This window comes from Podarcis bocagei (assembly GCF_964188305.1).
Source record: "Podarcis bocagei genome assembly, chromosome: 6".
NCBI lineage: Eukaryota > Metazoa > Chordata > Lepidosauria > Squamata > Lacertidae > Podarcis > Podarcis bocagei.
This window is the reverse complement of record NC_138130.1, coordinates 30371293-30443381: the sequence shown is the minus strand read 5'-3', so window position 1 is coordinate 30443381 and position 72089 is coordinate 30371293. Positions and strand designations below refer to the sequence as shown.

Genomic DNA, 72089 nt, shown 5'->3' with positions numbered 1-72089 from the left:
GTTGTAAACAACTTTTATTTTTTTTTAACAACAAAAAAGACTAGTGGTATATAAATATTTTTATAAACAATTATTTTTTTATAATCAATAAAAAATAATAAGGAGCTGATGTAGCAATCCGATACATACCTTTGAGAAAGCCTATTACTGAGTTTTAGTAAAGGGCTGTGCCATAACTTCACCATTTCCAAAAATGCTTTTCTCAGCTAGCTAACCACAGAAATTCAATCATCACCTGATAAAAATAATGAACTCAGTGTGCTTCTCCGCCTCCCAATTCTTCCTCCCAATGACCCTGTGAGGTAGGTTAGGTTGAGAGGCAGTGACTAGCCCCAAATCACACAGCAAGCCTCATGGCTGAGTAAGGATTTGAATTTTGGTTCGTCAAGCCCTAGTCCACCACACTAACCTACTAAACCACACATACACGGTCCCAAAAGTTTGCCTTAAAACAGGAACACTTTACTTCAGAAACCAGCAGTGGTTTGCTTAAAAAAAGAAGAAGGGAGAAAGATCTGTTTGCATTTTTAAAATAAGAAAGCTTTGCCAAAGAGCGCTTCTCTAAATTATGTTAAATACGCCTTTCCTCACATTTTGTGCCTTAAAAAAATAAAATGCTGGAAGTTGCCTTGTATTCATATCATTCAGCTAGATGGGATTCATCCGTCCCTTCAAAAGAACTGTAAGTAGGTAGCCTACCTTTAAAATAAATAAATAACACTCTCAGTGCTGTGTAATCTCATTTTCACTCAGACAGCTATATTCTGTGATATGTTTTTTCCGCCCCTCCCCTCTTCCGCACTCTCCTCTGGTATATTAACAACAAAGTTTTCTCAGGCCAAAGTTTATCAAGAATGAATAAACAGACCTCACTCCTGTATAGTTCCTGGGTCTAATTCTCATTAACTGGGAAGCTGCATTAACCTGTTCTGGCAATGTAAAAGGGCCCCGAGGTGAGAATAAATGCAATTTGTACCCACTTTAAGGCACTTTCCCATTGCCAAAGTGGTGTCACGTTGTCTTAGCATAAATGAAAATTAGACCCACTTTGGAGCTTTTAATGTGGTACTACTCATGTTTCAATATAGAACATTTTTCCTTTTTAGTAAAATCAGGGTAATAAGGGTCTGAAAGGTGTGCAAAGCATATGGCAAATAAAGTAATTTCCCTGTGAGTCTGCGATATTGCCATTTCCCTTAACAGTCTTGAGTCTCTTTCATAATAGAAGTTGCTGAGGGCTTAGAGTACTAGAAAATATAAAATACCTATGGGACATATTCCAGTACTGTACATTAAATTTGAGGATTTTACATGTGATAAAGTATGTCAGTGTTGCTTACAGGGAATTCCAGTGATACCTCAGCTTTCTTGGACTTATTATAAATCCTTTGTTGGAATTATTGCGGCTGGTTCAATAATTCAGATTAGCCCTCATGTTTATTAATGCTCTACATCTGTGCAAACAACATGTCAAGCAGAGAGTTTATTGTAATTGCCTGAGCAAACAGAACCTGAAAGAAGCAATTTCCAGTTACAATGTGCTATGACAAGTAATGAGGTAATTGGCATTCTGTCCTGATTACTTCCACCTTCCTTTTCATCAGGTCTATATTGTGTGTGATAGATAGTTTTATAAGAAATGAAGGTGTTTGATAATATGGTTTGCTGCTGCTTAAGGTTAGTGATTAAAGACAATCATCATTTTCTCTCAGAGATCTTATTAGCTTTAACATTATTTATTCATATGTGTAAGATATAGGCCCCAAACCTATCTTGTGGCACTATAACATAGAGTTAAAAAAAATAAATGTGAAACTCAAGTGCAAACAGCGGATGTAAAAATAGGTTCTAGGTTTCCAAGGCTGGAAACAACAGAGCAACTTTTCAGTAGTGGGGAAATCTCTACAGTAACAGGAGGAGATAGAAAGAGCAAAATAAACGTGTTTACAAGTACAGTAATGTGATGTGTTTTATGTGGGTACACTCTTTTGACATGCTCAAAATTGTAAGCGATTTCATTCATTCAAAGCCTGACTACCTAGAATTTGTCAGATGATAAAACACATTTGATTTTTATACACTGGGAAAGGAGAGTGGGGAAACTTTTGAGGTCGACTGCACGATCCTGTTCATGTTTCTTCAGAAGTAAAGCCTAGTTGTGTTCAGTGAGGCTGACTTCTAGGAAAGCATGCATAGGCTTGCAGCCTCAGTCTATTTGCAGCCTGTGTCACCTCTCGCATCTGTTCACCCGTAAGTTCACCCAGCCTCGTCCTGTTTAAATGCATTTTAAGCCACTAACTGCACCAGAACATTCCGGAAGTGTGAAATCGAGTGGATAACTAAATTCTGATCCACACATTCATCCGAGAAGTGCAGAGCAGGGTCAGCTGATACTGGAATTTGCAGAGATTGAATTCGTGCCTCCTGAATGTTGTGAGAACATTGAGCAGACACCCCTTTCATACTTAGCCTTTTTATAATGGAAGAGTCTAATAGATTTTAGTCTGATCACTTGGGGGGGGGAGAGAAGTTTGGAAAACATGCCTACAGTCTTTTAAAATACATAAATGTGAAGTTTTGGGGAGACCGCAATGTAGCGCTATGACAACCATTCTGTCAGTGCAAGCATTTAATCTTGCCTGGGCATCCACAAACTCGGCCCTCCAGATGTTTTGGGACTATAACTCCCATCATCCCTAGCTAACAGGACCAGTGGTCAGGGATGATGGGAATTGTAGTCCCAAAACATCTGGAGGGCCTAGTTTGGGGGTGCCCAATCTTGCCAGACCGAACCACCCCCTCCTCTCCTCCCCTTGTGCATTATTCTAGTGGGTCTCCTGACCCCCCTGAGCCAAACTGGGTGGGGGCACAGAGGGACTGGAGGGAGGAGAGCACAGGGGACATTGAAAGTGGAGCTGAAAGATGTACTTTGTTTGTTTTGTAGCACAAGAAAAAGTTTAATAAAAACTATCTTTTTAAAAATGAGCCGCATTACCTGTAGTAGAGTGGGAAGAATGTTCATGTGGCAAAGTAAAGGGAAAGGGACCCCTGACCATTAGGTCCAGTCGTGACTGACTCTGGGGTTGCGGCGCTCATCTCGCTTTATTGGCTGAGGGAGCCGGCGTACAGCTTCCAGGTCATGTGGCCAGCATGACTAAGCCGCTTCTGGCGAACCAGAGCAGCGCATGGAAAGGCTGTTTACCTTCCCGCTGGAGCGGTACCTATTTATCTACTTGCACTTTGACGTGCTTTCGAACTGCTAGATTGGCAGGAGCAGGGACTAAGCAACGGGAGCTCACCCCATCACGGGGAATCGAACCGCCGACCTTCTGATCGGCAAGTCCTAGGCTCTGTGGTTTAACCCACAGCGCCACCCGCGTCCCGTTCATGTGGTACAATTCCACAATTTTCCTGGAATGTGTGTATGAAGGAGCCACATGGGTAGGACTCATGAACTAAACCCTTTCATTCCCATGCTACCACCAGGATGAGATTTCTATGCTCACACTCCTAGAACAATGTAAATTATACCTTGTGTTGCTCAGGAATGAGGAACCTGTGGTCTTCTATACATTGTTGAAACTCAGTGCCCATTAGCCTCAGCCAGATCAACTGCTGGTTGAGGATGATGGGAGCTGAATCCAACAACATCTGAAGGGTTGCAGGTTCCCCATCCCAGGTGTAACTTGCTTGCACATCAGATCAGATCAAGACGAAGTCACCTGCCTACTTGTGAAAGTACCTGACTTTAAATTCCTAAAAGTGCTTTTCTTACTACTAACACCTTTGTCCTTTTTCGATTCCATTCATGTGGTTCAAATCAGTTAAACCTCTTCTCGAATGTTCTTTAAAAGGCTGCTGTGCTTGGACCCTGGACCACGGTTTTGCAGTGACATACAAATTTAGGAGTGCTCCTTTGAGCATCTCTATGGACAGGGTTAAAAACAGTGACATGAATAAAAGTGGGAAGGGAAACTCATCAGTCTTGTATAAAGTTCAGAATCTGTTGACAGAATCTGGCCAGAAATCATTTGTTGCTTATGGAGGGATGTTGCAATAAGGAAAAGAAAATGTTACTGTAAGAACAGTGCTTCTCTCTGCAAGTATTTTACTTACCTTTCTGACTCTCATAAAGTCCAAAAGGTCCAATTTAGAAACATGCTCTATCATGTTTTGACGGTGAGCATTTAAGCATCAAATCTAAGCTGCAAGAAACTCAACAAGAATAATACGAAGCCCTGATTGCTATGCAAAATGTAAGATAGCATATGTTTAAATTCGACATATGCTAATATGTTCAACAAAATGTTGATATTTTTCCAAATATTGCTTGCAGCAAGAACTCACACAATTTTTATTCCATTTCTATTAAGCGATTGTTGTCTTACGGAACAGAAGTGTTCCTCCAGAAATATATATATATATCATAAGGTTTATTTGTCTGGGGTTTTTTGTGCTTCTGTTCTGTTTTGCATCGCTTTAAAAATAAATAAATAAATAAAATCCAAAGGGAACCCAACTGAATAACCTTCCTAAGCGCCGGTGTCAGCTTTCTACATTTTGAGAATGGCCCTTGGAGATTATTGATCAGAGCTTTGGGGAAGGAAATAGGAGTTTTCCTGCTTGTAGATTCATTACTGAAAGCATGCGAGACACCACCAGAAACATAACTGTACCTGAACTACTGTACATTATGTGCATCCACTGGGATTTGCTCCCTTTTATTATCAAAAGCAGTAGGCATTTCCTCAATTGGTAGGAAGGCTAAGGCTTGCAGGTAATGGAGCTTCAAATTGAATTCTGGATTTAATCCATGCTGAGTTGCCAATCCAGCTCTTTGTATCCTTTGCCAATAGCTTTGGCTCAAGTGAAAGGAACAAGCTTTGTTCTAAACTGGTGCAAATTCCTTGGTTGCTGCGATTGTAGCTTGTTCAAAGTCAGTGATCACATATGTGAGTCTTAAGTAGTGCCGGGCAGAACTTGGCAGATTCAGTTCACAAGGGGTTTAGTGAAACTTTCTTTGGCTTCAGCTCATGTGGGCTTTGGATTAGGGATGCAAAACTTCAGTAATGTCAAGGAAGATGTCATTTATATACATGCATATCTTAGGGCTCTGGCAAATACTCTCTCATGTTGATATTCACTTCGAAAGTAGCACGTTAAATGGAATTAAGCATATTACCCCCCCCCCCAAAAAAAAATACTCACAATGGATGGTATCCAACTCAATTTTACTCAGGGCAGACCCATTGAAAAGAATGAATGTGACTATTTTAGGTCCTTTCAGTTCAATGGGTCTACTCAGTTGAATACCACCCATTGTTTCAATGCCGTTTGTTGTCTTTTCCATTCCTTCCTTCTTTTCCATTGCAGCCTTGGTCACATGTGCCCACACTGGCATTCAATCTGGATGGATACAATGGCCCATATCTCTTTGTTCACAAGTCTTCATAATTCTATCATCATCATCATCATCATCATCATCATCATCATCAATAAAGCACCATGATATTGTTAACTAAAGTCACATGTATTGCCAGAGCCAATAAGAGAACATGATATGTTGGTGAGGCTAGAGGCAAAAAAGAAAGAAAGATCCTGCACACATTATTCTAGGTTCTGCCTGTGAGCATGTGTGAATTATGCTGGCAGCCCAGGAAGATCAGAGGCAGAGTGACAGAAACCCCTCCTGCTTCTGATCTTCTGCTGAATGAATGGATCTAGCTCACCTCTGGGGTGAAATTGGAAATTGGATTGGAAATTGTAGGTAAAGGTAAAGGGACCCTGACCATTAGGTCCAGTCGTGGCCGACTCTGGGGTTGCGGCGCTCATCTCGCTTTATTGGCCGAGGGAGCCGGTGTACAGCTTCCGGGTCATGTGGCCAGCATGACTAAGCCACTTCTGGCGAAACCAGAGGAGCACACAGAAACGCCGTTTACCTTCCTGCCAGAGTGGTACCTGTTTATCTACTTGCACTTTGATGTGCTTTCGAACTGCTAGGTTGGCAGGAGCTGGGACCGAGCAATGGGAGCTCACCCCGTCATGGGGATTCGAACCGCCGACCTTCTGATTGGCAAGTCCTAGGCTCTGTGGTTTAACCCACAGCACCGCCTGCGTCCCACTGATTGGAAATTGTAGTCCAGTGTTTGCCCCAAATGGACTTTTCCTTGACATACCAGCTTCCAGGGTGAGTGGGTGATATGAGTTGGAGCAGTTATGTGCATGCATGTATATGCGTGTGCTTCTTCCTGGGCTGTTTCTCTGCTTCACATCATCTCTCCCAATATAGGGGTTTTTTTTGGGGGGGGGGTCAGTGCAGGGGGAGGCTGCTGAATGAAAGTTATATACAGTATGCATTCAAGCATAATTTCTAGATCAGCATCTAGATCAGTGTTTCTCAAACTTGGGTATCTAGCAGTTTTCAGACTACAATTCCCTTCACCTCTGACCACTGGTCTTGCTAGTTATGGATGATGGGAGTTGTAGTCCAAAAACAGCTGGAGACCTAAGTTTTGGAAACACTGGTTTAGATGCGCCAACAATTATGGGGGAAGCATGGAGAGATCTGTAGAAAAATGTTCCCTAGATGGAGGTTTCTTATCTGATGCCTCTTTCCCAGTTGGGGAGATTGAGAATGTAGCTATTTAAACATGAACAATGTGGTGAGACAACTCGACGATGATGATGCTCCAGCCAAAATCACACCCAACTTCAGGTCTTAATGAAATTGAGGATCTGATATACCCAAACCCACATAGCAAAGTGCAGGTGATAAAAGAAGTTACTCACCTAATGAGTAGCCAATAGCTATGGATTTGTTCTAGTGCAGATTAATGATGGGGGATAAATTCAATTCAGCTTGCACTGAAAGCTGAACCTACCTAGTCTGCGCTTTCCGGTGCACTACGTGAACCAAAACACAGGCATCCTTTAAAATTTGTAGTTTCCCGGATTTTACAATGCAGTTCTCCTGCCAAATAATATTTACAAAAATGCATACTAAAGCATGCGTTAAAATGCATTTATTAGTGAAAATAACTTACATGCATTATATTATGTAACGTTTCTCTGCAAAAATGCTTATACCAGGGGAAATTGTACTCAAAAAACCCAGAGGTGAGAGAACTCCCGAAATAGTGGGCATACCTAAGATTGCTGTGGGGGGACGGGATAGAAAGCCATGACGGGGGGTTAATGGAATAGAGAAGCAGCGGCTGGTGTCCACCAATATGGGTGAGTCAGAATGCAAGAAGCCCATGCAGTAGGCGGAGCCTGAGCCAATAACTGGCAGAGCCAACTAATTCTGGTTTGGTCTCCATCCTCTGTCCTACTGAGTTCTACACAGGCAACACTGACAATGAGAAAGAAAAAGCTGTAAGATAGCGCCACTTCCCTGACTGGTTGCAGGTAAGAAGGCTGACAGGTAAGGGTAGGCTGAGGTTGGTGGGGCAGAGCCCCACTTGCTCAAATGGATCAGCCCTCACTGGAACAGAGTACAGTGGTACCTCAGGTTACAGACGCTTCACATTACAGACTCCACTAACGCAGAAATAGTACTTTGGGTTAAGAACTTTGCTTCAGGATGAGAACAGAAATCGTGCTCCGGCAGTGCGGCGGCAGCGGGAGGCCCCATTAGCTAAAGTGATACCTCAGGTTAAAAACAGTTTCAGGTTAAGAACGGACCTCCAGAACGAGTTAAGTTCTTAACCTGAGGTACCACTGCATTCTGAACAAAAGCATGGCTCAAGAGCATTCTACCCTGTAACATTTTGTTGTAGGTCCCACTTGTAATATTATAATAATAATCATTTCCCGTGCAGCATTTAGCATTCCAGTTCTCCAAGAAGTTGTTTGAAGCTCAGTTCACTTTATTTTTTCATTTTTTTCATTCACCATGCTGTGTAATGATTCCATTGATATTTGTTCTGCACTGAGCTGCAACCTAACAGCGGATAACCGTCTTTTTGCTCTCTCTTTTTTAAATTGAAATCCTTTTCAGTGCAAGATGTTGGTTCTGTTTGGGTCCTAACAATGCAAGGAAGTAAAAAATAATTTAAAAAAGGAAGTGTGGGGGGGGCACAAATTGCTCCAGTGTAATATTAATTTTATGACGAGCCACTGAAAATCCTTGCTGGATTGAATGGAGGCAAGAGTGGCCAGTGTGGTGAGGCAGAGCTCCTCACAGAGGCATCACTGTAGCAGCTTACCTAGATGGCAGTGAAATGTGAGCGATGTGGGAAAGTTGGGACTGCGATGATGCACCAGTGGCAGCACAGGATTGGCTGTGCTGGTGTATCTATGAAAGAAAATAAAAAATGCCCTTCATCCCCCAAAAAGATAATATACAAAAGTGACAGAATTCGTTATAAGCAGGTCCAAAATATAAACAAATTAACTGCTTCGTCATAAAAATAAACAAAAACAAATGACGGTAAGGACAATTAGAATTCCCAGTTTAACCAAATACCTGTGTAGAGAAAAGAGGATATCAACTTACCGAAACAACCAGATGGCCTTAACATTTCCTGACCCTCATCGCTCACCTGGGGCAGCCCACTGTCTCAACTTCTTTCTCTCACATAACAAGGGCAACCTAACATGTTTCACCACCACCCTGCTATCCAACTTACTCAGGCTCTCACCTCTTGGCAAGCATCCGTAGCAAAAAAACCTCCCAACCACCTTTTCCACAAAAACAACAGAAAGGGGGGTGGGGTGGGAAACCTGGGTTGGTTGAACATGCATTGGATATGGCAGCCATTCTGCCAGTGTAACAGTGGCAGATCTCCCCTCCCTGGCATAATGTGAGTACATAGGATTCATCTGTCTGGTGGTTATGTATTTGCTATGTTTATCAGCCTCATCATTGGGGAATGGCTTTAGTGTGGAATGCCAACACATTTTCAAATGGATTGGTGTAATTGTTTTTTACAATTTGTACTTGAAGGGCAGGATATGACATTTACAGTGGTACCTCGGGTTACATACGCTTTGGGTTACATATGCTTCAGGTTACAGACTCCGCTAACCCAGAAATAGTGCTTCAGGTTAAGAACTTTGCTTCAGGATGAGAACAGAAATCATGCTCTGGTGGCGCGGCAGCAGCAGGGAGGCCCCATTAGCTAAAGTGGTTCTTCAGGTTAAGAGCAGTTTCAGGTTAAGAATGGACCTCTGGAACGAATTAAGTACTTAACCCGAGGTACCACTGTATATACAGAGTATAAAAATATTTCAGTTAGAATTGCTATTGCACTGGATTCCCACATCTTGGAGGCCTTTCATTTCCCACACACGCCTTCCATTGTGGGTTCCCCCCCCCCCGTATTTCTTCTTCTTCTTACAACAATGAGATCAGTATCAGATAAAAGGTACACCCTGTAATTTGTGAGGACCGGTGCTACCTTTCTGCCTCAGGCATAAAGGGAGTTCATGCTTGGATGAAAAGCATCTTTAAACTATGAACTTGAGCTGCTGGAATCACCCACAATTATCCCCTTTGCCATGCAGCCTGCCTCCTTATAACAGCAGGCCATGTTATAATGCATATCAACATTACAAGCTCACAAAACAAAATATCTGATAGTGCCTAGCCTGAGGACACAGGGTGCAGTCATCTTACTGAAGCTGAGCAGGTTTAGGTTTATACAGGAAACGCCTAAATGGGAGACTGCCGAAAAACGCCACATATGTTGCCGTGACTTCCGTGAGGGAAGAAAGCTCGCATATCAAATATCAGATACTTTTCATTTAGTTCATTAACACAAACTGAATGTAAAAAAAAAAAAAAGGAAAAGAACTAACCATAATGCAATAATGCAAATAGTATTTGTTGGATCAAGTTATTTGAGAAATCTATAATCTAGAAATCTGATTTCAGTTGTTGAGGAAATGTTCTGATGGAGTGAAATTAAGCCAGCCTTAATCATTTTAACGCACCAGTCTCTCATGATTTGTTCCTATGATACTGCTAAGTAGTTTGATAGGTTGCTGAAGAATGTTCTGTTAAATAAGTAATATTTACAAGAATTTCTCTCCATCCCTGCAGGGATAATAGAACATTATAGCAGTTCCCACACAGGAGAAAGCTCTCTGCTTTTAACTCCTGCTTCTGTCAAATCTAAATATCATTTTACCTCTCTAGAAATATCAGCCTATTTATTCAATACAAAGTGGTTATGCAACCAAAAAGCCTGTGGAGAAGAACTGAGAGGGGATGTATATTTGTTTGAAAAACCCCTCATGGAACATTCCAGAGAGACTTCTTTCTGCTGTGGGAAATACGGTTGCTCTTTTAATCTCTGGACCTAACGCTATCTTTTGAACCATATCTTAGAAACTACTAATCACAAGAGGTCTAAACACCTAAGTCATCTACTTGAAAGGCATGCTTTCACTTAAAAAAACAAACAAACACCAACAACACATATATAAAAATGTAAAAACTCTTAGCTGTTTGTTTATTCTGTTGTAACAGTAGGAATAATGGTGACACTTGTTATATTTATAGCATACTTTGTAGAGAGCAATTCTTGCACAATTTCCGCTCTGCCTGTTAGTCTCTGGGACTGAATTTTATTTATGTTTTAAGTGATCTTCTTTGTATGTATCTATAGATAAAATCAATTAAAAATGTGAAAAATAAGAGTTACATTTTCAGCCCTTAAGAGAGCAAGCCTACAGCCAGATCTGCCAGGGTGAGTGGTGTTAGGGATCCAGTGGATCTCTGGCTACACCGGCTTCCCTCTCTCATCCTCAGCTCCAATAGAGATATGCTGGTGTGTCTGTCCTGTCCCCACCCAGCCAGCTGATCTGAGTTGATCAAGGCTGCAGTCCTAACCTCAGTTACCTGGGAGCTGAGATGGGAGAGAAATTTGACTGTTTCCCGATAAAGACAAAGCTGCCTTTCTGCACCGATACAAGAACGAAAACACAGCCACAGCCATTCTTGGAAATCCTAGGCTCCACATTTTGCAATGTGCTTCTTCAGCCAAGCAATGTGCACAAAAATGCATATAATTGGGGTAAAATGTGCATAGGAATTCATAAATAATAAGAGTAGCATGTTAGAGGAAATTGCTTTGCAAAAAATGTATATACAGTGGTACCTTGGGTTAAGTACTTAATTCATTCTGGAGGTCCGTTCTTAACCTGAAACTGTTCTTAACCTGAAGCACCACTTTAGCTAATGGGGCCTCCTGCTGCTGCTGCACCACCGAAGCACGATTTCTGTTCTCATCCTGAAGCAAAGTTCTTAACCTGAAGCACTATTTCTGGGTTAGCGGAGTCTGTAACCTGAAGCGTATGTAACCTGAAGCGTATGTAACCCGAGGTACCACTGTATTAGTTAAAATTGCAAACAAAACAATGTATATCAGGAGAAATCAACACAGCATAATTTCATGAGGACTTCTTTTACCATAAAAAATGCAAACTCTATAGAATGTGGAGAACTGAACTTAGGAGTGGAAGAATGAGAAGCTGAGATAAACCAAAATAGATGGATTCTCCCATCCCTGCTGGAGAGAAACCCCATTTGATGAAATAGCTCTTAGATCTGAGTAGACAATCTGAGAAGTAGGGATGCCCTGAAAGCCTTTGAGACTGTGTATACTCCAAGGGAAAAAACACAAAACCCTTGCTCCCACCATCAATTCTCCTTCCCTAGAAAAATACCTTAGGAAAAGTAAAGGCTTATGGCTGAAGTTCCTGCCATGGCTATAGGCAGGGCTGGCCCTAATATGAGGCAGCTACAGGGAAGCAGATGTTGGGAAGCGGTGGTGAGGCATCAGAGGACAGAGGTGGATCTGCCATGTGGCCTGATACGCACTCCTTAAATGAGCCCCCTGCCCTCTGGTATAGTGGAGGGTGTGGTCCCATTTGTCAGTGTTGAACCAAGATTTGACTGCCAGTCCAGTCAGCTTCAGTATGTGGAAAATAGGAAGGGGACACTAACAGTTGCCTCAGAGAGCAAAATGCCTTCAGCCAGCCTTGGCTTCTAGCGTCCAACCTGGCAACTCCATGAAGGAGATATCTGAGCGTCTTTGCACACCTTTCAGAACTTCTTATGAGTAGGAGAGCACAGCTCAGTAATGAAGCATAAGCTTTGCATACCATTTTTTTCCAGGTCCAATCCCTAGTATTTCCAGTTTAAATGTCCTGGGCAAGATAGGTCAATAAATTCAGCTCAGTATGACACATTTTCATCCCCCCCCCCAGGAAGCATTCATTGCACTGGTCCCTGAGGGACCGTCAAGTTCTCACATACCTCCATTTTGAAAATTGCCCACATATTTCTGCTCTTTGCTTTCTGTTCTTTAGCCAGTTACTGATCTGTAAGAGGCCCTCTCCCCTCATCCCATGAATGCTAAGGTTTTTTTTCAGGAGGCTTTAGTGCAGAACTTTGTCAAAAGCTGTTTGGAAATCCAAGTGTCTACCAAAAAAGCCCCTGTCCATCCGCTTGCAGAGTTCTCAAAGACCTCTAAAAGATAAGTGAAATGGGACAGGGGTCAACATATGTTCCAGAGAAGAGGATCACGCTTATATAGATCCCAACACATGATCTCTGAATGTCCTGGTACAGTTTGTACACTGGAACTGGCTGTTACGTGGTTATTCTTTTTTTCTTTTGAAAAATGCTATTCCCAACACCTATTTTGTGGCATTTCCTTTTCTTCTCTTGGTGCCCTTAAATCGTCAGCTTCCTTCCAAGTTTTGTTTGTCACTACAGCAAGTGGGTGACATCTCCCCTTCTGCCAGCTTCTTGCTTTCTTTTTACTCTTCTGGAATATGTTTCATTCCTTCCCTCTTTCTTGTTTAGGCTAAATTAGCCAATGAACAACCTGACCCAGCTGCTCAGCTGTTCCCTGATCTGCATTTTACTTCTTAATGAGCTCAGAGTGACAAGCTATTTAGGCTGCTTGTTCCAGCATCAGTTCTGACTCCATCTGTAACTTTAGCGCCACTTCTTTGTCAGCAACGCCAATTTCAAATATGTGCCTTTCTCATTTGCAGCATTTGAGCAGTAACACCCACACTGCACACTGTATGTTCTTCTCTGCCTTGTGCTGCTTGTAACTGTTTTTGAATGCCTTAAGACTCTCGCTTGCCAGCATCTGCTGAAGCTTTGCCACTGACCATCTTCTTCTGCAAAAGTGATGCCCTCTTTGGGTAAAAGGTAAAGGGACCCCTGACCATTAGGTCCAGTCATGACTGACTCTGGGGTTGCGGCGCTCATCTCGCTTTATTGGCCAAGGGAGCCGGCATACAGTTTCCAGGTCATGTGGCTAAGCCGCTTCCAGGTCATGACTAAGCCACTTCTGGTGAACCAGAGCAGCGCACAGAAACACCATTTACCTTCCCGCTGGAGCAGTACCTATTTATCTACTTTCACTTTGACATGCTTTCGAACTGCTAGGTTGGCAGGAGCAGGAACCGAGCAATGGGAGCTCACCCTGTCACAGGGATTCGAACTGCCGACCTTCTGATCGGCAAGTCCTAGGCTCTGTGGTTTAACCCACAGCGCCATCTGTACCCTCTTTGGGTAGCCCGCTACAAAACAACAGGGACTTATATTTGTCTGTTCTCACTTATCCCCCACATATTACCGTATAACAGACACTCTACTGGTGTTTCTTTATTTCTATAAAAACTTTAAAACTTCTCTATTGGGCATAATATTGAGTTGGAAGCATGGATAAAATTATGGAAGGAGGGCTTGAGATTTACTGGATGTATGAGAATGTATTAAAAATGATGTATAGATGGCATTTAACACCAACAAAACTGGCTAAAATGTATAGAAAGAGAGATAGAAGATGTTAGAAATGTAAAGAAGTAGATGGTGATTATTTTCATATGTGGTGGACCTGTGACAAGGTTAAAAAATTTTGGAAATCAATCTACAATGAACTTAAAAAGATATTTAGGTACACCTTTCCCAAAAGACCAGAAGCTTTTTTGCTAGGTCTAATGGGAACGGAGATTAAAACAAAAGATCAGAATTTGTTTATGTATGCCACAGCCGCCGCAAGAAACCTACTGGCCCAAAAATGGAAAACACAAGATATACCAACCATTTAGGAGTGGCAGGTGAAGATGACAGATTTTGTGGAACTTGCCAAATTGACCGGTAGGATCCGGGACCAGGAAAACCAGAGATACAAGAACAATACTTAAAGGAGAACTGTAAAAATTTAAAGACACTAGCAGGACTGGAATAATACCTTCAATGTAAAATAATAGAGATACAAGAATAATATACACGATAAGAATGTGATAAATATACCAACTGTAGGGAGGGAAGGAAGTCAAGACTCAGCAGAGTCAAAGGGAATATATTGTGATAATAAGGACTGTTGGAAAAAGAATATTTAAAGAAAATAATAAAAATTTTCTTGAAAATAAAATAAAATAAAACTTCTCTATTGTACTTTTTAAAAACTGTGTGAAGGGCTTTGAAAGCCATAGCTCCTTAGCATCACAGCAACCCTATGAAAGGGGCCACAATCGTTCACATAGCTGAGAGGGTTGTCACCCATTTATACAGATGAAGCAACAATAACATGCAATCCACTGGATACTGAGGTGCTAGGATTTGCAACCTGGGTACTAGCGGGGGCTGTCCAGTCTTTTTTGTTTTTTGTTTTGTTTTTTAAGCAACTTGAATGCATATTGCTGCTGATGGGAGGAAGGTGGTAGTTGACTGGAACCAAAATACTTCCTGTAATGAAACCCAGAGTCAAGTCACTCAGACTAGCCTAGAAGTTTTATTTCCATGCTTGCATCTCCTGTGATAGTGTCACAAACCCATGTGTTCAAAGTTTGGCCATGAAAACATTCCACTTCCATGTCATGTCATGTCCACTGCATGCCATTGTATAGGAGCTCCTTATAATGCAAAACCTGGAGCATTAAGCCAGGGAGCAGACTTTTTCATTTCAGTGCTCTGATCTGAGGTGATTGTTGCTTTCATCTCCATCAGTTTTCTCCGTTTTTAGCCAGGCATCTTCTTTGTCCCACTTCCTTTGCCAACCATACTTCAGCCTGGCTTCTGAGGCCACCTTCTTCATAGCACGCAAGCCCTTAATGTTGACGTGTATCCCTGGTTTGATATTAGATTTTTCTCAGAACCCCTCTTGTCTCAATTTCCAGCCTTTGTTCATGATCTTCCAGTGATATCCCTCCATCCCACAGCAGACAGTTTGGGATGTTCAGGAATTGGAATATTGCACCAGGTTAGCCAATTAGTGTTCCCCAGTCAGTGTCAAAGACTTCCCTGAAACAAGCTTAATCTAAAATAGATACTAAATAACATCCCCCCCCCTCTTTTTTGTTCCCAAACCCATTATGTTGTTTGTATTTTTACTTTTACAGAAAGGTGAATTGGAAGCTTCATAGTATAGCTGGCATCTTCTCAGGAAAACTATGAGGAAAATTACGTTGTTTTCACAACTGGTATAAACTGAATATTTAATGTGAAGCTTATGCCAGGCCAATGAGAAGCCCAAATCCTGCAACGTTGGACATGTAAATCTTATAGGTAAACACTTCGATATTCATTGTTCATAGTGATAAAGTACCATTCTCTTCTGTGCATGTTGTTTTGCATCTGTATTTCTGGGGCACACACACTTTTCTCTTTTGCGGCCATATTTATTTCTATCTTGCTGAGGTAATTAAATACAAGTAAGTGTAAATTGACATGGGCTGAAGTATATCCTAACTCCGTTAGCATTCAGGCGTGATGACTGTGGAGTTTATTTTTATTTATTTTATTAAATTTCTATACAGCCATCCATCCAAGGATCACAGGGTGTTTTACAATATTAAAACACAAAAATACATAGCATATTAACAAACAATAGCAATAACCCCCTCCCCAGTTGCTATCAGTTCACAGTCATTTTGAGACATCATGACTTCAGTGGCCACCCCCTCATGTCCTCCTTAACTCTGGGAAGACAGAAGTACAGAGGAAGCTCCCTGCCTGTGCCTGAAAGACTTAAAAGCAGAAATGGGGGAGAAATTTGTTTCAGTTAGCATTTAAATTTGAATCTACCTAATTCACACTTTAAACAAAAAAAAAACCACAAACTGATGTGGAGAACTGAATAATGGAAAAATGAAAAACTGGGAAAAACCAAGGGTGGTGCTCCACTAACTTTTACTCAAAGTAGACCCATTAAAATTACTGGATCTGACTCGGTCATATTCATTAATTTCATTGTGTCTGCTCAGAGTATCAGTTAGTGGAGTCCCATCCGAAAACTGAAAGAGGTTCATGAAGCTTGCAGTCCATGAAGGATAGGGAAGTGTGAAATGGCACAACCAAACCTTTGCTGTCATGTAAAATGGACCCTGAAAGAGAAGGGCATTTCTTCACAATAACCACCAACTAGGAATGGGGGAGAATATCTAATTCACACTTCCCCCAAACAATACACAGACTGAAACATATCTATCCTTCAAAATTTGCACATCTCTGATTTTTGTGACGTCATTCTCCAACCAAGTTGTGTGTATGAAAATGCATATGTTAGTTTGTTTAATTAAAAAATGCAAACTAATGATGAACTGAAGACTGGGGGGGGGGGAATATATGAGAAGCTGAAATTAAGAGACTTGACCATCTCTACCACCAACCCATAATCCTTCCCCTCAAATACACAGAAAAGCAGAGACTATTTTCAAAATAACTCTGCACCAAACACTTGGTAACAGATCTTCTTCACAAGCCATTCTTCATAAATTCCACAAATTCTTTTCCTCAGCTGAGAAGGTCTGAGTTTCAGGTCTGCAGCGCTGGGTCATCTGCAGGAAAGGAACCCTCAGTGAACTTTCCTGGAAAAACCTCAAGCTGAGATGTAGAAGGAAAGCACAGAGTTGGCTCAAGCTATTAAATATATTCTAAAACCTTTAGAAGATGATTGAGAAGGAGATATGAATATTTCAGCGTTAACACCTTAAGTAACACTAATCGTTAGAATTAAAAAGGTCATGCCAGAAGAAAATTAATGCTCAAAAATAGGCCAGTGTGCCAATGACAATATGTTGCTTATTACTGAGTTTTTGTTGCTCTTGCTGCTGCCTTTTCCCCTGTGGTGAACAGCCAAGTCTCATGGTAATGTATCAGAATAGCACAGGAATGGAAATAGCAATCTAGAAAGGATCTCTGATCTGCTGACGTCCACATGAGTGTAATTTTGAGGGATCATTGAACACAGTTCTGCCTCCCCCATTCACATATAAGAAGGTACCTGAGCTCAAACTGGAAAAAGCAACAAATACCAAGGAACTTGTAGGAAGCTACATTGGACTTAAGGCATCTGCGCAGCAGGACTGTGGCTGAGAGCACATCCTTTGAATTAGGCTCCAGCTTCAGTCCCTGGCATCTTCCATTGAAAGTTTTAGCTCCCCAAAGGAACCCTCACCACAAAGGATTAAGCAGGCAAAGAAACAAATAGTAGAAAAAAGTACTATATCTACAACGTAATGGATTAAGGAAAGAGAAACTGGGAAAGGAGAAAAAAACATGTAGAAACAGGGGGTGATATGCAATGATAATATGCTTGGAGGAGACCCAGGGGGAACCAATGGCTGCTTTTTTGTATTGCTGTGTTTTGAGATTTTTATTGCTGTTTCTAACCGATTTCAGTGTAAATCAATTTGGGTTGTTTTTTAAGAAAAGCAACTAAACAACAACAGTGATGATGGCTACATTCTACTTCTCCAGTCTAAAGCAGTGTGCCTTTGCATACCAGTTATTGTGAATCACAGTTGCGGTGCCTGCTGTTGCATTCAAGTTCTGTTTGCGGTGTTCCCAAAAGCACCTGCTTATTCTGGACTGGATGAGCCCTTGGTCTGATCCAGCAGGGCTCATTTTTGTCCTTGTGGACTTAAGGAAATTAAATCCATTTATTTCATGGGGTCTACTCTGAGTACGACTGAGCAGGATATAACTCGGGGAAGTGTGCAGTAGCTAAAAGGTAGAGAACATTTGTGTGATATTGTGCTGAAGCTGCCCTTACTGGCAAATTGATCCAGAAGAAGTGACTTCTGAGCCCAGGTCAGGAATTCTACATTAGAATAATAATAAAAAAAATCTGTTGCAGCTGATGTTTTAAGTTACAGGTGTTCTTGAAAAATTCAAGGATTTGAGGAAGGAAGACAGCACCTTCTCAGTAAAAGGCAGAGAATCTCAGAATCAGTGCCAGGGTCATGCCAGACCTATGAAGCCTCTTTCTTGTTGCATATCACAACTTCAATTCCACTATGTTTTGTTTCATTTATTTTTAGATTGGGGTATCTGCTGCGCTCTTGCCTTGGAGTTTTCAAAGCATGTTCTACAAGCAACTGGCAAAACTGTGTGACTGCTCAACTCATATAGGGAACATAGCAAATAGGGATGCTTGATAAGTAAGGGGGAAGCAAACTTGGACTGTGAAGAGCTACCAGAATTCAAAAATATGAAAACATGCATGCAGAAGAATGTGTTAATCGTATTGCATATTTCACAAAACTATGTATTTTAGCGAACTTATATGCAGACAGTTCGTAACAATCTGCTCTGTAGCAACAGAATTTGACTTGAAAACACAGACAGAAGAGAAAGATGGAAATCTGTCCACCCTTAATGGCAAACACATTTTACTGAAATTAAGTCCTAAGAGTTCAGATGAAGGCATGCTTGCAGCAAGCCCTCAAAACTGAAAGTGCAGTTGCCTCTTTTCCAAAATTGACAGTCCGACTGACTTGTGAATTTGAGGCTTGTGTTGTGCAGGGCTTTTCCAATTTGGCTCTGTTTTTGTAGCTATTTGGGAAATTTAAATAATTGTTCTGAGTAGCTAAGCAAGCTTTTTTGGAGTACGGAACATTTTCAGCTGCCCCTAGAATTGCACCTTCCTCTTTCACCAAAGGGGTTGCCTTGCTGATCTGACACTGTGGACAGGTCTGGTATTAATTTCATATTGCTTGGAACAGATGGACATATAGTCCAAAAATGATTGGAAACAATCGTTGGTGGTGAAAGTGGATAGGTTCAAATCTGAATGCTTAAGACACTCCTTGCATGCATGAATTTTCTGTCCAAGCGAAGTTTTCAGAGCTCAGATTTCATTTGGAATTGTCTGGAAGCAAATGTCCACGATATGGGACACTGAAACATCTAGGTTGTAATGCTAGATGCTGAAAGCTACCGTACTTGGATGCTGATAGATGCTGATAGCTACTTTGATGTTAGGAATGATGCTTAGTCACTTAACTATCAAACAAGTGCTTGCGCCAGAGATATCTTTATTCCCATCTAGCACTGTCACATGTTACATGAACATAGTTGCTATCTACTAAAATGCAACACGGCCTGGTATTTATGCAACCTTGAAACAACGCTGAATTGTCATTAACAGTGCATTTTTCCTCTGTGGAGCCACATTATTTAAAAGAGTTTAAGTGAGTTTGTGATTCTCTCCCCTGCCTTTCCAACCACTAAAACAAAAAAATAGATAATAGTTTGACTTTGTTTTATTCTATCAGTTTGGAGACAACAGCTCTGTTACTTGTGAAAATTTAGCCACATTAGTCCAGTGACCAGGCCTTGACTTTTTATTTATTTATTTTAAGCATTGCAGCATAAATGCATATGCAAAATAAATGCATTCACAGTAAGGCCTCCTGGCATTTTCCTCTACGTTTTCTCAGGAGCTGTATGCTGTTACAGCCAGTGAGCTTTGGAGGGGAAAAATGGTCTTCTGTGTTGTTTTATAGTCCTCTTGCATTAGTCAGTTCTTCTAATAAATCAGATACAAGTTGTGACACGTTGCTAATTCGATCACTAATAACCTGCTCAAATTGCAAATCTATGTCAGCAGGTTGGTGTTGATTAAGTTGTAGTCCTCACTAACATATTGTTTTAAATGACTGATAATTTTTATTTGCTGCTGCGATAGGCTGCCTGGTCTATTCTCTCTCTCTCTCTCTCTCTCTCTCTCTCTCTCTCTCTCTCTCTCTCTCTCTCTTTCTCTTGTAAGCCTAGAAATTACACAAATGCCCCAGAGGTGGTCTGCTGTAGGCCTTTCATTTTCTGTGTTGTTGCAAATAGAGCCGGTAGCCACTAGAGGGGAGGAGACTGCTGGCTTTCCCCAAGCGTTTCCACCGTAGAGCATGAAGGTGAAGAAGCTGTCACAGAACCGGTTGCCCAAGAAAAAGCTTTTAAAAGATGGTGGGATGAAGGTTAGTACAGAAAAAGGTGTTTTTTTCCTTAACGTGTGCAGTTATTCCTTTCTCTTAACATAGGATCTTTTAAAATATCTCCTAATCTAGTGAAGCAACATCTCCAGTCATGAAAAATGCTCTCTGCGAGAAAATGCTTTAAATATAGAAAGAGATATTTCAATGCGTCCATGTTTGTTTGTTTCTTCGCACATATAAAAGATTAAACTGAAGAGTTGCTTAACAGGCTGTAATGTTTGGAATTTGATAGGAAATGAGAACTCTTTCCCAACTGTTCAGTTATAGCCTCACTTCCCTTCACCCAGAGGAGGGGGGGGGGAGAGTTTTGAAGCTGTGTAGAAGTAATAACTACTTCAGCCTGCTGAAAACTTCACTGCCTTTCTCAGGATCCTTATTAATCTTCTACCCTGTGATACACAAGACCTCTCTAATGCAGTACTCTTAATTTTGTCTTTGCCTCATGCTTATAGATAATTGATCGGCGGTTTGACCTTTTATGTGTTTATTTGTGAAAAAGAAGAATGCTATTCGTCGCATTGTTAAAGAGCTATAATGTAGAACTGTGGCTTGTTACATTTACTCTCCTGAGTGTAATTGCACTAAGATCATTCAGTTTCCATTTGGAAAGCCAGTGGCAATTACTGGAATACAATGTATCATGCATTTGCTCACTGGATATAAAACGTATATACTAATTCGCAATAAAATGTAACAGCTGTCAGTGCATTTTCTGCTCTGTTACTTCAATAAATTGGAACTCTGACTAGAAAATGGGAATATTGCATTTTTACACACTCCGTAATGTGTTTGCTTTTTGCAAATACAATTTATTTTTTTCTTGGAATGAAGAGGGGGAAAAAACCAAACACCCCACGTAGCTTTGTTATTACTGCTAGTGGATAAATATTCTTATATCAGAATGAATTACATATAGAATCTGTAAAGAAGTGATAATATTTCCTGTATTTTATTGCACCCTGTCTCCAGTAAACAATATGCACTTAACCCACTTCTGTCATATGTTAGGTTTATCTTGTTTATATTGTAGTGGCAGAGTGTGTCTGTATGGGGGGGGGGGAGTTTATTTTACCATACTTTCACAGGTGTTGTGAATAGCTAGTTACCATTTATTACATGATGCTATTATGTGTGAGTGCACACTTAATAAGTACAATTCTTTAATGAAATAAAATCGTTGAGGACTTCTCTCTCAGTGTGTGTATATGTGTGTGTGTACATGCATTGCCACACATATATGTATATGCAAATCCTTCTGCAAGCTAGTTAACGAGAATTCTTGATACTCTAAAAAAAAAAAAAGACTCTTGAGTTTTGTTTAAAATAAAATTCCTGCACATTTGTGTGATTTTGTTACTGGAGGTCAGACTTTTCACAGATAATTAGCCTTTTACACACTGTGAAATCAACCTGCATTGGTTTATTTGGCTAGACTCTTTGCTTCTGTTCTTTATTTCCCAGAAGGTTAACATGCTGAAAATCTAGCTGCAAGCTCAGAGTACTGTCTCTTTGTGTTGTTAATTATCCCGTTGCATAATTATTAATATCAGGAGCAGGAAGAGGAAACAAGTATACCAAATAGTCGTGAATGCTAGTGTTCTGGCAGGAAGCAAGCCTTGCATTAATAAAATGTGCCTCTGCCAATATCAGAGAAGATAGGGAGTGTTCCTTGTTAAGGATCATTTATTAACTGAGATCATCTTTTAGTTCGCCTTGGGGTAATGACTAATGTCAATGGCAAATTTCACAGTTGTCTAGAGAAATGAATTAAATTTGTAATAAAAAGCCCTTCGGCTTGTAGTACATGTTCATTTATTGGAGTAGTTGAACTAGGAGAACTGTAAGGCAACCGAGAACATCGGCTTAATTTTCCTTACATATAATAGTGACCTTTCACTCTGTGTTGGGAAAAGTTGCCTATTATAGGCAGGCGAGTTAAATGAGAAGTTCTCTCAAATGCAAGATCAACTAAGTAACTGTGGTTATGTTAAACAACCCTTGAGCTGGAGAGATATTTTTTTTGGGCAGGACAAGATCCTCCTCTGTGCACATTTCTTCTCCTTTTTAAGCCTTTGCTGAGGTGGTTTTGAGATCGGGCCAGGCCTAGGAAGATCCCAGAGGCATGTAGAAAAAAGTTGCCAGTATTGATTTGCTATCCTTTGCCCTGTGGTGATCTCCTTCTCTCTATCTCTTTCTCTTTCTCTCATAGATTCTATGTTACAGCATAGCTGAGGGTTGAAACCTTTACTGCCTCACAATAATTTATACCAAAAGGCTATTTGATTGACTGGAAGCTTACTTCTGAGTAGACATGCATAGGAATGCATTGTAAATGAAGACATTACATTCATCCTGCGTAACAAGATTTAAGGTTGTGAGATTGTGGGTGATGCCTGACACACTTTCCTGGAATCACATGACTGCAAAGGGAACTTAGAGTTATCCTTTTTAGTACATATAGAAAATCTATTGATTCCCCCCCCCCCAAAAAAAAAAAAATGATAGGAAGGAATTTATTTGTATGAATGTCAACACTCAGAGAGATTATGGTCACAATGATTTGCTATGATCAATATCCAAGCCATCTTTATATGTATTTTGGTAACTTTATAAAAAAGCTTGAAAGTACAATCCTAAGTATCATCTGAAGAATGTGAAGCACCAGTTGAGTCTATTGATTTATTTAACTTGAGTGACACCAAATAAAGGTGAATGGAAATTGGTAAGTGTTTTTTTTAAAGAAAAATGCATTTCTATAATGCTACAGTGATGCAGAAAGATCATATTTATTATCTATGCACGTATATTCATTGATTTCCCCCACCCCATCTTTCTGTAAAATCCAGATCATTTATGAAAGAGGGGGATGTTGCACCTTACTTGATTTTGCACTTTTCTGAAGACATGAAATAACATTAGTTTTTTCACATTTAATGAGACCCAAAAGAGTCTCAAGTTTTGCACCCAGATTTCTTAAGCCAAAGATTAAATAAAACAAAATAGGCTGCACAAAGAAGGAAGGGTTTGCACAGATAATGTCTACAAATAAATGGAATGTATTGCTTACATTAAGTTGCAGTGACTTTTCTGCAAGGAATTGGTTTGCTGTGATCAAATCAGAAAGGGGTCAACATTTTAAAAGTTGTTTTTGAAAATCTAGTAAGTATATGAATCACAAGATGGACAACATATATATGGCTTTAATGGTTTTATTGCAGACCTAACGGTTTACAGAAGACTAATCTTTTACAGGATAAAGTTCATTGTTAATGGAACTTACCTTTAAAAGAAAACACAAGGAGAATTTTACTTTTCTGAATCATTGGGGGGACTTTTAGAATTGAGCACCTGAAGAGAAATAGGCTCGTGTGTTTAAAAAGAACAGAAAAGATTTGGTGTTATGAAAGGGTCATATATCTATACCTTTATGAGACTTGGCAACAGTCTCACAGGAAAAAAAGAAAACATATTCGGATGCCAACCTGGCTATGCTTACAGAGCAATAATTTCCAGTGGCCTCAACAGGATGTACCTGCATGTCATTCCTTAAGCTTAGAGGGTCACTGCATTATAAGCCTCTAAAACGAAACCCAAACTGGATTAATGGTCCACATGATCATTAATATTTAATTCAAAAATTTCTTCTAATGTATTCTGTGTTTGACTAACCAGAAATGCATTCTGAGTACTTCCCTTCCCCCATTCTTTCCAGAATGGAAATCCCATACGCTCTCCTTTCAAAATGAATTCTCATAAATTTCCATCCTCAGCAGTGGTGAATTTAGTGCACTTGAGACTCACATCCTTGTGTTGCCTAAAACAGAGGATGCTCTTAAAAATATATCTGAGATGATGTAATTTTTACAGTATTGCCCAATTTTGCAAAACACAAAAACCAAAATTTATGGGGCTATCTGTTTAGCCCATTTTAGTGTTGGCTAAGTTCTAAAATCTTCCTGGAGCTTTTAACTGTGTATTGACAAATGTACTTTTTTTCTGACTGACGGTCGAATAAAAGGTTGATGATGATGATGAAAAACCAAAATTAATCACAGCATCATTCACTGAAAATAAATCTTTTATTCTTTCTGGATTTTAAAATAAGCTTCCATATGTGTCTTCAAGAATATATGTCAGTATGTCTGACAGGGATGTGAGCTTTTTGTTTACTTTTTTAACAGACGGAAAACACACGTACAGCCAACGCTTCCTTTCCCCAACTCTCTCTGGTAGTTGTGTATCTGTTCCACAGACCCCAAACACGTTTGTGTCTGGATCTTGTTTGTCTAAATAAACTTATTTCCTGGCATATAGTTTTTCGCATTAGAGCCCCCCCTTTTTTTGCAAGCCCTGAAATGCTTTATTTGAGGGGGGGGAAGCTGGGAAATGCATTTGATCGACATGCATGTGTGCATCTCTTTACTTACAACTGTGGCACACAATTAATATTAATTTTATGGCATGCAGAAGGCATAATCAAGAGGCTATAAGCGTGCTGAGACTTCTTGCAGTACAAGACCAGTAATCTGCTGAAGTTTTTAGTTCTGTTATATCATCTTAAATTCAGTGCAAGTTGTGAGTAGTGGTACCTAACACCTGTCATTCATCTGTTTATCTGAGTCATATATCGATTTTGCTGATAGCCAGTTTTGAGCGATGCCATAGTGCAGTCCTCAGAAAATGTTGAGTTCATATTTTATTTCAGCGGGTGTAACTCTATTCCTTTTTGGCATCAATGGAAAAAAATTATATTGATTTCAAACAAGCAAGAATCTGAGTTGCAGCTCTTTTGTATTATGGAATGGTAGATATCATTTAAGGGATCTAAAGAACCTGGAAGACCATTAGACAGACACTGAGTCTAAGTGGGCCCGTTAGATCATCGTTTTCTCCTCTCGATCTGGGTGAAATTGTAACTGACAGCGTAGACTTGAATACTTTGTCCTTTCCATTTTTTACTGTCATTTGTTGATGTCTGAAAAATCTGGCCATGAAAGCAAAATTGGTCATTTGTATTGTGGCAACACCATGGTCAAAATGAGCTTTCACCTCTCCTCCATCTCCCAATTTTCACACACTTTTATAGATAAAATGCCATGCACCTTGTGTGAAAATTGCTCATTTTTCAGAACATTTCCCATAAAGAATCCATATGTACAGTATCAAGCCATGAATGAAAGCAAAGTGGGTGGAGCTGTCCCAAATGATCCTCTCCCTCCATCCCTCCACACACACACACACACACCCCATGCTGGTATACAATTCCCATTTATTCAGAGAGAGGCAGTTTTAGAAATGTTTTGAAAAATGCAGATGTGCAATGCATTCTTAATAGGAACAGGAATAGAGTTTGCACTCCCCTTTTAACCACTCTCTCACCTCGGCCCTTTTCAGCATGTAACCTTATTCTCTGTGGTATTACTTGGATGGAAACCAATTAGGGAACTGCTCAGACAATATAAATGCATACAGATTAGTACAGATTGAACAGTACCATTGCCAACTAATCATGCAGTATATAAAGCCTTAAACAATATAGATATTAGGGAGTGATGGGGAACCGGATTTATATTGTCAGAAAACTGAGCACAAAAATGCAAGCTGTACAAACTATTTATTTAAGTAATAAATAAAGTATGGGTCTGTTTTCCTTGTTTGCTCTGTGGCAATCTTCCCATAAGTAACCAACTTTGCATTCTGCATTGCTTAATATTTCTACAGCTATTTTTCTCTGCCTTTTTTTTTTTGTGTGTGTGTGTGTGTGTGGTGCGGAATCATTTTTGTTTTGTTTTTTAAAGTGCCTGTCTATTTCTTGATTCAGACATTATGTTTCTGGCATGGTATGTTGGTATGTGTGTGTGTGTGTGTGTGTCTGTGTGTGTGTGGTTGCATTCCCTGTCTATCATTGCAAAAATGTTACCAGATGTGGTCTTCTTCCATGTCCAAATCCTACTACTGATGTGGGCTTTCATTCACATATCGTACTGACATGTTGTAACTGTCATATGTTTGGTGGCAAGAAAAGACACATTTTATGGCTTATGTGGTCTTCCAAGGTGTTACTGAGTCTGGTAAGAGTGGCATGCCCTATGTAGTTTTCTAAATCGCTTTTTGTGTGTGCAATTGACTAAAGTCGGTTATGATGCATTTTTGCAGCAGGAGTCTGAAGTTGTTTTGGTGGAGAAGCAAACACATGCATGCGTGAGCATTGGAGGTAGCTCTTTCTATATGCATGCAACAACACTGGATCAAAATAATACATACTTGTAATTGGGCCACTGCTACAAGCTCCTAGCACCATGGGGCAGTTTGCAAACAAACCACATGATAGCACCTCTTTGGTCTTTTCCATCCTCACGTTTCATCCACTTCACATCAGTGACTGGATGCATGTCTCCCCATGTTTTAGCATTATTTTCCTTGTTGAATGATACCCAGCACATTCCAGATCTGTTGTCCGTCTGAATCCAGTCTGAGGAAATGCAGTCCTTGGAGCAGATTCCTTTGGACTCTGGTACCACTGGGGGCATTGCAGTGCTCCTGCTTCCTGAATCTCCTGGTTAGCATGAAAAACCCTGGACCATGGGAGAAGATTATCATTTGTCTTTCTGGGGCACTTTTCCTTTGCCCCATACCACCATCTCTCTAGAAACTGGGGTAATGGCTGGTACTGAAAAGAGAAACATGAGCTCTTCTCACACTGCCCATGGCTTCCCACATCAACAGAGTGCATCAGCAGAAAGAGGATAAAAGAAGACAGAAATTTAATTTATATAGATGTTCCCAGAGGTGGAAAGAAGAAAGAGTCCCTACCAGAGAGGAATAGCAAACTAAGCTGATGGGCTATGCTGAAATGGCAAAGCTGACTAGAAAGCTCAGGAACCAAGAGGACAAAAACTTTAAAAAAGAATGGGGAAAAATATAATTTACTTAGGAGACCACTGTAAGCAGATAAAAACATTAGCAGGATTTTCATACAACTTGTAATGTAACAGGTATTATGGATAATATGGATGAATATAAAATATAGATTAGGAAATAATATGTAGCTGAAAATGTTCACATTAGGACACATGGAATGGATGGTTGAGAGATTCAGAGAAATCTCTTTATACGGATATGCATTTCACTGTTATAAATTCATTTTTGTAAAATCAAATAAAAATGAATTTAGAAAATTATATAGATGAATGGATATATAGGGAGATGCAAATTTCTACATAATTGACTACAAGCTAAGTAGGAATGCAGTGCATCTCATTGCAATGGGTGAAGACCTGGTTGTGAGGTGACCTGGGGGTCTGCTCTGTCTGCTGCCCAAGTGCTGTTGATGGTCACTTTCTCCCTTCTTGTAGTTCCTTTTGATTAAACCAGACTTGGACTGGACAGCCCTTGAAACAGAGGGCACCTTCAAACAGAGAACTGTCCTTTGTAAAATGATATGACCTTTCTAAAACAAGACCTCCCTAGTCTAGCAGTATGGGAAGTTGTGATGCTGTACCAGGTTCTGATGTCATTGGGGTATAATGCAGGAATGGGTGTAAGACTCTTCACATATTGAGAGAGCATCTGCTTTGCATGCAGATAGATGTTCTCTGGTTCAATCTCCAGCATCTCCACACAGAACTGGGAATGTCTCGTACCTGCCAGCTGGTGTCAACAGTCCTGCGCCAGAGGGACTAATTTTTTTATTATTCAGTATAAGGCAGCTTTCAATTTTCTGGAAGGACATTGCAGCCCACATTGCTTAGCTGTGGCGCGGAGACCTGTACCACAAGGAGTGGTGCCATCCCATCCATCTTTCCCAGTAACCAAGGGTTGGGCACAGTTTTGGGAGCTGAAAGCCCAAGGCACAAGCTCCTGATTCCAAGTAGCAACTCTACATGATCAGGGCACCTAAACGACCATGCACCATTACTGCGCAGAGCCCCTACTCATCAGCAGGAGCTCATGTATTGAACTATCTGCTCAAAGAACAGCACACAATGCATAGTTGTTGCTGTTTCTAAGTGACTTCTGGGGTAGGGCTAAAAGGACAGTCCCACTTCCATATCCTCCAACATTTATCTGATGAAAATAGTGAAGCCCCATTCCATAATGATAATTTTACTGTTTATACCCCACACATCTTACTGGGTTGCCCTAGCCTCTCAGGGCAGCTTCCAACATATATAAAAAACATAATAAAACATTAAACATTATATTTAAAAAAACCACTTCCCTATACAGGATTGCCTTCAGATGGCTCAGGGGTTAGATAATGCAATACCCTCCAACATTTCTCCAGTGAAATTAGGGACATCCTAAGGAAAATTGGGCACTCCCGGATGAAATCAGAAACCGGTATGGCTTCTCTAAATCAGGGATGTCCCTGGAAAATAGGGACACTTGGAGGGTCTGTGACTCTTTCATTTACATGCTTATGCCTTACATGTGAGTAACATGTGAATTTGGTATGCACTATTTATACTTTCAGATGATCTGAATAATAATTTAAATGATGTAAGCTTCCTGGTAGCAGACGACCAGGGAAGTGGGCATTTTCACTTCTTAAATAAATGTCATATTTAGAAGGGGGGGGGGAACAAGCTGTGTCCCATTTATTCTGCAGTGTGCTTCCACTGCTGGTGAGCTGTATTCCCTATCTTTCCTGTCTTTAGCCTGTTGTTTCTTATGAAATATGACATTTTGATGCATTTTCCCCATACCAGCTTCGATCCAATTTGAGAAGAAGAATGATTTAGCTACATTTTAAGAAGTAATATATATATATATATATATATATATATATATATATATATATATATATACACACACACACAACCACTGTTTCCTTCTCTCTTTTAACAAAATGTATTTGTTTTGGTTTATAAAGAAATTAGGTGCTCCTTTTTCGAATATTGGTGACCGCTTTAACCAACAGGGTGTTGTTGCTGTTTTTTGCACATTCAACACAGGATGCGTCAAATTCTTCTAAGTGTGTGGCAGAAAGATAACCAGAGTAGATAGAGGTGAACTTTCTTTTAACAAGTGGCAAATTAGCAAGAGTCTGCACGTATTCCTATGGTAAACTGCTTCTCCGTAATTTCTGGCCAAGTTTGTAAGGAGGATTTTCTATGCATCAAGTTCAGATGTGTGGTGAAAAGAAGTGTGTGGGGGGGGGGGAGAGGTCCCATGTATCTGTGAGACAGAGGCCTACAAGGTGGACTGTTCTCATACTTTTAGCTGCTTCAGGAATAGCCGGAACATGTAAAGCAAGGATTCAGGGATGATCATGGACAGATTGAAAGAGCAGAGGGATATTGAGCCTTGACCTACTAATGCGTTTGAAAAGGGGCACCTACAAGCTACCCGTTGCTCTCCTTCTGTTTCTGGCTTGCATTCACATCTTTATTTTTTAATTTTGAAAACAATACATTTCTCCTGCAGTGGCTACAGCCTTATTTCCACGCAGGCTTGGAGATATTTCTGTAGGAAAAACTGCAAGCCACCTTCAAATGGAAGCTATCATGTAGCAGCAAGCGCTGAGCATTATAATTAGTGCACAGGCCTGCATGAGAAAATACTGCAGTAGAGGGTTTCCTGTTGCATTACATTTGATAGGAGTGAACGCCTCAGATGGGATATTAACAATATGACATCTCTTTAGATTTGATAGGACCGTGGTTTCTTTCTTTTTTTTAGCTATTTATTTTACTTTGCTGTGCATTCTGCTTCATATTATTTCATATCTGCATATTAAAAGAGTCACAATTTGGAGGGATGGGGCGAGATAAGCTTTGGTCATGTCTCCCTTGCCTTCATTAAATTTGCTTTCAAATAATATTTTGGGCTGATTTGGGGAGGCTTTGGTTAAGCTGCCAGAGGGCTGCGGTTTAATATTTATGATGTTCTTAACTGTTTAATTGGATCTTAACTTCCATTTTAATGGGCTGTAGTAATTGTTTTTAATCTACTGTTACCCACCGTGAGCCTTCCACATGGGGTGTGGGCTATAAATTTTAAAGGAATGCTATTGTTCTTTTCCCTTTTCAAAAATAAAAACACCATAAGAAAACATGGCAAAAGCTTGAAAGCCCATAAGGAACTTGCAGCTTTATTCATAGCCAGTCACCATTAATATTTCAGAATTATTCAAGTAATATCTCAGTTTCCTCATTCCAGCGCCAAATTCTTCATTGTTTCATAAACGAGGCGCAAGGTTTGAAATAGGAAGTACTTACTTTTAAAGGCTTATATTATACTTCTGAAAAATAATTTTCTATTAGCTACTCATACCTCCAGTTAAAATGATTTTAAAAATGAACTCATATATTTAAAAGTTTCAAATTTTGATGGCTGTGTGTCAGTGCAGTTCTTTAACTTCAAAGCCCAACAGCCTATATTCTTTTAAGTTAGAAAGTAGTAGTTTCTTTTTTGTGGGTTGGTGTTTTTTTTTTGAAAATTGTATTTCAATTCAACCAAAGTAGAAGATGTGAACAAAACAAGATGAGTTATAGCATGGAGAAAATCTCTGTCATCTATGAAAACAACAACAGCAAACTACTCTTGTAGCAGTGTTTTTGTGAGAGAGAGAAGTGAAAATTGTTTACTACAGCATTCAGGAAGAGGCTGATTACAGACTATGTGCTACTTTGGAGTCTTTTAAACTCCTGTTTCAAAAAAGAAAGGAGGGATAAGTAACTTGTAATGTTACATTTATATTACTTTTTTGTTTTACTTTAATTATATTTTGCTAGAGAGGGAGATTGATGCCTGTAGTCTGTTGGGGAGGAATAAGCCGCAGAAAAATCCACAATACCTACTAGATACTGTTGGCCATTTTTTTACATGACAAAAAACACTTAACTTGAAGAAGTTACATAGTGGAATTCTGGTCAGTGCCGAGTAATGCTTGTCTTGACTTTCTGTGGTAAAAATCAACGATTTGTGGAATTCTAAATATTTAGCTCTATGTGCAGGCTGTAGGATGGGCTTTATTAATACATCACCTGCAACTCCTATGACACATCTAACGCCACTCTAAGGGGTACCAAAGTCCCTGGAGTGGTTTTTGAGGGAAACTGTGGCTGAAACTGCAGAGAAATTCTGTGACCTGACCCATGTGTGACCCAATTCACTTTCCTCATGATGGGGAATCTTTGAATCAAGGCTATTATTTTTGGTTAATCTATTGGGGATGTTTAGGCAGAGGAAATAAACTGATAATGTAATCATGTTATCTAATCCATATAAAAGAGCTGGCAGAATATTTATATATTTAAAAGTTTCAACCCGGACACTGAGGTCCAGCTCCGAGGGCCTTCTGGCGGTTCCCTCACTGTGAGAAGCGAAATTACAGGGAATCAGGCAGAGGGCCTTCTCAGTAGTGGTGCCCGCCCTGTGGAACACCCTCCCATCAGATGTCAAAGAAATAAACAACTATCTTACATTTAGAAGACACCTGAAGTTTTAAGGGGAGTTTTTAATGGCTGATGTTTTAATGTATTTTTAATCTTTTGTTGGAAGCTGCCCAGAGTGGCTAGGGAAACCTAGCCAGATGGGTGGGGTATAAATAATAAATTATGATGATGATGATTCTTAAAGTCCAGTGATCCTTTGACTCATTTTAAATTTTAAATCCCTTTTTGGGACCCAAGAGTGGCCCTTTCATCTGGGCTGGTGAAACAGAAGCTCTGTGTCATAGTATAGCATTATACAGGGAACTACAGAAGGCTTGTGTACATAGAATTTAGAAATAAAGATGCATACCCTCCAACATTTCTCCAATGATAATAGGGACCTCCTATTCCATCATAATAATCATTTTATTATTTATACCCCACCCATTTCACTGGGTTGCCCTAGCCATGTATGTTGGTGTTTTCCAACATATATAAAAGCATAATAAAACATTGAAATTTTAAAAAAACTTCCCTATACAGGGTTGCCTTCAGATGCCTTATAAAAGTTGTATAGTTGCTTTTCTCCTTGGCTCAGGGGTCGCATAACTCCATACCCTGCAATATTTTTCCAATGAAAATTTACAGCTTCTGCTAATCTGAGACTATCCCTGGAGACAGGGGAGCCAATTGGCTCCAAGCTATGGGTGCCCCTTTATGTGACATTATGACATCACGTTGCGACATGACATCATGCACACCGCCTGGCCTCTGAACCTGACATCCAGTGCCACTGGAAGTCTGGTTCTGAGGTCTCGCAAGGCCTCGGACAACATCTCTGAAGTCTCGTGAAGCCTCGTACATGACTTCCAGTGCTTCCCAAGGCACCGAATGTTGTGTTGGGGGCCTGCAGTGTGGGTGCTGAGCACCCACAACAATTTTTTTGTGGGTGCTCTGCACCCAGAACCCCCTATAGTTGGTGCCCCTGCCTGTGAAATAGGGACACTTGGAGGGTCTGCAGAAGCAAACATCAAATTTTGGTCTCAAAACCTAATGCTAACTCTAGAAATTTCTCAACGGTTGTGGAAACTCTAATAACAGCAGCAAAGCAAAATATTGTATTTTTAATTGCCCTTACACTGTACTGATGTGCCAGCCTAAATAAAATGGCTTGACAAGGCCAAGGTCAGTGCAAGCTACCAGACCCTTTTGCGGGGCTTGCTATGTTAAATGACAACCCCCTTGTTTCTGCCATTCAATGCAGAAAGTAAAAGCATCAAGAGTACCAAGAATCTGCTGATGTGGCCGGCAGACTGGGTTGGTCTGGTGGTTCACAGATCTTTCTAAGATGCCTTTTAAGCTTAAACCTATGCAGGTCTATTTCAGTTCAGTGGGGCAATGTGTATAGGATTGCAGTGTCCATCATGTTGTTTTCACTGGTGAATGCAACTAAATAGTCCATTCAAGAAAATGTTCGTCCCCAAAATGCTTTCCTTCCTGCCGAAGATGAAAAACTATTCAACAGATTTTAGCATTCCTTTTCATGTATGAGGGGGGAAGAATACCTGCCACTTCTGGGGTGACCTAGGACCCTCGTACCTATGGGACCACCTCTCCTGGTATGTCCCACGGAAGACCTTACGGTCTTCAAACAAAAACATCTTGGAGGCCCCAGGCCACAGGGAGGTTAGGCTGGCCTCAACCAGAGCCAGAGCTTTTTCGGCAGTGGCCCCAATCTGGTGGAATGCTCTGTCACAAGAGACTAGGGCCCTGCGGGACTTGACATCTTTCCGCAGGGCCTGCAAGACAGAGCTGTTCCACCAGGCCTTTGGCCAAGGTACAGGCTGACCCCGTCCTTTGGTAATCTTCACAGAACTCTAGCCCAATGGTTGCCATTAATTTGATTTTGAATTGATTTTAAAATGAATTGATTTTAGAATGCTGTGTTACTTTTATTGTTGTTAGCCGCTCTGAGCCTGGCTTTGGCTGGGGAGGGCAGGAAATTATTATTATTATTATTATTATTATTATTATTATTATTATTATTAACAGAGGTTTGTACCACCCCTCTGCTAATATGTACTGGAAGAGAAGAAAATATATAATATATTTCAATATGTGAAAGGTTTTATTAAATCAAGATTTATTCTGACTTCTTTCTGGTGCTGAACATTCACGTATGTAAAGCCAGACTCTAGCACCTCACCATAGCTCTTGGCATTGAAACCAGCAGTGGCACATGAGACAGGGCAGCAAAGCAGTGACTTCTGCTCTGTGGCAGGGCTGTGTTTGCTGTGATGATGTGAGGTAGCAGTGAGGTTCTGGGAGCCTTAGGGTTGGTCCAGTAGTGTCTTACAAGTGCATGGGTGGGTGTGCACTTATGAAATGACGACACAGTCAACTCAGATTCCTCTGACCTCATTGCCACCTTGCCCCATCCCTATCTGCCACTGCACTCTCTCACATGCCACTGTTGATTAAAACCCAATGAGAGCATTCATAATTTGCTCATCTTTTATGTGAGGCACAATGTGGTTATGCAAGGGCATTTGTGCTATGCATCTGAGGGCAGAGAGCACAAGGGGTTGATGTGAGCATCCAAATGGGTTCTGAAGCTGCAGATGGAAACCATAGGGGACTCTACTGGAAGTACTTATTGAAGAAGAGAGTGTTGTGGGAGTGGAATGTACAACTAGCTTGCTATGGCTAAAATGCTTCTGTATTTGTAGTATCTGTTTGAGCCCTGCAATTGCTATGGTTTTCAAGACAGCCAGAGTATAACGCTGCAATGTTTATATAGACAAGACCTCAAAAACATTTTGGCTAATATATCTGAACTAACCCAACTAGGGATGGTTAAATCTGTCAATTCGGGTTTCCACATAGGTTTGCAAAAGAAAACCTCAAGAAAAATCACAATTTTGCATGCAATTTTGCCTGCTGTGGTGTATTTCCACATTTTATTGTCCTCTAGTTTTATACATGCTTTCCTCTAATGTGCTTGGAGAACTGTATCATAAAATTCAGAAAAGTGCAATTTTTGAAGGACTGCTGTATTTTCATTTTGCGAGCTAGGTAGCATTGCATGAAAATGTGAACTGGACAAAATTATTCCCGAAACCCTAATTAGATCTTAACTGTACATCTTAGTTTAGGGCCTGGTGGACAGAATCTAGGGTAGTGCTTATAGTTTGTTCATTTTTCTATAGCCCTCAGGTCCACCAGCCAGAGCCAAGTGCAAAATTGTGATTCAGCCAAGTGGACTTCCATTAAGAATTAAGGAACAGGGTTCACATATTCTTTCATACAAAAATTCCTCTCCCCCCCCCCCGCATTTTTTTTTTTTTTTTTTAGTAACTACATTTAGGGTGAGAAGGAAAGCCTTTTTAGTTGCTGCTATTGTTAGACACTAAGAATCAGAAAACTTTGCCAATCTACAGTAAATCCTCCAGAGATCTATTAGCAGATCACAGTCTATCTTCTGCACACCACCAGAAATGGCTTGCTAGGAGAAGCAGAGCTGTGTTTGCTTCCCAGCAGATGGGTTGTTATTGCCTACTTAGAGGAGGAAGAAGAAGGGTGAGGTGGTGGGGAGGTTGGCATGGTGAAAACACACTGGCGGAGCCAATCTGGCACTACTGCCAATGTATTTTGCACCACACCATTCTTCCTGCTACCTCATGTTATCTCTCCCTCCCAGTAAACAACAGCAACCCATCTTCCAAAGGCTAGCATAGTGACTCCAACCCACCTAGTGAGCTGATTCTGGTGCAGGATGTATTTCTGACACATTTTGCATGGTTGTTGATCAGCTTTGCAAAGAAAAGCACCTTTTATTATTACTGAAACACAGGCACCACTCATTAGGTTAGCTTATTTTGAAGCAAAAGGGCAATTAGATCTAAGGTTACCAATTAATTTAAAGTATTCGCTTAATAATTGTAAGGCAAATGTATTTCTAAGCCAGTAAATTCCAAGTCATGATGTTATGCGTGACCTTAACTCTGACCTTGAGTGATAACTCCTTCTTTCATTCATGCCCATGTAAATCAGGGCTAACTCCGTTAAACTGTCAAAATGATGTGAATGGAGATTCACCTCTACACCTTGAGTGTTGCATGCATGCTCCAATCATTTTAGAGAAGTTTCATATCCTTGACAGCAAATGAGGAAGTAGTATGTTCTAAACATCTGCTTCAGTATATTTCATAGACTACGGTATTTTGACATCTGTGTCTAATTTTTGTAGCAAAGACAAGGTAAATTTGCATGTTGCATGTTTGGAAAAGAATGCATGCTAGATAGTACTATGGGTCAGGAAAACAATCTATATTGAAGAGCACATTTTTGGCATGCATTCAGAGAGAGAGAGAGAGAGAGAGAGAGAGAGAGAGAGAATATATATGTTTTTGGAAACATTGTTTAATTTTGCAAAACTTGATTATCTGGTAAACAGAAGCAATGTTGCAAATGGCAACCCAAGGGACTTGTGTATTTTGTTTTAGAGACAAATTAAAAGCAAATGTTAACACCAATAAATGCCTTGAAAAAGGAAGGTGTAGCAACATTGAAACTGAACATGAGACAGTATAGCACAGAGTTGAAGTTCAGACACGGATTTTTAAAAAAGCTTTTTTCTTTTTTTGTGTTTGTAGTCTATCATCAGCATCATATTTATATTCCACCTTCTCCCCTGACAGGGACTTAAGGCGGCTTACAGATAAAATAGAAATAGCTAAAACCACTGGGGTGGGGGGTGGGACACAATCATTAAAATAAATATATATTAAACATTCTTCTCTCCTAAATGATGAAATTATCCACTAATAAGGTACAGTATTTTAATTCTGGGATGAAGATCCTTAGCAACTATTGTGTGGACCCAACTGAATTTCATCATGAAAATAACAAGCTGGGATTTCATTTTAATTGGATTCTTACTTTCTTTTCACACTGCAATTCTAAATATGCCTGCCTGAGAGCAAGTCCCAATGAAATCAATAGGACTTACTTCTGAGTAGACATGATTTTTTTTTGTTTAATTTCTATCCATTATTGATATCTTGAATTGACATTAGAATTCAGAGATGAGAATTTTTATCAGGCTTTTGGTTTTTCTTTTTAGATACTGACTTTTTTTTCTATGTAGCAACAATAATGACCTCAGGGATTTTTTTATATGTTTGCACCAAATGCTATTACAAGCAAAATGGAAAGAAGAAATATGGGGATAGGACTGGAATCTAGTATTCCAATGAACCATTTTTGTATAGGAACAAGAGACTATTGCCAACATTCACTATTAAAAGCAATACTTTGGTTTTGATATTTAGAAATCCCTGTCAAGTTATAGTAGAACCCTGCCTCCCACACTTTCCCCATCAGATTACATTTCACTTTCCTTTTAGATCATATCCCATCCATGTAGTGAAATGTATCATATTTCTATCCTTGATCCCAACATGCTGTTTTAAAGCACACACTAGTACTTTCAAAACGATTATAAAAGGGTCATCTCCTCCATAAAGAGACTGACCGAGAGAAGACAGAGCTGCTTGCAGAAGAAAAGGAAGATCAAGAAATAGGCCTGTGACAATGGCTTCTTTCAACCAAGCCACCAAAAAGGGTTTAGATGATGAGCAGCTTGCACCTGCTGGCAACCTCTTTCCCTTCCCTCTTCAACAGTTTGTGATCCTAGTATGTGGGCAAGCTATGGTTTGCTTAACCCTGGAAGTAATTAGTTAAGCTGTTTGAGAGGTAGAGACAAGGGGAAGTACAGAACATGTCCCCTAGCCTCCAGACCATGGTATGGAGGATCTTCTGAACAGAGCCACTATCTTTTGGTAGACTGAAAGCGGTATAACAATGCCTTTGTTGTCCTTGGTAAACATATTTTCATTCCCATTTCTATTGTGGCCACAGTAGAAACAGGTTTTGTAATGTGGAAAGCTTCTTTGGCTAGAGACCAGAGAGGAACAGCTGAAGAACTATTGCCTTCCATTATTTGTTGAAGTCTTCTCCTTCTATCACGCCCATAATATATATGTAGAGGCACAATAAAGATCTGTGCTGGGGAGTCGCATTATATCATATTTGACTATCTCTGTATTGTAGGGCAATGGACCAGATCCAGCTGAATCCTGGATCCCGAACCAAACTGGGCTAATTTGGGTGACTCTGAGATTTGCCTGGATTGGATTGAGGCACATTGGATCGGGTCCACCTAGAGCAATCCGGGGCCTTTCAAAAGGTGGGAGGGGGTGACCTGACAGCAAGGAAGAAGGGAAGAAGATGTGCAGGGATCCTGTGTGTCTCTCCTCCCCCCCCCCACACACCTTCTTGAACTAGGTTTGGGTCCGGATCTGGGTTGGGTTTACTCCTGGATCATCCTGAGTCAGATTGGAGCCACAAATAACTAGATCAGGCCCCTAATTTGGTCAGGGGCTCTGGACACAGCTCTACCATCTAATCTGCTATTGTCTACTCTGACTGATGGGCCTCAGAGGGCTTCATGCAGAGAATCCTTATCATCTACTGCTGCCTGAACCTTTCCCCCTCACCATAGCTGGAGATGGCTGGGATTGCATCTAGAGATTTCTGTGGGAAACATGTGTGACCCACCAGTGAGCCATGGTCTCTCTTCCAGGAGGGATTGCTTCTGTGCTACAACATGTGGTGAGGGGAGGTACTGAACCATTTTAGAACTCACTCATTTTAGAACTCACCCTTTCCCAGTCGGGATGCTGCATTCTCTAGTACAGTGGTATCTCAGGTTACATACGCTTCAGGTTACATATGCTTCAGGTTACACACTCTACTAATCCAGAAATAGTACTTCAGGTTAAGAACTTTGCTTCGGGATGAGAACAGAAATCGGGCTCTGGCGGCGCAGCAGCACCAGGAGGCCCCATTAGCTAAAGTGGTGCTTCAGGTTAAGAACAGTTTCAGGTTAAGAACGGGCCTCCGGAACGAATTAAGTACTTCACCTGAGGTACCACTGTATTCCAAGTTGGGTCTTTGTACCTCATTGTGATACTGGGAATGTGGAAAGGAAGAGCAGTGACATATTTTTATTTGGCCTTAAATCTCCCTACATTTCCAAACTGTTCAGGAGAAGAGAACTGCAAGGTGGGAAACCCCTTTCAGGAATATTGTGCTGTGAAATACGGTGCCACTGACTGAAAATAAGGTCAAGAACCACTGGAGAACTTGATCAATACAGAACAGCTCAAACCATGCTTCATAATATCTACAGTGTTGTTTGTTGTAGAGAAAAATAAATAAGAGCCAGGTCAGAGAGTGAATAGCTTTGTAAAAAGGAATCGGTGTTGTCTGAGTACTTTTTGCCCTCGCCTGAAGCTGCTTATAACAGGAGGTAATTCACTGGCTGGTTCGGCATTGATTACTTGAAGGAAGTCTTGATTTTAAGATATGGCTTTTATCATTTGTGCATTAAAAATATTATTCGGACAGTGGTAGACCAGGCCCCACATTTCCTGGCTGTGGAACAGGAAATTGAGGGATATTATTATTTATTAAGAATATTTGTAACCATCAGCACCCTGACATGTGCACTCGTATCAATGCAGTGTACAGATACAAATGAATTAAACACAAAACAGCATAAAAACAATGGCTCAAATTTTTATTAAATTTTAAAATCTCTACATATAAATTCCAGATTTCAAATTTATTATACCTTTCTCTTTAAACTTTGACTTCCCATTTCCCTCAAACATTTATATGAATGGCTTATCTTAAGAAAATTAAACATCTGAATAGACCTGTTGGCATAAAAAAAGATCTTCAAGAGATGCCTAATGGTTAGTAGCAAGGAGGTCTACCGAATCCCTTCTGGAAGGGTATTCCATAGCATGGGACTGGTATTACTACATGCCTTACTTGTAGCAGACACAGGTTGGGCTTCTAATATGAGGTCTTTCATATGGGAGTCCTTCCATCAATTGCAGTGTTGTCTTGGTGGACTAAGTGGGAGATCGTTTATTTTTATTCTGATTTTGTTAGGGACATGGGAAACTGCCTTATATTGAGTAAAACCATTGGTCCAACTAGCTCAGTATAGTCCCACTCATTGGAATCATATTTCCAGGGTTCCAGGCAGGACATACCCCCAGACCTTAATGGAGGTGCTGGCGATTCAACCTGGGGTCTACTGCTAAGCTACAATTCTTTCCCAACTTTACTAAATGCACACAGTATCCTTATGGCATTTAATGAGAAACAGAAAAATGCAATGGCCATGAAAGATCTCCTTTAAGTATTTTCTTTCATTATTTCAAGTTATAAATCAAGTTATTGTTTGTTTATGCATCCACTTACAGACTTCAGGGACAGAAAATGCAGGAGTGAGGTGCTGTCTACAGCCACAGAAGACTTTGCAGGGATTTTGTATTCAATTATTTCACTTCCTCCAGCATTTCCCTTGGTGAGAATTTGGATTTAGCTAAGGATCAAATTATATTTCTTTCCCTCCACGTTTAGATCGCACGGAGGCATGGAATGGTAATTTTTGCTCCATCCCCGATCCCACATAAAGTAACCTCGTCATATGAGGATGGCTTTGTCATTTTGCTTTACTTTATTTTTTAAAAAGGAATTTGTCAAAAAAAAAAAATGTGACACACAGGTCAAAATCAATATGTATCCGAAAGCCTTTGTGGCAACAAAAGATGGAAGAACTGCTTTGAGACAAAAAAAAATTAAAACAAACACTGCAATTAGCTTTTATTTAGTCTTTTTAAAAGAAAGACAATGATTTTCATTTCATATGGAAATGTAGATTTCTTCAGAGTAATTTCATGTTCTTTTTGGTTTAAAGGAACTTTTCTCCTTTGATTACTGAGATATGCAGTTCTCTCTGTTTAACACGTAATACAAAATCAACGTACTTCCCCCTCCTTCCCCCCTGCAAACAGTCAGCAGAAATTGTCTTCTCAAATGCCCCGAGCACAATAGCATCGATCTCAACTTAAGTTGAGAGTTGTTTTGTGCCACCTTCTCCTTGTCACTTTCCGCTGTCATTTGTTAAGATATCAGCTCTAAATTATTAAACCATTTTACGAGTATAAATAATTCACTAGTCAACAAATAAAAGTGACAGCTAATTAATCAGGGTCTGTACATGTGCTAAGATGTCATGTGCTAGTCCGTGTTGGGGCATGAATCCTGCTGAGGTCCACATCTTTGCCATTGCCACCTCTCGTCTTTTTCCTTTCGCCTCTTAAAAAAAAAGAACCTTCATCGTTTTCCTGTGGGCTTCCAGATTAGCTGGAGGCCTTGCACTTTCTTTTCCCCCTGCTTGCTTTATTTGTCATGATCTCAACATGTAGGCCAAATCCTGGGATGAAGGGGGAGTTAAGGGGAAACCGTAATTGACAGTTGGGATTTGTATAATCTTTGAGGTACTTGTCACAACCTTTGGCAGAGGCAGGTCTTGAAAGGGAAAAGGTTGGCAAGCATCCTAAGGCATCTCCTAGGGCAGTGTTCTTCAAGCTTGGTCCCCAGATGCCATTGGACTACAAGACCTATCCTTCTCAACCAACTTATCCAGTGGTCAGAAAGGCTCAGAGCTATAGTCCAACAAAATCTGGGGACCCAAGTTTGAAGAACATTGTTCCTAGGGAGGTGCAGTCCCACAGGCTAGTGTAGCTTGCATGTCCTCCAACATTTCTCTGATGAAAATAGGGATGTCAAATAATGATGATAATAATCATGATAATAATATTCCACCCATCTTGGATATTCTGGCTTCCAGTAAACACAATAAAAACTTAAGCATTAAAAAACTTCCCGTTACAGAACTGCCTTTAGATGTCTTCTAAAGCTTGTATAGTTACTTATCTTCTTGGCTCAGGGGCAACATAACTCCATACCCTCCAACGTTTCTCTGATGCAAATAGTGTCATCCTAAGGAAAAGCGGGACATTCCAGGATCAAGTCAGAAACTGGGAGGGCTTCTCTAAATCTGGGACAGTCCCTGGAAAATAGAGACAGAGAGTCTGAGCTTGGGATTGGCTGCTTTTAAAGTCTAGTGTTTAGTGGGTTGGGGACACTTGAACTGGTTAGATATCCTCACTCATTTATAGGATATGGACAAGGGGAAGCAGGATGTAGTGTTGGTTTAAGGCCACATTAACTTGGTTTAGGAAGACTGCCTTTATTATTATTTGTGGTTTATATAGGCCACTTTAATATGCTTTAAATTTCTAATTTACTGCTTCAGTGTGAGCCGACCTGTCTAAAATCACCAGTACAATTCTGGCCTGAGCAGAAATTTCCCCCCATCCCCTCCATACATTTCAGAGTTCCTTGTGTCTACTGTATTAATACTGGCCTCCATGGTTTCTATTCTGTACATCATAAATGTGGTGCACCTACCAAATGGAAAAATGGACAAGACTCATACTGCTAGCTAGTTGCAGCTGATAAAGATTTTATGGTTACCTTTAACTATAGTTCCTAGTTTTAGCCACACTTGGGAGATCCAGGAAGATTTTATTTTGTGTGTGGCTTATTCAACGGAATAGCTTCCATGTCATCCAGAACAGCAGTATGGCCTTCCTAACGGAAACATTTTTCTAGTGCAAACCTATGTGTATCTACTCATATATAAGCCCCTTAATTTCTATTAGGACTTACTCCAGGACAAGTGCTTACAGGCTTGTGGCATCAGTGATCCGAATGAAGCATTTTAAGGATAGTTTTAGTTCATTGTATTTCAAATTGAAATGGATATTTTACTTTACATTTTGGCTACAAGATGTACCATATATTTATTTGTTCTGACATCCAGCGCTCAAAGCTCCCTAAAATAATGGGAATTGCCAAGGCTACAAGATTGGAAGATGGGTTACACTGTAGCAAAAATAATCAGCAATGTGTTGGTTGTTTTAGTTTGTTTGTGTTTACTGTCATGTTTTCATTGTGGGTGATCAAATTATGAATTTTACTAATCTTGTTCATGGCTTTCTCAGCCACAGTGGGTGACTAAGGTTAAAGTCTTATGTGGAAGTAAGTACCATTGAACTTAATTAGACTTACTTCTGAGTAGACATGTATGGGATTGTGCTAGAACTTCCAAAAAATACTTCTTGAAATCTGTTTCTTCACCTGCAGTACACAAACTTGGATTAATTCTAACATTAACTTTGGAGTGTGGAGGGGATGCTACTATTAATCTTTCTTGTATGCGTTTGCCATTTCTAGAAGGATATTAGATATTTGCATGTTTACTGAATGTGATGATATGCAAATTTACGCAGCACATTGCCTCTAACTTTGAGGGTGTTTTCGTAAGTGACGTTAAGAGTGCCCGTTTTGACTTTAATACATCACTGTTAATGTAGAATGTAAAGTAGGTATTTTTCATTCAAACCATGCTAAACAGAAATGTGTCTAATTTTTAAATGATATGGTGGATATAATGTTTTCCTTTTCCTTAAGTGTGTGTGTGTGGGGGGGCAGTCTTTGTAAAAAGAATAGCACAGCTTCCGGGCACTCCCATATGATAAAAATTTGAGAATTTTCTAAGAAAAAATTTCTTAGAAAAGTTTCTAAGAAGATGAAATTATTTTTGAAGATGATGTCAGAGCAACCTGTGTCATGCATCGACAACATGCTGAAAAATATAGAAGAATGTGTTTTTTGTAGCAATCTCAAACTGGGCTAACAATAGTGTTTATCAACCATAGCCATGCAAATACTGAATTCAAGCAGAACAAAAAATATGGTCTGCCTTTATTTATTGAATTTTTAAAATATTATTTAGTTGTAATGATTTGGAATAAAAGGTGCATCAGATGCCTGGTAAATGCAGTGAAAAATGAAATATTTTCAGCATTTGTACTGCAGGTGAGAAAACCCCAAACCAACCCCATTAGTGAGTTGTTCACAACTATGGTGCGAAAGTTACTGGGCAGAATGCAGTTAAGTGTTCTCATCCAGTTCCATTGAAATGAGTGGGCTTTGCACTGTGGAAATTCTTGGTGGATTGTGCCTAGTGTGAATATGTTAAAAAATGTACTCACATTTCTAAAGAGGAAAAAAATGCTTTGCCACTTTGGGAACATTTCGGTATTTCTGTTCTTGTGAAATGCATCTCTGAAACACACCTAGCTGCTGCCTTGTTGTTTTCTGTAACTCTGATGGAACAATAAGAAAAATCTATCTTACATCACGTTGCCAGAACCAGTATGCAGACCTTGAAATCACCTCCAAAACCAGCTTCTGCCTTGGTTCCATATGTCAATAGCTTCATTTGTTAATTCAAAGCTCTAGTACATGAGTAATGGAATGTTCATTTATTATATTTCAGACTGCTTCTTCAATATATCAACATTATAGATAGCTTTTGTAATACATATGGCATGTTGCTTTTTAGCTTTTATTCATTAGACATTTATTTTACATAAAGTAATCATATATCCAGGTTTCTCTTATATCCTAGAGATTTCAGAAGACCTGAAATGCCTTGGGTTTTGTTTTGTTTAAAAAAACAAAACACCACACCAAACACACAATCAATCAAAAGTTGTGGCTTTGCTTTGTTTCAGATATAAATGCTAAGTTTGTTCAACTTTCTTGTATTCAAGAACTGCATGCTTCAAGAAGTACACTGTGATGAAGAAACAATATAATAATCAGGCTACTAATACTATCAGTGACTATGATAATAATGCTTATGATAGTAGTATGAGCAGCAGTAATACTGTGGTTCCTATCAACTTGAAAATTGTGGTTCCTAACCACTTGAAAATTGTTAAGGGTCTTAGCATATCACTTAATGATTTTTCTACCTGTTGTAGCCATTGTAATGCACTGTGCTAGATGCTGTGTGATTTTTAATTGCATTTTAATTGCTTCCAGCATTTCTTACATATTGTACTTTATTCCATTCAAATTCTAATATACTAAAATACAATAAAAAACACAAAAGAAGCAAGAAGGCAATTAAAAACCAGTAAAAATATTGAACGATATAGATCTGCTGCCCTGCTGTCTTCAACCGCAAATTCACAGGTGCATCGTGGGCCATGCCTGGATTTATCTCATTTATTTATTACATTTATATCCTGCCTTTCTCCCAAGGCATCCAAGGTGCTTTACAAATTTAATGCTAAAACAAAGAAATGGTATAGAATGTAAATTTGGGAATGTTGGTGGTAGAGGTAGTCGAGCAGAGGCAGGAAATGATGTTGTCTGACTGCCTACTCAACTCCTTTTCTCTTCCCATGGAATGAATGTCATGGAAGACTTTCCAAAAAAATATTAGGTTTGACCATTGTGGAATTGTACTCGACAACCAAGTCATATTTTGTGGTCAAATCCTTATTCCATACAGGATCTTTTCGCAGGGGCAGACCTTGGTAATATGCTGCCCTGTATGAGGCCAACATTTGATGCCCTTCCCAAACTATCCTAGAGCCCTTCTACCTCCTTCCCAAAGCTCACTTCCCCAGTTTTAGGAAAGAGGTGAGAGAATTCTAGGGCCCTGTCAGAGCCTTTTTATGCCTCCTTCCCCATGCCAGTCAAGCACAGCCAGTGAGGTCCAGTGAGGCTCACACTGCCTTAAATCCCCCTATGCTTTTCGTTCTTCATTCATTCTTGCAGACAGGCCCTACTTTGACAACCACTGATACTCACTTTGGTAGTGACTATTCCTTATGAATCAGTTTACATGCTACATAAAAGTGCAGAATGAATAAATACTTCACACACTACCCCTTCAGAGTACTTTTTATGTATATTCCCAATTACTATTGCATTACTATGCCACCTTTCCAACAAGAAACCACTGGCTTTTTTTCAGCCAGAAGTCTTTGAAACTCAGTTCGGGCCTCTCTCAGGTGGACACCGGTGCCATTATAAGAGAACAAGGCAGGCACTCATGGTGAGTTCTGGCACCCCTTTTTTCCTAGAAAAATAGCACTGATAATATCTATAATTGGGTGGCACACAAAGCTTCCACAGCCAGAAGGCATCTGATGCTTGTATAGCATGAAACTCTAAATCCAAAGATGTTCTTCCACTTGAAAAAGAACTTGCCAAGCCTCATGCACAAGCAGAAGCTGGGAACTGCTCTAGAAACTACATCTTCTAATATTCTGCAGCCTCACATCTTGTGCCAGCTGCTGCCCAAACATTTGTAGTTCTGTGTTAGCAGCTATTTTTGTTAAGACTCCAACCTATACGAAATAAATCCCCAAGTCAAACTGAATGTTACGCTGTTTCTCCTGAGCAGAGAAGCTGTGGTAGCAATATTTGATGGAGAAAAGACTTGGAGTACTTAAACATCCTTCTCACATTAATTTCTTTGAGATGGCGTACTGCACACTGGCACGGGAGTCCGCAGATGTTCCTAGCCACAAAACATTTACTGGATTGCCTATTCACAAATATTGGTTGCCAGACATTTGTGGCACTTTCTTCAATAGCCTGGGAATATTTTCCACTTTACAATAGCTTCCTTATGTGCTTGCCTGAAGCCAATTCTTACTCACCATGTAAAAAGCTGCTTGCAGCTAGCTTGGAGTTTTTGTCACTTCTGCATGGGTGATTAAATGAATTCTCCCACATCACAAGATCCATATTTAGCCTATCTTGGAAAAGTTTAGTTTTCTGTAATTTTCCAGGACATGTTAAATATCTTTCACCATTTATGTCCCTATCCAGAAGATTCAACTATGACAGATAAAAGTCCTTTGGTAGTGACTATTCCTTATGAATCAGGTTACATGCTGCATAGCAGTGCAGAATGAATAAATACTTCACACACTACCCCTTCAGAGTACTTTTTATGTATATTCCCAATTACTATTGCATTACTATGCCACCTTTCCAACAAGAAACTCAAAGTGACATACATGGCTCCTTGTCTCCACATTTTATCCCACAACAATTTTGTGAGGTAGGTAGGACTGAGTAGTCCAAAATCACCCAGTGAGCTCAATCCTACCTAGCACATTAACCATTGTGCAACACTGCCTTAGAGAAGGAGCAGCTTTCTAACCTCTTGTGTATATTGAATATGCATGCTAGTATTGTTTCAGTGGGACTTCATCCTCATGCAATCAGGCTAATGAACTGAAGCCATTCCCCCCCCCCTTTCCTTTAGTCAGTAGTACTTGCCTCTGTTTGCCCTGATATGTGGCACTGCATCTTTAAATGTTAATTGGTAGAACAAAATATTTGCATTTATTTAAACATTTGTCATTTTCCTCCTTGTTTATTTTTGATAAGTGTACTAAGAGGAAATACATGAATTCCTAAGGACGGAAGCATGGGAGGTGATTTTCTACCTTATGGACCCTATGAAAGGTTATGACACAAGGAATTTCTTATGCATTTGAGGTGCTACAGGACTCTTGGTGTTTACATCATGAGTTTCTTATTTTGTATGACCTTAGGATGCAGAAATTTTGGACTTAACAAAGACTTAACGATTGGACTTAACAAGGACTTTCCAAAAGTGAAATCCTTGCATCAGAGATGGGGAACCTATTGCCTTCTGGACATTGTTGGATTCCAAACCTCAGTCACCCCCAGCCATTGGTTGGGAATGATGACAACTGGAGTCCAACTCTGGAAGATATATGTGTTTTACAAGGTGCTATTGAGAACTCAGCTCTGAACCAAGCCTTTTCATCTTCTTAGAATCAATACACTGAAATTCAGCACTGCAAGCTAGCCACTTAAGAAAGCTAGTGATATCACATACACAGAAAACAGCAATGCCAACCTAACATTGAGACCTTGTATCTGTAGCATTTGAAAGTAGCGCAGTCTGGTTTGGATCTACTCTGTACTGTGCAATTCAATTCACTATTTGGGTACAAAGCTGAACTGTTAAATCCAAAGCTCTGTTCTCATGCAAGGGCAGATCTCACCATTTTGGGGTGGGAAACGAAAAATCTCATTTCTTCTTTTGGTTTCTATTATTAATAATTTTATCGTTAGCCATCATTTTGAAAACTGGTGGCATGGCTAAGAAACCTTCCAAAAATTCAAAGAAATCAGTCCATGGGATATCATGTGAGGTGATTTTTACCCTCATTATAAATACCTGAGAAAGTCATAGGTTTTTCTTCACCCTCTGTGAAGAAAAGAGATAGAGATGATTTTAAATTGTTTGTTAGGAAAAAGAATGATGGGAGAGAAGCAAGCCACACCAATAGTCTTATTCTGCCACTTTTGCCCTACTCTAACAGAGATAACTCAGAGGACAATGACAACCCACAGGAAGAAAAACTCCTGTTTTATTTACTCCACCATCCCCATCCCAAAATCACTGTGATAGAAGTTCCCTCAGACACAATTCACTGTGATTGAAAGCTAGATATGTCTGTCAAAATAATTCTCCCTCCACCTTAGTGCTCTCCCCTCTACACCCCTCCTCTCTGCTCTTTACCCCTTCATCTCTCAAGCTCTGGGTGTTTTTTCAGCCAGCTTGGTTTCATTTCTCAGAAAATAAAGGGGGTGGAATAAAGATCATTTAGCTTTTTGGGAAAACCTGAAACCATTAGGTAACTTGGAAGTTCGGAGTCCTTGATCTCTCTTGCTAATGGTGGGATCCAGTTCAGGGATGCGAGATCATGACCCCAATTCGCCTTGTCATTCAGGGTCACACAGAGCTGATGGAGATCCCCAACATATCCACCATATTTTATCATATAGTGTTAAATTCAAATTCCGTTCTTCAGCATCATAAAACTTCCCCTCAGTGCAACCCCTCTAGAACAAAGCTAATAATTGTACAGAGGTGTGCATCCTGGTTCAAGACATCTTCAGAACTGGAGCATATTCTGGTTATAACTTTGGTCCTCAGCAAAGTCTAGATGGTCAAGGCTTTCATTATTGTCTTTTCCCCGAGTTTAGAGTGGTACTTACTCATGCAGCAAACTGATGCTGACATCTGCAAAAAGAATTTCATAGAGAATTTTTTTTTGCAAGCTGACACTGCCTTTTTCCTTCAGACCTACAATATGTGCTTTCATTGTTCCCATACCAACTTATGAATATGTTGATGCCTTTCTCCCTCTCCCCCTCTCTCCTATTTTTTTTAAAAGCTCCCATCTGAGTTCTGTTCATCACAGATGTTTAGAAACACAGCTGTCCATCTACAGTGGTTCTGCATGAAAGACCATGGCTGTTGAGTACAAAAGAGGGGATTCAAGCAGATATGTACTATAAATAGATAGCATTGTCTGCCTCCTCATTTTCCACTACAGTCCTAAATTTTGGCATCGGAAAATGTACTACAGTGTCAAAGCAGTTTGTACCTCTTCCTTGCTCGGCATCGTGGAAATTGAAATACGAACCAAATCAGTGTTGTTGCTATTGTTTCGTGACCAATTAATCAAAACGTGTGTTCCCTCTATACCAAGAAGAAGATGGTCATTCTTCAATAGCCATAAATAGCAAGTACACAGGATTTTTTTTTTAAGCATATGCACCAAACACAGCAGCTTCACTGGTGAAGTTCAGCAACAACCTCATTTTGAAAATCAATTTGTCCTTGAATTTGCTTCAGACAAGTTTCTAATTAATAAGTGACTTTTGTACTTAAAAAAAGAAGAAGTCTTACATTATGACTATCCATGATCACAAATCTGTTCTAAAGGAGAGAGTGGAAGAGATGGTATCCTTATGTTTTCTGTCAGTTGCATCCAATTCTGGCCTGATGAACCACAATAAGGTTGCAGGATAAGAAACGTTGTATTATTACGTTAAAATGGCAAGTGAGCAAACTAGACTATATGTAGCCCATCTGATTCCTGGAATTTTGGATTTTTTTTCTTTTGCTTCATTTGAATCTACTCCCCGTCAATTTCACTGAATAGCCAAAGTTCCAACATTATGCAAGACTGAATAAAGCTCTCCCCATCTGCATTCACCAACCTATCCATAATTTAAGAAACTTCTATCGTATTCCCTCTTAAGGCATATTGTCCCTCAACTAAGAAGCCCCAAACATTCTTCAAAGGATAGGAGTAGTCTACCTTCTGTTGTCTATGCACTGGTAACCTCTAGGTTAGATTGCTGCAATGTGTCATATGTAGGATGACCTTTCAATGTGTTTTGGAAGCTCCATCTGGTTCCAAATTCATTGGCCAGATTGCTGATAAGAACAAGGCAATCTGAGCATGAAACACTAATATTGGCATGACTGCATTGGCTACCAGTGCTGAGCTATAAAGCCTTAGGTGGCTAAGACCCTAATAACTCAAGGACTGTCTTTTCCCATATAAATCAACCCAAACCTTGCATTTGTCATCAGAGGACCTTCTCCATGTCCCTTTTGAGGGAGGTGTGGAGGCTGCCAATGCAAGAACAGGCCTTCTCGGTGGTGACTCCTTGTTTGTGGTGTGCTCTCCCCAGGGAGGCACTCTGGATGTCGTTATCACCTGAATTTAGGCAGACAAAAACATTTTAAGGGCTTTGGCTCCTTGATTTGGAGGGTATTTTAGCACACACACCCTTTATTCCTCTTTTGTGTTCATTAATTTAGTCAGGTGGGTTGGGTCTGCTCTTCTATATATATTTATGGATAAGCAGTTTAGGTTCCTATTTTATTATTGCTACTATACTTGGTTATAATGCTTTGTTTTTATGTTTCAGGTTGCTTAGGGAGACTTTTGTGAAAAAGCAACAGATAAATAGTAATCATAATAGGGTAGTTGGTTTAGTCCAGGCATAGGCAAACTCGGCCCTCCAGATGCTTTGGGACTACAACTCCCATCATCCCTAGCTAACAGGACTAGTGGTCAGGGATGATGGAGATTGTAGTCTCAAAACATCTGGAGGGCCGAGTTTGCCTATGCCTGGTTTAGTCAATATGAGTAGTCAATGAGATGCCCTTCAAATGTTGTGGACTACAACTACCACCATTCCTGACCGTTGCTTATGCTGGCTGGGCTGCTATGTGCTATAATCCAAAACATATGGAAGGCACTACATTGGCTACACCTACTCTAGCCCCTTGATCATGTTGGTTGCCCTTTTCTACACTGATTCCCAATCTACAATATCTTTTGTGAAACTCTGCAGAGCATTCCAAATATGGCCGCAACAAAAATTTGCATCAGAGCATTATAATGCCGTAAGTTTTATTTTTACATTTGTTTACCATGTGCAGAGGTCCAGTTCATTCCAACTAGCCAATGGAGCTAGAATGTATATCCTCCATAAGATCTACTTGGCACTGTATATAATTCCGCATCCTCACAGCGCAATAGGACAGCATTCAAAAGTGTTTCTACTATACTCACACATGGGAGATTTAACTTGAGAATTGGCTGCAAGTGTCGTGGGAATACTATTCTGTTTGTTGCCTTCTGTCTTTAAAATGTATTATATACCTAAGATTTGACCCAGTGGTCAAGAGTTGGCCTAGAGTGAAACTCGGAATTAATTGCTGCTGCTGCTTATTTTAGAGGGAGAGAAAATCTGAAATACAGTAATATACTGTACCTTCAGCATATATGTGACTGCCACTGGACCAAAGAAACAGAAAACGCATTTCACTTTGTCGTGATATCACTCATTCAAATGCTCAGTTTTCAACAAATTCAACTATTACGCTGTTCCTTTATTTTCCTTACGTGGGGGTTAGGTTCCGTTGGCATTGGATGTTTGTCCCTTTAGCAATACTAACAAAGTATATAACAAAGTAGTTTATTCCAAATCATAGTCTTGCTGCATTGAGGATAGTAATATTGTTCAAATCTTTGTACCACTTTTCTTGAAAAAAATTGCTTTGACTTGAGCTTTTTCAGATCTAGTGACATATAACCCCCCCCCAAAAAAAACCCTAACTAGTGCTGTTACTTATCACTTATGTGTTATTGCTTTCTATCTATAATGTCTAATAGTTTGGGCCAATGTTGTTGGATTACGATTCCTAACATGCCTGACCGCTGGCCATGCTGGCTGATGGAAGTTGGAGTCTGAAACATCTAGAGGGCATCACGCAGGCTATCCATGCATGTTTACTCAGAAGTAAATGCTATTGTGTTTAATGAGGCTTGCTTCAATGAAGCATAGGAGTAACCAGTGCTTTTTTTCTTTTTAAAAAAATGTTTAGGGGTACTCTCATTTTCCTACTCATATTGAAATCCTGCCCCTTAATGAGGCCAAACTTAGATTCACAAAATGTCTAGGGGTATGTGTACCCCTGCATCTCGCCAGGAAAAGAAAAGCTCTGGGAGTAACACGGCAGCATGGAGCATATCGCAGTATATATAGGGATCACAACCAGAATGCGTTAATTGAAGCTATTCATAGAGTGGAAGATGATAGCTAGCTCCTCATTTCTACAAAGATCTCCTAATAGCTCAGGAGTAAATTGCCGATTGTTGATCAAGTTATTAATGTGACATATAGCCTATATTGTTTTCCTTTACCATGCCCTTATAATCAAGTGATGGTAAGGGAGTTATTCCAGGAGATTGCTTCTGTCAAAATACTTCCATGTTTTTAAAATGGCTGATACCTGAGTATCTTTACGTATCTCTTTCTGCAATTTGTTATCCCAGTACTAAATAACATGTCTTAAAGGCATTCTGCATGACAATTGTTCCAGTAAGACTGTCTTATCGATATTATATTGATGCACAGTAGCTGCCAAATTGGCAGCATGATCATTGCGTTAGGAATACCCAACTGGATTCCACAATGTGGTTCAAGATATTCAGTGCTTTTTTCTGGTGGTACTCAATGATACCAGCAACTCCACACACTCCCGCCATCTTGCTCTCGCCCAGGTAAGCAACCTTAGGAGCACAACCTTGAGTATCAGAAGTTAGTAGCATGTTCTGCTCTTCTAATCTCTTTCTATTCCTATGTACCATGGAGGCGTACACTTCATGCCAGACACCACCACACCACACCACAGTCAACGACAATGATAATAATAATAATAATAATAATAATAATAATAATAATAATAATAATAGAGAAATCACTACAGTTCCCAGGATTCATGGGGGAGAGAGGCTACAAAGAAGACGACACTAGTCACTCGGCCGCCTTTGCTGCAAGATGTCTTCTGAGAATATAATTCTCCCAATTTGTAGCAAGTGTAGGGTTTTATGGTGGCCCATTGGGAGAGAAAGACACTATGTTTTGGCATACACAGGGAGAATAGTGCAGAATACGTCAGGAATATGTGGAAGGAATCGGGTAGAGTGGTGTAGAGGGTGAGGAGAACTGACAGGGGGGAAAGTTGATGTGTTGGCAGGACGGAGGTAGAAAGTTTGCTGCTTCATGGTGAGTACCGGCACCATTTTTCCTAGAATAAAAGCACTGAAGATATTCATGTCTTGTTTCCTTTCCATATAAAAGTTTAATGCTGTTTTCAGTTGTTGTTTTTTGCTGGTTTTGCAAGATAGGTCGGGGGACTGTGACTGAATGTGCGGAAAACAAAAATAATGGCTTTTCAATAAAATTCATTTTGACTCTATTTCTTCATCCTGTCTGTGATCCACAGAGATCTGTTCTGCAGAACCCTTTTGCAGACTCTGATAACTGTGCATAATTGATATTTACCATTATTTCAAACTCTATAGCTGTGCATTTATTTATATGTGCCTTCCAATTTAGCTGTGTAATCTGGTTTGCGAACTAATTCCTGGAGACGTGTTTGATTTCTCAATGTGGCTACTTTATTTTTTTTAAGCTGAATAGGTTTAAGCTACAGATTGCTTTCAAACGAGAGAGAATTTGAGGTAATTGTGTAGATCATTTAGTGCCACATTTGAAGCCATGACTCCAGCAGCAGGAGTATTTTCGAGGCAATATAATCCACTTAATCCAAGGTGTTGCTGAGTTTATACTTCTCATGTATTTATCTCTTTTAAATTTAGGCATAAGATTGTGGGCATTGGATCCAACTAAGTTCTCATCAAAGTAGACCCTTTGGACTTAATAGACCTAACTGAGTCACGTCCATTGATGCTCAAAGTATGACGAATGTTGAATACAACCCATCCTGTTGTAATACTATACATCTGTATACACTTGTAGAGGAGAAAGTCCCACTGAACTCAATAGGACTTAATCAAATATATCGGCTTATATTTGTGACCTCCTGTAGTCTATTTTATGAAGCAGACAATGCTCTTGGCGGGACTGGAGATGTAGTTGAGCATAGTTGAAACACCCCAAGTTTAGAAATACATTGAAGGGACTAAAATTCAATCAGATGCCACCTCCTGTTATCAATATATTATTTATATTGCAACCTAAGCAGTACTCGTGGATGTGCAGATGTCAGAAATTAAAATGGGATGCTGTGCACCCAGTTATTTGTTTCAGATGCACCACACTTCATTTACAATTGTTCCACTGTTTACTATCAGGGGCGTCAACTGCTAGGGGCTGAACCCCTTTGTTAGTGTGGCCCCCGCAATGAAGGAGCGTCTCCACCCTCATCATTCTGCCTGGACATGGAGGTCCAGCGCTGAGGGCCTTCTGACGGTTCCCTCACTGTGAGAAGCAAAACTACAGGGAACCAGGCAGAGGGCCTTCTCAGTACTGGCACCCGCCCTGTGAAACGCCCTCCCACCAGATGTCAAAGAGAAAAACAACTACCAGACTTTTAGAAGACATCTGAAGACAGCCCTGTTTAGGGAAGCTTTTAATGTTTAATAGGTTATTGTATTTTAGTGTTCTGTTGGAAGCCGCCCAGAGTGGCTGGGGAAACCCAGATAGATGGGTGGTGTATAGATAACAAATTATTATTATTATTATTCATCTGGGCATCACGGTCTTGCCCAGAACAGCTAGGCATAACACAGTTGCATGAGCCAGGAACACAGTGGCTCCTCCTTCTCTTTCTGCTGTGGAGGGGAAGCAGGCCTAGGCCCATAGCGGCGGCAGGAGAGGAACTGCTGGCCATGAAGGCCAAGCTGCCACACAACGCCTGCACGACGTCCTGCTAGGGAGCTTCCAAGTGATGTCTGATTGGCCACTTCGAGAATGTGATGCTAAATTAGATGGGCCTTTTGTATGATCCTGCAGGACTTTAGTTTTTTATGTTCTCTTCCTCAACTGTGCTTAGAAATGCACCATCTTGCTTGTTGATATAGCGATAGAAAAAGTTGTGACTGAATTCTCTACATTATACAACTATGAGCAGACAGAGAGATCTGTCCTTCAGAACTCTGTGGAAATGTTTTCTCAACAGTCTGCACCCCTCTTTCCAGGCACACAAACTGGGGTGGAATCTACACACATTTTAAAAAAAATGCTGTGAAAATGCCTTTTTAAAAAGTTTTGAAAAATACGTTGAATTTTGCATAGCTCACTGTCGCCACCTAGTGTCACATTTCTATATTTCACTTTACAAGACAGTTAAAATGTTTTGTTTCCAGCTGTGTGGCTGAGTCCTGAGATGACCATTTCAATTAATTTCGCCGAGGAAGGAGAAATTCTCCGACAGTTGTTTCAGGGTGGTGCTCAACAGGAACAGTGGCAATAGCATAGCTTCTTTTTTGTAGTTTGCTTTTCTTTTTTTGCTGCCTCTGCAAGTGAAAGCAGTAGTGGCTACAGGGGCAGCTGGCTAGAATTTTGTATTCCTCACAATGCCCTGGACCTAGCAGGCAAGAGGAAGGGAGGGGAAGAACAGCCACTAACAAACACAATATGGTAGGAAACCTTCAAAGAAAATCTGCAAAGTAGCCTTTTTTCCCCCTAAGGTGGGGAGGGGGGTCCATATATTTTCTCAAAAAGAAGTCTTCAGGAATTTTCTTTTGGCTCAGCTCAGTTCTGTGATTCTCATCAATAAATATGAATTCTAAATATGGACTGATGGGCTTATTCATACAGCTGGATTGTTCAAATGGATTGCAACTATATTATTGCAAGTACATTCTTGCAACTCCCGTGAGTGAGAAATAAGAAATGATGAGTCTTTCCTATGTCTATTTCTCTGTAAGTGATGAACGTCTATGTCAAGTATGAGGGGTTGCATGCTGCAAATATTCACTACTTCCCACTCTAGATAAATATCTAGCACGGTCAATAGGCTTGTGATCAGTTTTAACAGTGGGGGAGAAAACAATCAGTGATTCATTGTGCAAGATATTGTACTAATTAACAACATTTGATTCACATTGCGGTCTGGGCATTTAATCAGGGAACAATATACAATAAATCCTAGTGACTGTTTTTGACTGGGGAACCTAGTGCAAAAACTAATTTGGTGTTTTTGAATGGGTAATCATGTACATTCCCATGCAGTTTTTCAACATTTTGATTTTTTTTTAAAAAAGTTAAAAATTAATTCATATTTATTTATTAGATTTCTAGCTTGCCATTCCTCCCAATGGAGCACAGGAGAGCATACAGTCCAATAGCAAAGCAATTTAAGCATTTAAAAAAAATTACATTATACCCTTCTATGCATTTTATAAGAAAACTACCTGCTCATTTCCTTACTATCTGAAATCCAAACATCTCTGTGTCACCTGCCTTAAAGAAGCTCTTGCACTGAACAAGATACTTTTTAGTATGTGTATGCAAAGTGAAACAAGGATGGCAAATTATGAATATCCCAGGCATGCCAAAACCAACCCATGTTTGAAGAAAGGTGCAAGGGCATCATTAAGAAAGATGGAAATTTGGAGAGAGAGAAATCGAAACGTTTCACATATGCCCCCATATTATGATGCTTTGGCGTCGGACTGCAGAAGATCCAAAACTCACCGTCAGGATCTACATTTGTGCTGCAGATGTGAACAACCACTAAAAGAAAATGTGGTTTCACATCCATTTCTAATATATGTGCGCATAGGAGGTGAAACAGAGAAGAGGGAGGATGTGTATTGTTTTGGAAGTGTATACAGTCCAGAATGATAATATTTGACAAGATCGAGTGTAGCCTCAGAACAATCTGGGTGAGACTAGATGATCAAAACCAAAAACAAAGCGAAGAGAAAAATTCAATCAGCAGCTGTTGCAGACCCCCCCAGGTCAATACGAAAAAATATTCATTGAGCAACAACTGAGTTGTTCAAAACCACACAGCACTTTCCCAGAGGGGACTTTAACTGTCCAAACATCTGTTGGATGACAAATAAAGCTACTGTAAATATGGATCAGCAAATAGATTCCTGGCCAAAAACAGGGGAGGAAAAAACAACCATGAACCCAGGAAAGAAATCCTAGTTGCTGTGTTTTGGAGAGAGCTGCTTTATAGCTCAGAGAAGGCAGTGCTGGTATTGCTTCTTAGGAAATCAGGTTCAAAAGCATTGCTTTCCCTTAATGGTGGCAGCATGGCTGAGAATATATGAAGGCATCTAGCAAGCTTGCTTCAAGCAAGATGCAAAATGAAGGCACGGCAAAGATGCAACACAGATGGCAAGGAGGCACATATGAAGGAACCCAAGAGAGCTTTGGCGGAGTGCAGGAATTGGGAATCAAAGGATTTGGATGCCGGAAAGGTTTGCTAACCCATGCCCTGCCTGATTTGTCTTTCTACTCGCAATCCAAGCATTACATGCATTCCTAAGTAATCCTACAGACTCACAGCAAATTCTTTCTCCAAGTGTGAATCCTTATGTATATGAACATTTTAAGTGCTGGCACGATTCATGGACAAGAGGAAGATATAAGCTGAATTGGGGAACTCCAAGTACACATTTTAGGCAGAATCCCTTGGAGGGGAGGGGAGGGGATGCCCACCCCCCAAAAAAGCAGTCCAATGAGGGTCGTGCAAGATGGAATAACAGAGCGGGAAGGGAGCTGGAGTATCTAAGAAAAGGCATGGCTGGCTGGCATCCTTGAAGTGTGGACTTCTTAGATTCCCAACATGGAGATTGCTGCTGGCAACTGACAGAGGGAGGTGGCAGGGAGGTCAGCAAAGTGCAAACACAGCATCGGGAGGGAAGGATTGGCTGTGCCCTGCACTTCACAGACCACCCCTCCCTTTCACCTCACTCTTCCCCCTCTCAGTTACTGGCAGCAACTTCTGTGTTAGGAAGCCAGGTGAGCGACATTGCTCCACTAGCTGCTACCGATTGAGGCTTCCTACCTGTGAACCAGGCAACCTACAATATAACAACTATCTTATTTTTTATTTTTTTTTAAAAAAAATTTATATATACTTTTCAAGTTTATAAAAAGGTAAATCCAGCCGTGAATGACTCTGGGGTTGTGGCGCTCATCTCGTTTTATTGGCTGAGGGAGCCGGCGTACAGCTCTGGGTCATGTGGCCAGCATGACTTAGCTGCTTCTAGCGAACCAGAGCAGCACACGGAAACACCATTTACCTTCCCGCCGGAGCGGTACCTATTTATCTACTTGCACTTCATGCTTTCAAACTGCTAGGTTGGCAGAAGCAGGGACCGAGCAATGGGAGCTCACCCCGTCACGGGGATTCGAACTGCCAACCTTCTGATCAGCAAACCCAAGAGGCTCAGTGGTTTAACCCACAGTGTCACCCTCATCCCTTTCAAGTTGTATTTCACTAATTTTACAACCATTTTGATATTTCAAAACTTGACTTCCTTCCTCCTCCTTCTGCGGCTCCTTAAATTTATTTTTACTACCTTCTGCATATCCAAATGAACTTAATTTGTTCACTTACTCATCTTCTTTAAAGATAAACTCTTATGAAACTGCAGGTTATTACAGGAATCCTGCCAATGTTTTTATCTGTTTACAATTTATCTGTACATATTTAATAAACCATTTCCATTCTTTTATTTAAAAAATTGTAATCTTGATTTCTTATCCTTCCAGTAAGTTTTGCTATGTCTGCATATTCCATAAGTTTTTTTTTTTATCCATTCCTATTTAAGGCAGGCGCGGCCGGGGATCTCCCTCTTTTGCCGCCTACCAGCTATTGTTCTGTAGATGGAAGAGGGGAGGAAGCGCCATCACCTGCCCCACACATTGAAGGGTAGTCTGATAAAGGATTCCGGGGTGTGTGGCCCTGTCCGAAGCCTAGGGAGGTGAGGGCCTAAGGCACGCCCCCCGGGAAAGTTTCTAGTTGATATGAATCAGCAGGACTCACCCAATGGTGGTTAACCCTTCCCGGACTTCAAGCGGATGGGCTGAATTTGGATATAGTCGGTTAGGACCAATGCCTAAGCCAATACCGCTCATCCCCTGTGACCAATAAAGTTGTGGCCTTATTTAGCCCATTAACCTTAATAATTGTGTCATGTGTCTTTATTTCCACTGGGGGGGGGCAGGGAACTCGCCACGCAACTGAGTGGTGCTGCAGAATAGAAGCAGCAGCTACAGAAATAGGTTTGGGAAGGGGGGAAATGGGCTTAGTAGTCCATGAGCTGGGAAGGGGGAAATCTAGGGAAATCCCACGGTGGAGGGTGGCAGGGGTTGGCAGCTGGACCAGAGGGGCAAAGTCCCTTCTCCTCCCCATGTCTCTCTGTGTGTACACACACATACATTTGAAAGTGCTTCCTTAACACAGATAATTGAATTCTGTCATATTTATCCTTTGAGCCTTCCCACCAAGGTGGTTTCAAGAAGGACGGAAACGGGAAAGTGCCTTTTAAGGTATTACTGTATTACTTTTCAGTCTGCAGGGAACACTTACTGGGTTTTACTATTGTCTTTTGGTTTAGAGAAATATTTACATGTGCAGAAAAAAAGAGCTCTCCAGCCTCACAGATAAGAACATTAATGCAACCACTTACATGCTAGATTTATGCATGTCTTTTGAAGCCCATGCCTATTATACTCAGTGTAAACACACATAAGATCTCCAGTGTATCTAATTTTTATTTTTTTTATTTAATTTAATTTAATTTAATTATTTTAATGCAGAATGGGCCCTTTTAGGGCTAACAGTGTCTTGGCAATATCCAGCATGAGGAGCTTCTTTTCTACAATTTTAGGATTTCTATCAAAGTAGGAGGATTTAGGCTGCAATCCTGTACATATGTAATTGCAAGCAGTGAGGTGGCCAAGCTTGCTTGTGATAGCAAATTGTACAGGCTGAACAAAAGGGGATTATCAGGAATTCCAAAAGTATATTTCCAAACTGGGTGAAAAGGCATTAAAATGACTAATGCAATTCAGTAAGTATAAAATGATGCACGTGGGGGCTAAATCTTGCCCCCCCCCCCAATTTCATATTTACACTCATGGTGTCTGAACTGGTGGTGACTGACTGGAAGGTGACATCAGGATCATAGTGGGTAGGTGATGGATGAAGATGTGGCCAAAGGAATAAGAGGAAAATTCCTGTTAGGGATGACTAGGAAAGGGGTTGAAAATGAAACTGAAAATATCATAATACTGAAAATACTATGATGCAGCTGCACTTGGAATACTGTGTGTTTTCATAGTACAGCTGGAAAAGGGCGACTAAAATGATCAGGAAAGTGAAAAGTCCTTTTGACAAAAAAAAATGAACAGATGAACTTTTTAGTTTATTAACATTTTATCCTTGGCAATAGATAGATAGATGATAGATAGATGATAGATAGATAGATAGATAGATGATAGATAGATGATAGATAGATAGATGATAGATAGAAGGAGCATCAATAATGTTACAGGCTGCTGTGTTGAAGTCTGTACTTCAAAATAAATCAGGACAATACACAAGTAATAATACAAAAATAGTCATCAGGTGAAGTTCAACCCATAATTGTACTTCAGTACTAAATACGCTTCCCCTGTTGGAAGCTGCTCCTTTTGGAAGAGAGCAAATCTTAGTTCTACACAAAAAAGCTAACATTTGATAAAGAACAATTAAGTTGCAGCAACATTTTTAACAGAAATGTACACTACATGTATAAAAAATAATCACAGCGCTCCTTGACATAGTGTGTCATTTCATGGGGTCAACAAGGGATTTCATCTCAAAATCCCATTTACGGTAGAGTCTGAATCTGAAGAGGAGAACCTTGCCGCACTCTTGGTTCCCATTAGAGCACAGCTTGCAGGAATCATGTCAGAAGTGTTCAGTTTTGTAAAATACCCAATAAAGGCAAAAAGAAGAAGTATTTTTTAAAAAAATTGGCCCCTGTGAAGCTGTATCTCATTAGAAGCTAATGAAAGTGTATCTTTTTTATTATTTCAGTTGTTCTTGAGTGACTCCAACTTTCCCTGGTGTCTAGCCAATTGAATTCATCTCCGTGTGAATGTCTGCATTACTACAACCACTAAGGTGCGATTCATAACTCTGGAGGATCCTGATGTGCTTGAAGATGCTCTGTTCTCTTATTTGCTAAGGCAGGCACCCCCCAAACTCGGCCCTCCAGCTGTTTAGGGACTACAATTCCCATCATCTTTGACCATTGGTCCTGTTAGCTAGGGATGATGGGAGTTGTAGTCCTCAAACAGCCGGAGGTCCGAGTTTGGGGGTGCCTGTGCTAAGGAATGATCCTTTCAGGTACTGGGAGCTCTTGATTCCATGCAACACTAATTACTGGTACCTGAGATATTTCCTGGTGCAGCCACTGAGCTAGAAGTAGAGTTGTCGACCAGCCAGATCTGGAGGGCGCTATATTGACCACCTCTGCATTAAGCATAGACCTTGATATCCTTGGTCATGCACCCAGGAGCTACCAATTCATTGTGGTGGTGCGTGAAGGCAAAGAACACAGGTTAATCCTTTGAGCTGACTAGCTTTTATTCTAATTCCTTCAGTATCTCCCATCTCTGTGAATCTTTCTGCCTTTCCCCTAATTTAGCTTTATATTTGGGTGGTTGGGAGGTGGTGGTGGTGGTGGAACAGGTTAGTTGCGATATTCATCACGCAGGGTAAGGATTTACTTTCCTTTTGTCAGCGAGTAAAAGGTTCCAAACATCTGCAGTCAGAGCCCAGCAGCTTAACAGTTTCGTCCCTGCCCTGACCGCATAATTGTTAAATTGTGCATGTAAAATGGCTTCGGGATATTCTCTGCTTCTTCCAGCAGGTTATCAGGGAAAACCTGCCAAAAAACATTGCGGTGTTTATATATCCTTTAGGTTAGGAACTCAAAGGTCAATAGTTGCCAAAAGCGATTTTTGCTGGGCAACTGCTACTTTTCTCAAGCTTCACAACCCGCCCCAGCCTCAGTGATCCTTGTAATACACACAAACGCACATCTTGCAGACCTTTCTGCTATGACCAAGCAATTTTGGTTTACTCAGGTATTCTATCCCTCTTTTTGCTCCAATTAATCATGATGATTAATTAGCTGCATAAGTGGGTATTACATGCTGCTCCAGTCAGCTTACATCCTCTAACATTACTAGTCTATTTCTTTTGGCTATAAACATCCCCAGTGAAACTTATTTTTACATGTAACAATGCAAAGATATAATTACCTTTCATGGGGCACGTTTCTCACAGTATATGCATAATGTATGTACTGTTTGTAGTTTTTGCTCTACAGGTAATTTATTGTTTACAACGGGCAAACGTAGAATGGCTGAGCATTCTCAGATGCTAGTCTAGTGCAAGTCTTGAAGTCCACCGTCTTCAGGGAATCACTTCCACAGAGTTGTTTAGAAAGACAAACGCAAGACTTTCCCAAGTTAAATAAAGGGAGAGCTCGTCTTTAAAGTACCGCCGGCTCTGTGTTCTAGGATTTATTTCTATTGAACTACTTGTGCAAGGGATAAAAACAACCTCCAGTTGTTGTTTTTTAAAGCACTTTTATCACCTGAAAACCTTTAATGTAAAAATAAATGGGTACAGAAAAGTTTGAGAAATCTCGGCATATTCCAGTTAGTACTGTGCACAAAATCTGTGGACACTGGAATGAGACAACCATTTGTCCAGATCTGTGCAGGGGGGAGAGAAATTATCCTGCTAATAGGCGTGTCTTCAGAATATGACAGAAATTCAGGTGTCAGACACACTTCTGTGGGGAGGGAATTACCCAACCTAGGAGCTGCCATAGATAAAGCTCTGTCCTGGGCTGCCACTTCCACGCACACTTTTGAGGGTGGTGAACCATCTGCTATCTTAACACCTAAGGGGGTCTCTAGGGAAGGAGGCACTCTTTCATATATTTGGCGCCTAAGTCTATAAGTGGCAACAGCAGCAAATGTGTTGGAAGTGTAGCCATCATTTTGCATCCTTCCCAATGCCCAAGACTTAATGTTGTTCTGCAGTATTGGAACGGAGATGGTGGTCATCACAAAAGATGGTGGATATCATGCCCTCTGATATTTCTCCAGTAAAAATAGGGACGTCCCATTCCACAATGAAAATTTTACTATTTATACCCCACACATCTTATTGGGTTGCCCCAGCACTCTGGGCAGCTTCTAACATATATAAAAACATAATAAAACATTAAACATATAGGATTGCCTTCAGAAGGTTCAGGGGTTGGATAACTCCATACCCTCCAACCAGTGGCGTAGCGTGGGGGGTGCCAGGGGTGCCGGCCGCACCGGGCGCAACATGGGCGGGGGGTGCGCTCGCACTAGCAGCTCTCTGCCCCTACTAAAATCCACGGGTTAGGGAGCCCGTGCTCGCTCGGCTTGGCGAGGAGGTCGCGGAAGGGGGAGAGCGAAGCCTTCTGCCACGGGCAAAAAAAGGAGAGGAAGCCGGGCGGGCAGGCGGGCGGGCGGGCTGGCTGGCGGGGGTCTGGCTGCGCCTGCTGCTGCCGTTGCCGCTGCTGCCGGGGCTTTGACAGCTTGGCGAAGCGGAGGGAGAGGAGCTTTATGGTAATTGCGGCTCTCTCTCCACTGGCCGCCTGGCTAGTGAGCCGAGCCGAGCAGGGAGTCTGGCGAGGGGGCGGGAAGAGACTTTTCCACCTCGCCTGGTCAAAAAGGAGAGCGGAGTCTCCTCAGGGCGCCCTCAGGCAGGGCAGGGCAAGGCAAGCAGAGCGAGGAGGAGAGAGAGGGGAAGGGGGGGGGAAGCAGTCAGGAAACGCTGCGGTGTGGAGGAGGAATCAATTAAGGAGAGAAAGCGAAAAGCCTTGGAGAAAGGGAAAAAAGGAAAGAAAAGAGGCAGCTCCAGGAGAGCGCGGGGGAAAGAGAAGCCTCGCTGCTGCTGCTTGGGAGAGTAAATTACAGTACTTGCCTTGCCCCGGGTTAGGGGGCGCAAATTACTTGCCTTGCCCCGGGTGCTGATAACCCACGCTACGCCGCTGCCTCCAACATTTCTCCAATGAAAATAGGGACATTCTAAGGAAAAGTGGGACATTCTGGGATCAAATCAGGGACATCCCTAGAAAATAGGGACACTTGGCGGGTCTGGCACATATATTTTTGTCTTTCTCTGCTATCTGAATCATGGGACGCAAGTGGTGCTGTAGGTTAAACCATAGAGCCTAGGACTTGCCGATCAGAAAGTTGGCGGTTCGAATCCCTGCAACGGGGAGAGCTCCCATTCCTCGGTTCCTGCTCCTGGCAACCTAGCAGTTTGAAAGCACGTCAAAGTGCAAGTAGATAAATAGGTACCGCTCTGGCGGGAAGGTAAATGGCGTTTCCGTGCGCTGCTCTGGTTTGCCAGAAGCGGATTAGTCATGCTGGCCACATGACCTGGAAGCTGTACGCCGGCTCCCTCAGCCAATAAAGCGAGATGAGTGCTGCAACCCCAGAGTCGGCCACAATTGGACCTAATGGTCAGGGGTCACTTTACCTTTACCTTACTATCTGAATCAGGAGAAGCAGAGGAGGTGCCAAACCAATGTCTGAGGGGGAGTAATGGGCTGGTTGTTTCAGGTGTCTCTAACTTCAACACTTTTCTTTTCTTTCTTTCTTTTGTTGTTAGGTGAAGACACATCTGTTTGTCCAGGCCTTTGGGGAGTCCTGAGGCACATTGGATGCTGAGAGTAATCTGCATTTGCTGTTGCTGCTTTTTGGTTTTATCACTGTGATTTAATTTTATTGTGATTTATATTTTTCCACCTGTCTTTTTATCCATTTTCATATTGCTATTTTTCATGTATCTGTATTTCCTGCCCTGAGACACTGAAGCAGAGGGCAGATTGCACATGATCTTAATGATGAAGTGCAATAAAATATTTGGAGAAAAGTCTGCAAAGAGGCCTTCTTCTAAGGGTTTGAGGAAAAAGAAAAATCTCAGAACTTTTCTCAGAAAAACATCTTGGCCCAGTTCTAGTTTTGATCACAGATGCCTGAACTGTCACCCCTGCCATTCCCTCTTCTTTCCTGCAGTGTGGATTATGAATTTGAAGTGACACGAGTACTTAATTTGTACAGGACAGGTTTGCTGAAAGACTACAGAGGGGTTAATTTAGAGCAAATAAATAACTTACACTAATATCAGCTGCAGTGGCACAAGACTGTTGCGACTTGGTTCTTTTGGCCAGATATCCCCATTGGCCAGATAGCAATGAAGCTATGTTGAAGAGCTTATCAAGATCTGAATTGCAGTACATCTGTAGTATTCCATGAAACTGGCTTTTGCCTTAGATGACCATGGTTTTAAGTATGTCATCTGGGGAATCTGTGGCTCTGCCCTTCATTTCAGCAGATTGCCATGTGGTGCCCAAACTAGGATCTTCACTGGTTGGAAGAAGGCTCCTCAATCTTTGGAGACCCATGGGGACATTTGGAAACATGAGAAACTGTTGGGGGAGACCTCAGTATATAGCTGCAAATGTAGCCCCTTCTACACTGCAACTCCTCCTCATCCCATATGTCAGTGTTTAGATGAGAGGTCACCAACATCTCTGGGAACATTTGGAAACCTGAGAAACTGACTGTGGGGGCAACACCTCGCACTGCAACCTCGGCTGCTGAATCACAAGGCAAAACAGGACCAGGACAATGTGGGGAATATATGCTGGCCCCAGGCACTCCATCCTCTATATCTGGATTTGGGCTTGAACAATCAAGGACAAGTACGGATGCATGGAGGGTAAATTGAAAAGCACAATTTGTGACACTGCACAACATCATTACCAGTCATGGGTCTGCTAAGGCATTAAATGTAGCTTCCAATATACCGGCTTTGTGGCACTTGAGCCTTATATATGTTGATCACTGAAAGCATCTCTATATAAACACACACTAAAAGAATGTGAGATTTTTAACTACAATTTTAAACTTTTTATTTGATCAGCCTCTCGGAAAATGCTTCCAGAGCCATTTAAAAAAGATCTGTTCAAACAAAAATCAGTTCAAATATATTAGGATTGTGTTTCTCTTAATTGCAATGATATCATCAAATCAAATAATATAGTTGATGAGCATTAAAGCAATAAAGTACAAAAGAAAACAAATGGATTTTGATGAGAAAGCTATAGCTGCAGTTTTGTTTTGTTTTTTTTTTAAAAAATATGAATCTAAGGAAAGCAGATGAAATGTCCTTCAACATCTGAAAGAAATAAAAAAGTGCCAACAGATTGTCATCAGATCTATTTGGTTTATCTATTAAAAAAAAGTTTTCTACATATTTCTTTGGGGAGTAGTTTAACAAATGGTACATAGGGTTTGTGCAACACAACTGTAAACAGACATGTAATTCACCTGGCTTGTAATCTGCTCTTTGTTCATGCTTAAAGAACAAAACCAAATGAAAAAGTATGCAATTTGTAACAGAGCAGAGAAAAATAGATTCAAAGACTGATTGAAATGTGTTTTATGAATCTTCTTCACTTGTACTTAGTCCATTTATTTCTGATACTTGCTTGCATTTCACATGTGTTCATTAGCATAAATGAATACCTTCAGAAATATTTTCTCCAAAGAATATTTCAATATGTGCACCTGAGTCTGTGCATGTTTACTCAGGATTAAGCCTTGCTAAGTTCAATAGGTCTTACTCCTAAGAAGGAAATGTAAGACTTTCAGGGTTTGGGTGCCTTTCATTTTTTCCACTCTTATTTGCTACATTTCCACATCAGTTTGCATTTTTAAAAAATCCTCACAAAAATTCACCATCATTTTAGTATACATTTCTCTTAATAAACACATTTTTGCAAGCAATTCCCCAGATTCAATGCATTTTTGTACGCTGACAGATATGCAGGCGTTTTATGAACATTTCCCCCTATTAGTTTGTATGCTCTTGTTTGGTCAGAGAACTGCAAAATTTGGGGGGTGGGGATGCAAATGTTGAAGAACAGCTGAATTTCAGTTTGTGTATTATCTTGTGAAGTGTGAACCGAAACCTAATTTCTCCCCTGTTCTGACTCCCAAGTAAGCATGCATTAACTCACAGCCTTCAATACACAGACATGTGTATTGTGATGATCCTTTGTCATCCTACTGAACTGAATAGCATTCTTCCCTATATTGAGGCTGCAATCCTAAGCTCACTTACAAAGGAGCAAGCCCTGTGGAACACAGGACTTTAATCTAAGTAAACATGCATAGGATTGTGCCGTAAATCTGTCAAAAGGGCGGGTGGGGGGAAGTCATCCTTCTGTAGTGGTTAAAAAAAAACAGCAACCCTCAACCACCCCATAATGTATGGATGCCTGAAACATTAACTAGCAAATTTAGTGTTTCTGATATCCTCTGTTGTTGAGCACATGTTGCCCTCGGGTCGGTTACTGAGCTGCACTCAGGCTTTTATGACAGGCCCTGTCTTCCCTTTCACCAAAAGGCAGCGCGCATTGCGGTCTCTGTGAGTGACAGAGAAGGAGCACCTTTCCTGGAGCTGCCGTCGGAGCCTGGGAAAACAAAAAACCCCATCGTTTCTATTGCTCTTGTTCCACCCCACTTCATCCCTGCGCAGGCCGTGCACGGCCACTTGTCACTGACCCCTGCCTTGTCCCATTTTCTCTTCGCCCTTTGAGGTTGCACATGTGTGACAGCGCCGGGCGGCCTCAGGTTTTGAACCTGATTGTACAACATTGTCCAGCACAAGCCATGCAGAAAGGGACTGGCTCAGACTGCAGAGCCGGGACTCGGAGAAGAGGGGAGCCTCCTTTATAGGTGGCCAGCACAGAGAGGCACAGTTCTCGACAAGCGTTATTGTGTTCGTATCTGGCTACAGAGTCACTGGAGTAGAAATTCGGGATGTAAAGCCTAGAGTGAGGGGAGGTGGAGGGGAGAAAGGCAGGCGATCAGATCACTTTTGTTACATATATTTCCTTGGTGCTGAGGTGCAGTTTGACACCATGCACTCTGAGTAGCTTTCGGAAATAAAATCCGCACCTGATCTCTGTTGTTGCGTCTTGAAAGTAGACTGGTCCTGTGTTTAAGATTCAAGCACCTCCTCTTCCTTATGGGGAGTTTTCTTTTCTTGTGTGGGAATAAGGAATTGCAGAATATAGTTAGTGGTAAGCAGGGCCGTCCCATTCATTAGCCAGACTGAGACAGCTGCCTCAAGTGGCAGAATCCAATAGGCACCACCTTGGGTGTCCTCCTGCTGCTGCCGCCACTGGAGAACAAAGAAGAAGAAGAAGAAGAAGAAGAAGAAGAAGAAGAAGAAGAAGAAGAAGAAGAAGAAGAAGAAGAAGAAGAGTAGTAGTAGTAGTAGTAGTAGTAGTAGTAGTAGTAGTAGTAGTTTGGATTTGATATTCTGCTTTATCACTACCTAAAGGAGTCTCAAAGCGGCTAACAATCTCCTTTCCCTTCCTCCCCCACAACAAACACTCTGTGAGGTAAGTGGGGCTGAGAGACTTCAGAGAAATGTGACTGGCCCAAGGTCACCCAGCAGCTGCATGTGGAGGAGCAGAGACGTGAACCCGGTTCACCAGATTACGAGTCTGCCGCTCTTAACCACTACACCACACTGGAAGTTGCATCAGCTTCCGGGTGAAATCTTGCACGATTTTGCGAGGCTCGTGCAGGATGTTGCCAGAAGCCATACCCGGGTAAGTGAGGCTTCAGAAGGGGTGGCAAGGAGGGCAGGGGCACATGGAACATACACTGGGTGGAATCTTCCCAGGGCAAAACAGGATGGGATCAAAAGCCATTTGGGGAAATGTAAGTTATGGGGTCAATTGAGTATTTAGAGCTAATTGTGAATGCCTCAGGGTAATACATCACACACCTCAGCCTGTACATGACTTTTACCAGCGATGACAGAGCCAGGCATCAGTGACCCATGCTTTGGTAACCTCAAGACTAGATTGCTATAATGTGCTATATGTGGGGCTGCCCTTAAAGCTGTTTCGGAAGTGGCGGCTATTACAGAATGTGGTGGGTAGACAACTTAGTAGTCACTCATTTTGCCAATTTTGAAGGAGCTGCACTAACCTCCAGTTTGCTACTAAACTATATACTAGGTACTCTTGCTGATATTTAAACCTTGGGCCTAGATATCTGAAGGAATACCTGACCCTGTAATAGACTTGTCCATTTGTATTAGAAGGGGCTCTGTAGGCAGTGCTACCATGAGCTGACAGCAACCCACAGTCTCTGCTGTGCCTCATTCCAAAGGATAGACAAACCCTAAGAAAGAGTCTGGAAATCCTGGAATCTCGCACCACTTGGAGTTTGGAGTGGCATAGTACATGCATACAGAGCTCTGTGAACCCTCTTGCCACTTTTTGAACAGTCCCCACACATAGAGGATTTTACCCACGAGTGTACCAGGTTTTAATATCATGGCCGATCAAAACTCCAAGTTTTGCATTTGCAAATGGAAAATCCAAGTCATCTTTGAACATTTGCACTGGCAACATCCTTCAAATTATGCCCCCGTGCCAAGACATGGGTGCTTAACCCAGTGAATTCACAAAAAAGAAAATCAAGACATTGTCCAAATTAAAACGAATAGCCTAAGTTTACGTACTACGGGGAATAAGTCCCTCGTGGCATTTGACCTTGGGCAGGATCTGATGAATGGAGGCTTCTTTCCCCCTCTGCACAGCTGGAATTTGACTTTCACTCTTCCTTGCAGCAGCAGTTCCTTCCTACTCCCAAACAGACATGCTGCTGTTCCGTTTTTTTAAGAAAGCTGTTTGCCTATTCAGCAGTGGGAAGTATTGCAGAGAAAAAATAAAGGCAAAGCTCCAGCTTGTGCCTGGGAGAGAAGGGGGCGTTCTTATACCATTATTTGGTCAGCAGCCCCTATTTCCCCTTCTTTCCCCTTGCTTTGCCAACCTAACCTTTATTTTATTTTATTTTTTATTATTTTGCCCACAACTGGAGAACTCTGCTCACGAAATGTGCACCCCAGCATTCTGCCCAATGGCTCAGGGCAGCATGCATCCCATTTTATGCCCACAGCAACCCTGCGAGGTTGGTTCATTTAATTTGGCAGACAGATGTGAGCAGCCCCCGTCCCCAAATAGAACAAACAAAAGTGAGTGACAGCTCCAAATGGGATTTTTATTCCTGCCCATCCTTGTACTCCACTCCTTCATTTTTGGTTCGGATGCAAATTGGGCCCCATTTGGGGCAGTTCCCCATTTGTACCAAAACGAATGCACAGACCCTCACCATGCATTTAAATAGGAGGGGAATTGAGAAGAGCATAGGTCTGAAGTACAGAAGTGACATGCTTCAGGTTATTTCTTGAATGACAACTGGATAAAGATCTTGATTGGGTTGTCTTCTGTGGTGGCTTTGCCTTAGCATAAATGGGAGTTGCTTCCATTTGCACAAGTCAGAACACAATTTGCACCATTCTCTCACTACCCTCTTCTCCCTTCCCTCCATAAATTCCTCCTAAGGATTGGCAGGAGGGAAAATATTGTGGAACAGAATATCATACAGTGCAGAGGGCTGGAGCAGGCGGAAGGAACCCACAGCACTCAAATGTACTTATATTCACTTACTTACTTTGCCAAACCTTTATTAGGCATTATAAGTATAGGCCACCATAAAACATCCATATAATTTTAAAAAACCAAAAAAAATATACAAATAAACAACCATGTAAAATATATTATAACCAAGATATAGGTGTGGGCAGAAGTACTTTTTTCCTGAGCCAACCTGTTGGTATTGCAAAATACTGCATGTTTTCGGTTGAGATTTTCTGCTTCTGATTTATTTATTTTTATTTTAAATCTATTCTTGGGCCAACTTTGTGCTATGATAACGTCAGAGAGAAAACTTAAATTGTTTTTCTTCTTTTTTTTAAAGCCACTTATAAACAAATACTATTAGCAAGCCATTTTAATTACCGCATGGGAATGTAGTTTCAACGTAAGCATTTATTAATACATGCTAAGCACTCATTACAGATTTTCATGGAAAAATGATAAAATATTATGTATGAAATGAATCATTAGCATGGACCATTAAGTCCTCTATTTTCATTTAATTGAATTTGTCAGTAGTACCCTCTTTAACTGAAAGCCAGTCATAACCACAAAATTAAATAATAATTAAAGAAACAAGTATTCAAAGAGTTGCTTGGTAGCTAAGGTGCCATTTAACCAAAACATAGCAATTTAATGTAAATTGCCACCCATCTTGGTGCCACGCAGAAAATTATACATCCTGGGGTTCATATATGCCTTACGCAAAGATTTCTACAGTTGTGGGTATAGGTTCCTCTACAAGCATTACAGATGCTGCTTTCATTTGCATTCCTGCAGATCTGTAGGATATTTTCATTCCTGCAAAGCTGCACATCTGCATTTTACCATCCGACTTACATCTATGGTGAGAACGCCTAGGGTGAGATTACTCCTGGAATACATACTTTTGTATGCAATTGAAATTTTTCTTTTGTCACACGTGTTTCTGGTATACTGGTATTTGAAGGACTCCCATATCTGAAAGATCTGCATGTTCACTTTGTAGGTTCACCCCAAAGAATGTATGCTGAGGAGAGCAGGGTCACACACACTTGATCCCCACCCAGTGTCCCCATTGCCACTAGTTTGGAATGTGCCAAGTGGAAGGTCTGAAAGGGGAGCCCATGTGCATTCACGATAACTTCCATGTAGGAACTCCAATCCACAGGTCTCCTGACCGTGTGGGGTACCCTATATGCTTGAAGGCCTGCTTGGCAAATCCACACCGTGATTAACTCCTGCCCGGTAACCAATGTCCCCACTGTGGAAGGATGTGTCGATCCAGAACTGGCCTCCACAGTCACTTATGGACTCACTGTTAAGACCGTGTTCATGGAAGACAATATTACTCGGCTATGGGTGGTCACCAAAGAAGAAGAATGCCTGACTACCTGGGGTGCCAATGGGGGACATGAAGGAGGCAGGTCCAGTGTGCAAGGCTCCTCTCCACATTTTCTTGGAAAAGTTGTTGTTGTTGTTATCTGATTTATTATCCATATTATGCCCTAAGATCCCACGGCAGGTCACAGCAATTTGAAATACAACAATAACATCACAAGACTAGAGTGGGTCCTTAAAATATACACTTAAAGTGGCGAAGAAGTTTGTTTTCAGCATAAAACAATGACTATACACAGCCAAGGTGCCAGAGGAACTCTGTGAGGAGGGAGTTTCACAACTTAGGGGCTGCCACAGAGCATGGCCTCTGCTGAGCCATCCCCACCCACAAATTTCTGTAGGCTGTAGGTGGTGGAACGACCAAGAGGGTTCCCTCTGCATGGAAGGAGGCAGTCTTTCAGACATATGCATTGACTGAATGTACTGAATATTTGGGTTGCCTTTTCAAAAACTG

The 72089-nt window shown here is 40.8% G+C and overlaps 1 long non-coding RNA gene across 1 annotated transcript; it reads left to right on the top strand.

The window, feature by feature from the left end:
• Positions 1 to 19973: 19973 nt before the first annotated feature.
• LOC308589457 lies at positions 19974 to 65857 on the top strand. Its single transcript, XR_014009275.1, has 3 exons — positions 19974 to 20226; positions 60700 to 60786; positions 64336 to 65857. It is a non-coding gene; the product is annotated as an uncharacterized lncRNA (long non-coding RNA).
• Positions 65858 to 72089: the final 6232 nt, after the last annotated feature.